Genomic DNA, 72,089 nt, shown 5'->3' on the forward strand with positions numbered 1-72,089 from the left:
GAGCTGTTTTTTGCAAAGTGCCTACCTGTAGATTTTGGCCTCTAGCTCAGCCGGCACCTAGGGAAACCTACCAAACCTGTGCATTTTTGAAAACTAGAGACCTAGGGGAATCCAAGATGGGGTGACTCGTGGGGCTCTGACCAGGTTCTGTTACCCAGAATCCTTTGCAAACCTCAAAAAGTGGCTAAAAAACAAGTTTTCCTCACATTTCGGTGACAGAAAGTTCTGGAATCTGAGAGGAGCCACAAATTTCCTTCCACCCAGCGTTCCCCCAAGTCTCCCGATAAAAATGATACCTCACTTGTGTGGGTAGGCCTAGCGCCCGCGAAGAGGAAATGCCCCAGAACACAACGTGGACACATCCCATTTTTTGACAAAATACAGAGCTGTTTTATGCAAAGTGCCTACCTGTAGATTTTGGCCTCTAGCTCAGCTGGCACCTAGGGAAACCTACCAAACCTGTGCATTTTTGAAAACTAGAGACCTAGGGGAATACAAGATGGGGTGACTCGTGGGGCTCTGACCAGGTTCTGTTACCCAGAATCCTTTGCAAACCTCAAAATTTGGCTAAAAAAACACATGTTCCTCACATTTCTGTTGCAGAAAGTTCTGGAATCAGAGAGGAGCCACAAATTTCCTTCCACCCAGCGTTCCCCCAAGTCTCCCGATAAAAATGATACCTCACTTGTGTGGGTAGGCCTAGCGCCCGCGACAGGAAATGCCCCAAAACACAACGTGGACACATCACATTTTTTCATAGAAAACAGTGCCTACCTGTGGATTTTGGCCTCTAGCTCAGCCGGCACCTGTGGAAACCTAGCAAACCAGCACATTTTTGAAAACTAGAAACCCAGGGAAATCCAAGATGAGGTGACTTGTGGGGCTCTGACCAGGTTCTGTTACCCAGAATCCTTTGCAAATGTCAAAATGTGGCTAAAATAACACATTTCCCTCACATTTCGGTGACAGAAAGTTCTGGAATCTGAGAGGAGCCACAAATTTCCTTCCACCCAGCGTTCCCCCAAGTCTCCCGATAAAAATGATACCTCACTTGTGTGGTTAGGCCTGGTGCCCGCGACATGAATAGATCACACAACGGTCAATGTTGGTCCTTACGTGAGGCAGCTGTTGACCCTGGGGTGATCCATTCCTGACACAGGCACTAGGTGTAGGCACTCAAGTGGGGTAGTATTTTTATCAGGACAGGTGAGGAGTCACTGGGTGGTAGGAATGTTGTGGATTCCAGCATATTCCTGTAGTTTGTGTGACAAAAATGCGAGAAAAATTGAGTTTTTTTTTCAACATTTCAGCTTTGCAGGGTATTCTGGGTAAGAAAACTTTGGGGAATCCACACAAGTCACACCTCTGTGGACTCCCCCGAATGTCTAGTTTCCAGAAATGTTTGGGTTTAGTGTGTTTCTCTATATGGCCGCCGAATCCAGGACCAAAAACCTTACAAAACCAGTTTGTTTTGCGATAGATAATTTTGATGTCTCCACAATACGATTTGGGCGGTGGAATTTGGGGCTGAACTAAATTGGGGAGCTCCCAAGAGAGCACTCTCTCTCTCTCTGCTTGCCGCCGCATTCACCTGCTCTCTGGGTTGGGCTAACCCACTATTACCCAGTTGCACAAACAGCTTGCGAAGGGACAGCAGCACTGTCCTCATCACCTTCCTCATAATGTACTGGAAGAGGAGTTATCGAATGGGACTCCTCCGACTGAAAAATCACTCCCAGAGTCTGCGCCATTGTCCTATCCCTCAGATGCTGTCTCTGATCCTATGTCAGAGCGGTCCTCTATAACCCGAGTGCAGGCAGCAGTCATCCATCAAGATGCCATCTCTGCTATTGGCTAAACTGTTGCTCTAAAACACTAGCCTACGTAGACAGTCACAAAATCGGTGGTGTGTGTGAGATACGTGCAACAGTAGAGGCCACCTTACCTGCGCTTCTTCCCTCAATCAGCACGTTCTTTCAAGACACTCAAAAAACACCTTGTCACATACCATTCGTCACAGTCTTTAGCACCTCCTGCGCCCAGTCCAACAATCATTATTGGTGCTCCCACTCCCTCCTCCTAGGATTCCCTTATTACCACCCAGCAAAAGTGCCCTTCATCTCTCCATAGCCGCCCTCCACCCTGCACATACATTTCATTGGTATTATAGCGCAGGTAATGGCTGACTTTACTAATGTACTCAGCTATTTACATAAAATACAGATTTGCTCTTTGCAGTAAGCATATAAACCTTCTGCGCTTCTTTATGGCACTAAAACTGCCACTAGACAAGTCTGACCCTTTTCCCCCCAGGGAAACCACACACATATTGACAAAAGTGATATATATATGACAGCCAACCACCTGAAACTCAACTCAAGCAAAACCGAAATAATCCTCTTTGGCCCACACAAAAACACCTGGTACCCCTCATGGTGGCCCACCATGCTAGGCCCTGCACCCACCCCCGCCAACCACGCACGCAACCTCTGCATCATCCTAGACTCCTCCCTCTCGATGACCCAACAAATCAACGCTCTCACCTCCTCATGCTTCAACACACTCCGTATACTGAAAAAAACATTCAAATGGATCCCCACAGAGACCAGAAAAACTGTCACTCATGCACTCATCAGCAGCAGACTTGATTACGGAAACGCCCTCTACGCCGGCACCACTCTAAAACTCAAGCGCAAACTACACGCATCCAGAACTCAGCAGCACGACTCATCCTCGACCTCCCCGGACACATCTTTCCACACCTCAAATCCCTCCACTGGCTCCCCATTGACAAAAGGATCACCTTCAAGATCCTCATCCTCGCACACAAATCACTCCACAACACAGGCCCTGCCTACCTCAACGAGAGTCACCTTCCACACCCCTACACGAAACCAACGCTCAGCTGACCTCTCTCTCGCCTCTGTCCCCCGCATCAAACACACCACCACCGGGGGCAGATCCTTCTCCTACCTTGCACCCAAAACCTGGAACGCCCTCCCAACCCACCTTCGCAAGACCCAAAACCTACTTCTTTTCAGGAAGGGCCTCAAAACCTGGCTTTTCGAACAGTGAAACTCCCAGCCCCTTTCCCTCCCCTCCACCCCCCCAAAGCGCCTTGAGACCCTCACGGGTGAGTAACGCGCTTTATAAATCTCTTTGATTGATATATATAGATCTATCTATATATATATCTACATATATATCCATGTACATAGATATATCTACATAGATATATCTATATATATATATATAGATCTACATATAGTTCTATTTTTTTTTTAGTTGTTGTATGGTTCCTTGGGGGCCAAAATGGCCCCCAGGGAAACCCTACAACATCTAAAAAAAAAAAGATTGCCCCCACAGGGGGTCACCCTGCCCACGGGCGACCCCCTGTCTTTTTATTTTATTCATTTTTTTTTTTTTTTTTTTAAATACAATTTCCCCGGGGGAAGGGGGGGGCACCTACCTTTTTTTTTAATATATGCCCCAGGGGGGGGGGGGCGTTTTCTGAGGGGGCCGACCCCCCCAAGTGAAATCCCTGGCATCTAGTGGTGTTTCCTGGCCCCCGATCGCAGCACAGCTGCGATCGGGGGCCAGGAAACACTTTCAGAAGGCCTCGTAAGAAAGGGGAGACTCTCCTTCCTGTGCTGCGATCGGGGACCAGGAAACAGTTTCAGAAGGCCTCGTAAGAAAGGGGAGAGTCTCCCCTTTCTTAGAAGGCCTTTTGAAAGTTTTCCTGCCCCCCCGATTGCAGCTGTGCTGCGGTCGGGGGCCAGGAAACCTGAAAGTGTTTCCTGGCCCCCGATCGCAGCTGTGCTGCGATCGGGGGCCAGGAAACACTTTCAGGAAGGCCTTGTAAGAAAGGGGAGACTCTCCCCTTTCTTACGAAGCCTTCCCAAACGTGGGGAAGGCCGTTTTCCCCATAGAAGCAAGAAGCGGCCGCAAGGCGCGCTGACGTCACAAAGGGGCGGGTGGGGGGTGGGGGGGAGACACGGAAGCTTCCGTGTCTCCTGGGGAAAGGTAAAAAAAAAAAGAAAATCCTCGGGTGCGATGCACCCGAGGATTTATTAATACCCTTCCTGGTGTCGGCACCAAAAAGGTTAAACGCAGTTTTTCAAAGTACCCTGTCATCTAGCACTATAATCCCACAAGAAAAATATGTGGTATACATTCACGGCCACTCGTTGCTCAACAGAGAGACAGTCAAACAGGTATGATTGACTGACAAGTTCTACTGCGTCTAGTACCCACTTTCGAGGCATAGTGGTACCTCAGCATAGACCCACGTGCGGTTGGACAATAAATGGTGGTCATGTTGACCAAAATCAACTGCAAAGAGTTCAAATGCAAAGAACCTTCAGACTTCTTGGCTGAGAGGCATTGTAGTACTGTAGAAAACTAACACACTGTGGCAGACAGTTCTTCGCCGGCTTGAAGGTAAGAAACACAGCTTTGTTCTGAATGGCTTTCCCAACTCAGTGTTGAACTGAAGTCACCTGGAGAATCAAGCCACTACTGAGAATTGTTATTATTACGCTCAATGCTGGGCAGCTTTGAGGGGTAAATGGGATGCACAATCGTGTCAATGAAAAAAAAAGTTGGTGTATAGGAACACAATTGTCCACACTAACATGCGAAGATCTTTGGGCCTTGGAATGACTTTTTTAAGGGAGACGGTGTTGACTGAGGGATTTCAGAAGACAACTTTGCTGGTTTCATGTTAAACACAGGTGAAAAGAACAAATGTTTTTATTGTGTAGTTTCATTGCACGTTTTTCTTGTTTAAATTGAAAATCAATAAAAAGATATGGAAAAAATGTACAACTTTCTCACTCTGTCACACCATGAGCCCACCCTTATCACTTCCAAAAAGATATGGTCATTAGAAGGTCCCCAATATTTTGTGAAGTAGTTCCACAATCAGCAAACACTGATGCACCGTGTAATTGCTGCAGTACTACCTACCCATTAAGTGTTCCATGCTGCTGAATATGGTATAAAGTGGTTACTCTTCAATATTTCAATATTTTCTGTGTAGAGTTTTCTCCGCACAAACTTCTCCAGGCTTCACCTGGTGAAATGTGTGTGTGCGCGCACTGATTTAAATATTGAAATCAGAATTAGTCCATGATGTACGATCTTTCCCAGAACTGGAGCATACATATAAAATATGCCACATGGAAGCTGTGTTCAAACGTTAGTTTATTCCTCAGCATACGCTAAGTACTGTGCATTACAGCATATTTTATGTTAACCACACCTTAACACCTCCCATTGAGGGTGTACTTCCTGTTCACAGTCTGTCGAGAACCACTGTGGCTCTAGTGGGCATACCTTCAAGATGCTACATCCCCCCCTTGGTTAAATTAAAACTGGTAGACATCACCAAAATCAAATTTCCTTGATGAATCCGTGAGGTGCTCTCACTTGTCTTCCCAGCTAAGGTGGTTCGATATGATTAAGGTTCACCCATAGGTTCATGCTCTTGATCTAGACTGGCTGGCCAGATCATTTTCCATACACATTTAAGACTCACCAAGTGTCTCATTAGGTGTTTGAAATGTGATTCATGCTGAGTGATAGACTGGCCAGCACGATGTGCTGTCACCATATGTCCTTTACACACCACAACATGTAAACCGTCAGCAGCAAAAGGGGTGTCCATTTTCCATCTGTGTTTCTGCTTAACCAATACTCAGTTTCCTTTGTCAAAACTGTTGCTTGGGCATGGCGACGCTGATCTGCATACGTTTCCATTTTTCTTTTCCAAGCTGCATCTGTGTCTCAAACCTTGTCAGTATTCATTGATTGATCTGGGGGTTGATTGTGGTAGTTTCATTCTGATGGCTCTCCCAAATAGCAAAGTGGCTGGACTCTCACCAGTTGTGGAGTGAGGAGTTGATTGATAGGCACAGAGGGCCTGACACATAGCTTTCTTCAATTTGATTCCCTCCGTGGACACTCGTTAAATGATTCTCTTGAAGGTGTCCATGAATCGGTCAGCTACACCACTGGCTTGGGGCCTGGGAGGTCCTCTTTTGGTACTCTTTTGTCAGAATTGAGAATTTTGGATTTTGGGGATGTTCTACATTGCAAAAATGTCATCAAGCCATTCTATGACTCTGTCATGGGTTGTCGAGGATAGGTCTTTCACTAAAGGAAAATCAAAATATTCGTCTAGTCATCCATTTCCTAAAGGCACAAAAAAGTAAACTGCAACTCTCTCCCAGGCATAGGCTGGAAGTTCCGACATTGTTACTGAATGTCACAACAATTTAAGGGATAGAAAATTGCAAATGTGGTATTCCTTCAGCTCTTTCTCATCTCTCGTCTAGCCAAGCGACCCACACTCCATCTCTTAGTGTTCTTTTAGAGGCCACAACACCACAGTGTCCTTCATGGGCCAGTTCGATGACCCACTGCCTGAGGCTTCTAAGTATGATAATTCTCGAGCCCCATAGTATCACCGCTACTTGGGTGACTTGCTAACTCGTCCTTTACAATCTTGAATTCAATATCCTTGGCCAGGGGCCGGGTCTTTCTCCTCCATGATTGCTTGGTAATCATTTTTTTTATTACATTCATGTCTTTGTTTGCATTAGCCGTATAATGATTTGTTCCACAGACAAGGCCGATGGTGTGTGGGAGTTCACTATAAAGTTGGGATATGCTTCAGCTATCTTGAATGTCAAACCGTGATGATGCAGCGGCACTTGTGAAAAATGGTATGCTGAATTTTGATAATTCCCTGTTTTTTTGTACAATTTCATAATTATATTCTAGGCATCCTCACCCCATCTCTCTACGCAAGGGAGCATCTTAGCCTTCGGGTCCCAAAAAATTGTAAGCAATGCCTGGTGGGCCATGATAATGGTGTGACACAGGGATTCTGCTTTTGCAGAACTGTGCCGTGGGACAATAGAACGTCAGAATGCAGGGGCAGTGCCACTTCTGCCAAATCAGTACTTTCATACCAAAATACCTAGCTAACTCACAGTGCCTTACTTGCACTCCTAATATCACAGAGTGGCAAGTAATTGCGGAAAAACCAAAACACACAATACTCTAGCCCTTTCTCATGGAACCATGGTGAAACAGGTCAGTCCTTTCCGATCATTATCTCAGTCATACAATTCCATAGCAACAATAAAAAAGACACAATGAAAGTACACAATATATTTATTGCAATTAATGTAGTCTAATATGAAGCAAATTAGATGTGATTACAACACTGACAATAATTTAAAAAATCTCCATCGCAGTTAGAAAACTACATGACACAAATACTGCCACTATAATGCAAAGCTAGTAGCCTAAGCCTACCCTGTTATGGTACGCGCAGGAAGACATTCTTCTTCTTCTTATTATTATTATTATTAGTATTATTATTATTTGTGATCTCTGGGGCCAGCAAACCCTATACCTCTGTTTGCATGTTTGCATAGTCAAGTAGTCCTCATAAGACAGGCTGCATGCCCCAAAGGGCATCTGTTCCACAGATGGGTTAGCTGTGCTAGAATCCTCCTCTCTAAAGCTAAACACTACAGGACCTAATTTATAACATTAGCTTAATACAGCAAAAAGCTACTGTGTTATGCCTATAGGAGCTTTAAAAAAAATTGCTGGGCAGACAGAAAACAATACCTGGCACTTGTTGTGCCTGCTGAGCAGTCGGAGAATGTACAGACAGAATCCCAGGAAAGAGTCTTCACAACAAATTACATAACATTGTGTTCCAAAACAAGGACCCAAAAGAAAAATGTGTAATGGACGACAGTGCAGAGCAGAAACATCATAATTACTAGAGTGCTAAGAAATGAGGCATAACTATAGTGAGTTCCATTAATTGGCCTCATGACGTGCCCCATGGGCCACCACCCATGGATGGTAAAGCAATATAGCAAATAGAATAAAAGCAAAAATATAAGCCAAGCAAACTCAATGCAATTCTACAAGGCATGATACACAAAAATGATAATAACTATTTATTGGGGTTGGAGGCACCCAAGATCTCTTCCATCAAGTCAATGGTTAGTGAATCCAGGATGGATTACATCTCTGCAGATGATTGCTGAACAGCCCTTTCAACAGCTCAAGAGAACAGAAATGATCCTCATTATCAGCCGAGGCTGAGGAAATGGCCGGTTGTGCTGCCTCAATGTTATCTAAGTCAGAGGTGAGTAATCCTGGTGCCAATGCACCCATCTCCAAAGTGGGAAGAACCTCATCCCAAGCATCTTGAAGTAAGCCAAGTTCATTGGACAACTCCAGAAATGGGTCTTTACTGGATTCATCAACTGATTTATGTCCGTAGGAGGTTGCAGAGCAAGGCAGATATCTGGTGCCCATTCAAAGGGACACCATAGGCAGTGGAATACGGGTTTGATGCAGGTAAACCAGGCCAGTTGGAATAACAGCAACCAGTCCAAGTTTAGTTCCTGGAGTAATAGGGCTCCAAGCTACTGGATCATGCACCTATGGCACTGCTCAATTTTTGATAGGTCCAGCACTAGCAGGCTTTGGGCAGGCACATCCATTGTGGGGTAACAAAAATAGGACCAAAATGCTGCAGATGAGAAATAACACAAAGGGAATGAAAATAATGAATGAATTAAAGTGCGTATAATTCCAAAAAAATGCTAGAATGTACTCACCAAGCAAGTGCCTATGATGTTAAAGAAATATGCTAAGCAGGCAGTATTGGACGCATTAAAAATTCATTTTACTAACTTGCCAACATTTTATGGGAGGTTTATATATAAGAGTGACTTGAGGTTCAAACGTTTCACTACCAGAAGTTAAGGCTACCTCTTTTTCAAACAATAAGGCTTTGAGTCTGCTTAGCTAATTGATATCTGCCTTCAAAGTGTGAAAGGAAGGCCATAACGAACTATCAAGAAACACACGTGTGGAGGAAAAAGGACGTTATAACAAAATTTCACCAGTTGGAAAACCAAAAGAATATAGGGTATCCCAGCTTTCCTTCCACAACATTTTTGATCATTTAAAGTTAAATAACTGACTTAGGAAATAACAATGGGCCAGATGTACAAAATTCTTAAATTGTGACTCACAACTACTGAATGTATAAAAATCGGTATTTGTGAGTCGCAATTTGCGATGTAAGTATGAAGCGATTCCTTATTTGTGATTTCTAAATGGAAGAAGTCGCAAATACGAAATTGGTAATTAAGAAATCGCAAAATTGTGATTTCTTAATAAAAAAATAGCTATTTTAGAAACCTAGGCCTAAATGCAGCTGGAGGTCCAAATGAAAGTAATTAACATAGTATGGCCACAGCCAGAGCCCTGACTGAGCTACAGGGAGCAGGGAGAGCACCACATACACTGCTGCAGACACAGGGAAGGGTGAGAACACCACACCATGGCTGCAGAGGAGAGCAAGGATTCTGGAGGCAGCAGGAAGTGCAAAATAAAATTGTCTGAGAGGGAACTGGAGGTCCTCACTGAGGAATGTGTGACCAACATGGACAAGCTGTTAGGAAAGGCTTCTTTTTCTGTCCCTGACTCCCAGAAAAACAAAATCTGGAAAGACATTCAGGAGAAAGTGAATGCCCTGGGAGTCACACAGAGACCCATCCCTAAGCTGCGCAAGAGCGGTACGACCTGCGCTCCAGTGCAAAGGAGAGGCTGGTCAGCAGGATGGCTAAGGGGCGGCATACAGGAGGGGGACCATCCACCCAACCCCCACCAACTTCTATGGAGCACCTCATTGAGGGCACACTTGAAACCACCAGTGTCTCAGGAGTTGGAGAGATAGACAGCTCACTCCTAGCAGCCACCAGCCAGGGTAAGTGACATACCTGTATGTTGTTTGTAAACCACACAGTTAGGCAACCTACACCAGAGAAATCAAAGATTGGACTACTCAAGTCAGTTGTTTCAATCACCCACCAATGCATCTTGGGAGTTGTAGTGCACTCCATCCCCATGCTGTATTGTATGCCAATGGCCCCATGTAACAATCTGCTACAACCCCTGCAGCACCATACACACCAATCACAATGTTACAACATAGTTGTGTCCAAAAGTGTAACATTTATTCATACTAAATATGTATTGCATATGCGTCCAACAGATCCCAGCCCTGATAAAACAGGTGGAGCCGAGAATAACACCATCATCTGGCCCATCCACCTCCACACCAAATTCATGAAGACGTAAAACCACACCACTGCCCAGCTTGCAGGACAGTGAGGGAGAGCACTCCTCCGCAGCTGACAAAGCAGGAGCTGACCAAAGTCCAGGCAACATGGCCACTGATTCTAGTCCGTCGGCTGCAGCAAGTACAGCCACATATGGTGGTTTGGAGAGGACTATGATCAGATTTCAGTGCCTGCAAAACAAATTAATAAGTTATGTGATCAGAGAGCTACAGCGCCTCAGAAAAACTGTTGAGAAGGGGCAGGAGCACTGGACCAGGGGAATAGAGAGGGAGCACAGTCAGCAGCGCCTGCAACATAGACAATTGTTGGCCAGATTTGATACACACATCCGTGCAATGAACCTGTTGGAAAATGTGACCTCCAGCCTGGCCAGACGGGCAATCAGCATTCTGACAGAAATGTCACATTGCTGCCAGGAAATGTAATTAAACATAAGTGGGGTGTATGCCACCTGTGCCCATCACAAATGTTCCCCAACAACATTCAGACACTAATACGTCTGCAGCCCCTGGGTGCACTGTGACTGGGAAAAGGAGTACAGGGAGGGGACGCAAGAAATAGGCAGATAGGGCACAATCCTGGTTGTTATGCTTTTGCATGCATGACATTGTTTTCTTTCTACATATTTATTTTTGTAACATCATTGATTCCTTAATTAAAGGTGGTAATCCCTTTGTGCACCAAGCACTTAGCCAAGTGTGAGTTATCTTATTGACAACATAACATGTCATGCCTTACCTCAGAAGTAGCTGTTGGTGATATCTGTGCATGTAGCCCGAACCTCAGCTGCATGGCTGCCGTCCTGTTGTCCCTTTATTTGCTGTTTTTCATCATCTGAATCATTGTCTCATTCAGGTTCAATGGTGATATCCTGTAGTCCCCTCCGCATTGCTTTATTGCGCAACATGGCACAGGTTGCTGTTATCTTGCAGCATGTTTGTGGTCTGCATAGTAGTGCTCCTCCTGTCTTATGGATGATCCAGAAGCGGGATTTCAAGATACAAAATATCCACTCAATACTGATTGTGTTGCTTTGTGTGTCTGGTTGTATCGTCGCTCACTTGGTGTCCGAGCAATCAGGTAAGGCTTAAGGATCCATGGACATAAGGCATATGTACTACCACCTTTGGGGTATGGTTGGGGAAATCATTATACCAGTAGGCACATACATTTCTGGCTAGTGTGTGCAATGAGTATGTGGTAAACTAACCAAGCAGGATTCCATCACCAAATTCCCCCTTTGCCAGTTGGTTGTAACTTCCACTGTGGCAGAATGTCAATGAGTCATGTGTGCTGCCTGGGTACCTGACCACATGTATGTTCAGGGAATGTGTGCACTTCCTGTTCCTATATATAGATACTGTTGCTGAAGGGGGGCATATGGCAATATGTGTTCCATTCACGCAGTCAATAACATTGGGGATCTGTGTCATCATAAAGAAATTCAATTTTGTGTGCTACAAATGTTTGTGGAGTATTTGGGAAAAAGATATCTTGGGGCAACTTAGAAACCTTTTCATCAAGAAATTTGCATAATGCGCTTTGTGACACCCCCTGCCACTGCTATGACTGACTGGTTGCTCCCTGTCGCAAGTAGTTGGAGGCAGCATAATACCTGCACGTTGGGAGGTATGGGTTTCCGCGCATTGTAAGGGCCTGTAATTTGGGCTGTATATCAGCTTTCAGGTCAATTATGACCTGGCTAGACAGTGTATATATCTGTCTATTATCTCATCCTCTGTCGTATTAAATAGGGTGACCCTCACCCTAAAAATCCTCTTCCATCTCTTCCTCCTCCTGTCTCTCAGGTCCTGGATCCTCATCCACCTTGCTAGAATGTATAATGCTGACATTCTGGAAGAGCCAGATGCATTTTGGGGCACTTTTTATAGTTTGCACATGGTTACTACCTGCTTCAGGTTGATGGCAATTGCATTTCTTAAATGGGCTGTTTTTGCTCAGTCGCTAATTGTGATTTTTTAATACATTTGTTTGCGAATAGCAAATAGGAAATCGGTAATAATGAGTTCCTATTTTAGTGATTTCCTAAATGCGATTCATACAGTGTAGAAATCACATTTTGTGACTGGCTTTTAAGCATTTGTACATACCGAATGCAAATTTTGCATTTCTTAACTGTCCGAAATAGCAATTCGGTCCGTTAAGAAATGCAACTCCATTACATACATCTGGCCCAATAAGAGTGGGTAAAATTGCAGGGACTGGAATGTTCCCACTGTGTTTAATTAAAAATTGTATGCTTAATGTTAGCTCTATGTAAATAGTGATATCTATAATGGTGGTAACTGTCAGGATACTTCAATTCGATTTCCTCAGAAGCAGAAGATAACTCCTCAGTCATGACCCGAGCTACTCACAACGAATATTAATCCTTCGTGCTGAGTACCCCGGAGGGGGAAAGGGGAATGGGATGGTAGAGAGACTGCCACAGAGATGATGAACGCCAGTACTCAGTCTGCCTCTTCACATCTAAGATTGGATACAGCACCTGCAAGAGTCACATTCGCAATTACTAGGGACATACAACATCAGTTTTTTACTTTCTACTCTCAACACTTAATTCTCTTTAATTCTATTATTTCTTCACTCACCCTGAGTTCTCTGTAGCCTTGCTTCTCTCTATAAATGATAGCTCTTCTTAAAAAAATGCTTATTACTGATTCTGGAAGAACTTCTCAACCTTTGTTAGAGATTGGTTTTATGTTGCTATATATATATATATATATATAGTTGGTGATAATGCGTTCTTCAAATCAGCTGATGTTATATAATTTCTCCTGTCTTATTGTGACTTCTGTCAATACTTGTATTTGTAAATGCTTGTTTATTAAAGTTCGTTTCTCCTTTCTTACTTCAACATTTGTTGATAACTTGTATTTGTAAATGCTTGTTTATTACAGTTAGTTTCTCCTTCCTTACTTCGACATCTGTCGATAACTTGTAGTTGTAAATGCTTGTTTATTTAAGTACGTTTCTCTTTTAAACTCTATTTTGGTTTATTACCATTGAATTCATAAATGCTTATTTGTTAACAGTTCATTTCTCCTTTAAACTTGGCCTTTGTTTATAACCTTGACATTTGTAGATACTTGCTCTTTTAAAGTTAGTTTTTTCTTTGACTTTAATATCTTAAACAAGAACCTTGTAAACATAAGGTTAATTCATACATTAACTCTGTAGCCTTGCCGACTTCCACGGGAACGGTCTACTATCAAACTCTTTGAATAAAACTTGACAATATTTATCCGTTTTCTATAATATAATCTTCAAATGTAATTTTACCTCACAGGAGTTTCTGTTCTGAAGCGCGCTCTCTCTCCACACAGCTGATTCCTGTCAGACCTCAGTTGAAGTGCAAGGCTTCCAGCTGGAGAGCTCGTAACCTAGCAACCAACCGATTGCAAGACTAGAACTGTAACTAACCTTCAGGACTCACAGCGGCCATCTTGGATCTTCTCTTCTTGATTCTTCCTTTGAAATAAGCGCAAAATTACTCTGCAAACCTTCTTCCAGTTTGGGCTTTGCTGTCTCCACTGAGGATATCTCTTTGCTTTTCTCATGCACTTCTTTGATTTGACTTGGCAAGTTTGTGTGGTCATGACAGTACTCCCCCTCAAGGAACAGTTCTCCAATTTAGGTTTGCTTGGGTAGGTTCTATGAAAGTTTCTCACTAATCTTGGAGCATGTACATACTCGTGCGGCTCCCAGGATCGTTCCTCTGGACCATAACCTTTCCAATCAATTAGATAATAAAGCTGGCCATTGCGGATTTTGGAATCTAAGATTTGATTGACCTCATACTCTTCTGCAGAGCTAATCTGGATAGGAATTGGAGGGGAGTTTTGACGTAAATTTGGAGGACTGTTCTTTAACAAGGAGACATGGAAAACAGGATGTATCTTTAGATGAGCTGGCAACTGCAATTTAACTGCCACTGGATTGATCATCTTGTCAACTTTGAATGGGCCTATAAATCGTGGCTGAAATTTGCGATTTCCTTTGAGACGTAAATGACGAGTGGATAACCAAACTTTGTCTCCTTTCAAATAAATGGGGCTCTCTCTTCTTTTTCTATCAGCCTGAGTCTTATATGAGTCTTTTGCTTGAATGATGTTTTTTCTAGCCCTAACTAACGTGGTCCACAAATCCCTCACCATCTCTTCTACTGCAGGCACTGAATCATCTTCTTTACCCAACATTACATTAGGATGTCTACCATGGTTCAGATAAAAGGGGGTGAACCCAGTGGTGGAATGAACAGCATTATTGTAAGCAAATTCAGCTGCCCACATCTATTCGGGCCATTCCTTCTCTTTATCGAATAAATTGAGTCTTAAATACTGTTCTAACTCTTGATTCACTCTTTCTGTTTGCCCATCGGTTTCAGGATGGTAACTGGTAGAGTAACGAGAATCAATTCCTAATCTTTTACTAAAGGCCTTCCAAAAGCGAGAAACAAATTGGGACCCCCAGTCTGAAACTAGAATTTTTGGGATACCATGGGCGCGTACTATGTGTTGTGTAAACAACTGTGCAACCTGTGGGGCTCGAGGGATTTCTTTCAAAGGAATGAAATGCGCCATTTTAGTGAAAGTGTTTACAAAAACTAGGATAGTGTTAAAACATTGGCTACTAGGGAGGTCCACTATAAGATCCATAGTAACAGTATGCCAGGCATGGGGTGCAGTGGGCAAAGGTCTTAACAGACCTTGTGAAGCTGTTCTATTTGATTTCCCTCTTTGACATTTGTCACAAGTTGACACATATTGTCTTATCTGAGTTTTCATTTTTGGCCACCAAAATTCTCGTTGTATTAGATTTTGAGTCTTTTGAATTCCTTTGTGTCCAGCCAATTGATCGTCATGATAAGCCTGAAGAATTTTTTCTTGCAGCTCCACAGTCGGAACATACAGTGCACCTTTAAAGTATGGCAAACCTTTTTTGATTTCTCTTCCTTGGCCTTCTTTGGACCACTTCAGCATTCCTTCGAATGTTAAGTTTTCTTGAATTTCTTTGGTTAAATTTTCATACAATATGGCAGATATGAACTTCTCTTGTGGAATAATCAATTCTTTTTCTGGAGGCTCTTTAACTGCACCGGTATCAATTCGAGATAGAGCATCTGCCTTTCCATTTACTTTTCCTGGTCTGAAAGTGATAACAAAATCAAAGTCTGCAAAATATAGGGACCAATGCAGTTGTCTAGCTGTTAGAGTTTGAGCTGATTTTAAAAACTGTAAATTTCGGTGGTCTGTGTAAACGGTCACTTTATGCTTAGCTCCCAAAATGTAATGCCTCCACTCACGAAAAGTTTCTTTGACTGCCAATAGCTCCTTATCCGCAATTGAATAATTTATCTCTGGTGGTGTTAATTTTCAAGAGAAATAGGCCACTGGATGTAATTGACCTGTATCTTTATGACGCTGGGAAAGGATACCTCCTATGGCAACATCTGAAGCATCTGCCTCCACATAATATGGCTCATCTGGATTGGGGTGGAGCAAGATTGGAGCTGAGACGAAGGAATTCTTCAAAAAATTAAAAGCATTTTCAGCTTCTTTTGTCCACTCAAACTTCACTCCTTTCTTCAACAATCGAGTAATGGGTGTAACTGTTTGAGAAAAATTGGATATGAATCTTCGATAAAAATTAGCGAACCCCAAGAAACTCTGGATCTCTTTGACATTGCAAGGAGAAGGCCAATGTTGCACTGTCTTTATCTTGGCAGGATCCATACTAACTCCTTCTGGTGACAAAATGAATCCTAAGAACTCAACTCGTTCCACATGAAATGCACACTTCTCCAATTTTACATAGAGATGGTTTTCTTGCAACCTTGTGAGGATGGATCGAACATGGGAAATGTGCTACCGGAGATTGTCGGAAAAGATTAAAATGTCATCTATATAAAGCACGGCAATCCGGCCGAGGAATTCTCGTAATATATCATTAACGAAATGCTGGAAGGCAGCGGGAGCATTGCATAACCCATAAGGCATCACTTGAAATTCAAATAATCCGTATCGAGTCTGAAAAGCGGTTTTCCATTCATCCCCTGAAGCCACTCGAATCAAATGATATGCTCCTTGCAGGTCCAATTTGGTGTAGATTCTAGCATTCTTTACTTGATCTAATAAAACTGACACTAAAGGCAGTGGGTATCGATTCTTGATGGTAACCTGATTGAGGGCTCGATAATCAATGCAAGTTCGAAGACTCCCATCCTTCTTTGGTATGAAAAATAGTGGGGATGACACTGGAGATTCAGAAGGACGAATAAAACCATTAGCAAGATATTGATCCAAATACTCCTTTAAATGTTGATTCTCTGCTGCGGTCAAAGCGTATATTCTGCTACATGGCCATATCGCCGCTGGCTCCAGTTCAATTTTGCAGTCGTAGGGTCGATGTGGTGGCAATTTCTCAGCCTCCTTTTCATCAAAAACGGCGACTAAATCCTCATATTCTTTTGGGATTTCTGCTGTCTTTAGTGCACAGATCATTGAAGAGTGTGATGATAAACAGGCCGCTTGGGACTTGGTGGACACTTCCACTCCATCATGAAAGCAATTCTCTTTGCAGTAAGAGGAATTCATCTTGATCGTTCTTTTGCTCCAATCAATTTGTGGATTATGTTCTGTAAGCCAGGGCAGACCCAAAATGAGTTGAAATTGTGGAGCATCTATCAAATTAAAGATTATCTGCTCCTGATGTCCACCAAAACCTTGCATCTGAATTGGTTCGGTCTCATGGGAAATGGGTCCTGAAGAACGATTGGTTCCATCATCAGCTCTTTCTACTTCCAAAGTAGATTTCTTGATAAATCGAATACCCATTTTACGAGCGTATTTGATTTCACAGAAGTTGCCCGTAGCTCCAGAGTCTATCATAACTGAGATCCCTTGAATTTCCTTCTCAAGGGTCTTAACTGATACTGTTTGTACCAAATGTGGCGCTGCGGTTTGTAAGGTATTCGCCACTCGTTGATCTAAAGGAGTTGTCTTGGGTTCTGCTTTCATCAGGGCAACTCCCTCTACTGATGAAGCTGGCCTTTTCCCGACTGAAGAGCTTTGGGTTTCTTGGGACAGTTTTTAACAAAATGCCCAGATGCACCGCAATATAAACATAGTTGATTCACTCTTCTTTTCTCTTTTTCTTCCTTAGATAAAGGACCTCGGATGGAACCAATTTGCATTGGTTCTTCTATCGTTATCCCTTCTCCGGCTCTCGTATGATCATTTCTTACACGATCAATTCTCAGGGGAAATGGTTGATACTCTCTTCTCTTTTCTGCTCTTCATTCAGTTAACCAGTGGTCAATCTGTAACACAAGATCAATTAACTCCGAAATTTCGGTGGGTCTATTTGGAACTTGTGCTAAGGCATCTTTCAATTAATCTCTCAGTCCACGATAAAATATGGCGGCTCTTTTTGACTCCGGCCAGGCAGTCTCTACAATGAGTTTATTGAAATGAGCCAGATAGGCTACTAGATCTTTATTACCTTGCCTGATTTCCAGTAGTTCATTGTCAGTGGCTTGAGCTGCAGTTCGCCGATCAAATATTCTTAAGAACTCTTCCTTGAAATTTTGGAAATTATATAAAACAGGATAATTTCTGGAAATTATTGGCATGGACCATGCGGCCGCATCTCCTGTCAGATAAGACAATATAGATGCCACTTTGGACTGGTCTTCGGAAAAAATGACTGGTCTACATAAAAAATGCAATGAGCATTGGGTCAGAAAAATCTGCGCCTTATTTGGATCCCCACCGAAGCGCTCGGGTTAAGCCAAAGGAATAATAGGGGAAACCGCATGAATTACTTGAGTGGATATACCTGCAGACTGTGAAGGGCTAGGGATTTGTGAAAACACAGATTCATTTGATTTAGCGGTGTTCCCTAACTCATTTATTCGCTGTTTTATTTGGACTGTTTCTTCTATGGTGTTATTTAATTGTTTCTGTAACACTTCCAAAACGGTGGCTAATGCTTTTATATCAATTCCTTCTGCCATTCTGCTCAGGAGGAAATCTGTTTTATCCCTAAAATTAGGGTGATGGCACTTCAATCTGTCTGGATACTTCAATTCGATTTCCTCAGAAGCAGAAGATAACTCCTCAGTCCCGACCCGAGCTACTCACAACGAATATTAATCCTTCATGCTGAGTACCCCGGAGGGGGAAAGGGGAATGGGATGGTAGAGAGACTGCCACAGAGATGATGAACGCCAGTACTCAGTCTGCCTCTTCACATCTAAGATTGGATACAGCACCTGCAAGAGTCACAGTCGCAATTACTAGGGACATACAACATCAGTTTTTTACTTTCTACTCTCAACACTTAATTCTCTTTAATTCTATTATTTCTTCACTCACCCTGAGTTCTCTGTAGCCTTGATTCTCTCTATAAATGATAGCTCTTCTTAAAAAAATGCTTATTACTGATTCTGGAAGAACTTCTCAACCTTTGTTAGAGATTGGTTTTATGTTGCTATATATATATATATTTAGTTGGTGATAATGCGTTCTTCAAATCAGCTGATGTTATTTAATTTCTCCTGTCTTATTGTGACTTCTGTCAATACTTGTATTTGTAAATGCTTGTTTATTAAAGTTTGTTTCTCCTTTCTTACTTCGACATTTGTTGATAACTTGTATTTGTAAATGCTTGTTTATTACAGTTAGTCTCTCCATCCTTACTTCGACATCTGTCGATAACTTGTAGTTGTAAATGCTTGTTTATTTAAGTTCGTTTCTCTTTTAAACTCTATTTTGGTTTATTACCATTGAATTTATAAATGCTTATTTGTTAACAGTTCGTTTCTCCTTTAAACTTGGCCTTTGTTTATAACCTTGACATTTGTAGATACTTGCTCTTTTAAAGTTCGTTTTTTCTTTGACTTTAACCCCTTCGCTGCCAGGCCTTTTCCCCCTCCTGTGCCGGGCCTTTTTTTGCCTATTTGGGGCAGTTCGCGCTTAGGCCCTCATAACTTTTTGTCCACATAAGCTAACCAAGCCAAATTTGCGTCCTTTTTTTCCAACATCCTAGGGATTCTAGAGGTACCCAGACTTTGTGGGTTCCCTTGAAGGAGGCCAAGAAATTGGCCAAAATACAGTGAAAATTTCGTTTTTTTCAAAAAAATTGGAAAAAGTGGCTGCAGAAGAAGGCTTGTGGTTTTTCCCCTGAAAATGGCATCAACAAAGGGTTTGCGGTGCTAAACTCAGCAGCTTCCCAGCTTTCAGGAACAGGCAGACTTGAATCAGAAAACCCAATTTTTCAACACAATTTTGGCATTTTACTGGGGCATACCCCATTTGTGCAATTTTTTGTGCTTTCAGCCTCCTTCCAGTCAGTGACAGGAATGGTCATGAAACCAATGCTGGATCCCAGAAACCTAAACATTTCTGAAAAGTAGACAAAATTCTGAATTCAGCAAGGGGTCATTTGTGTAGATCCTACAAGGGTTTCCTACAGAAAATAACAGCTGAAAAAGAAAAATATTGAAATTGAGGTGAAAAAACCATCAATTTTTCTCTACGTTTTACTCTGTAACTTTTCCCTGCAATGTCAGATTATCGAAAGCAATATACCGTTACGTCTGCTGGACTCCTCTGGTTGCGGGGATATATAGGGTTTGTAGGTTCATCAAGAACCCGAGGAACCCAGAGCCAATAAATGAGCTGCACCCTGCAGTGCGTTTTCATTCTATACCGGGTATACAGCAATTCATTTGCTGAAATATAAGGAGTAAAAAATTGCTATCAAGAAAACCTTTGCATTTCCAAAAAGGGCACAAGATAAGGTGTTGAGGAGCAGTGGTTATTTGCACATCTCTGAATTCCGGGGTGACCATAGTAGCACGTGAATTACAGGGAATTTCTCAAATAGATGTCTTTTTTACACACACTCCTATATTTGGAAGGAAAAAATGTAGAGAAAGACAAGGGGCAATAGTACTTGTTTTGCTAATCTATGTTCCCCCAAGTCTCCCGATAAAAATGGTACCTCACTTGTGTGGGTAGGCCTAGCACCCGCAACAGGATATGCCCCAAAACACAACGTGGACACATCACAGAAAACAGAGCTGTTTTTAGCAAAGTGACAACCTGTAGATTATGGCCTCTAGCTCAGCCGCCACCTAGGGAAACCTACCAAACCTGTGCATTTCTGAAAACTAGAGACCTAGGGGAATCCAAAGAGGGGTGACTTGCGGGGCTCGGACCAGGTTCTGTTACCCAGAATCCTTTGCAAATCTCAAAATTTGGCTAAAAAAACACATGTTCCTCACATTTCTGTGGCAGAAAGTTCTGGAATCTGAGAGGAGCCACAAATTTCCTTCCACCCAGCGTTCCCCCACGTCTCCCGATAAAAATGATACCTCACTTGTGTGGGTAGGCCTAGCGCCCGCGACAGGATATGCCCCAAAACACAACGTGGACATATCACAGAAAACAGAGCTGTTTTTAGCAAAGTGACTACCTGTAGATTTTGGCCTCTAGCTCAGCCGCCACCTAGGGAAACCAACCAAACCTGTGCATTTCTGAAAACTAGAGACCTAGGGGAATCCAAGGAGGGGTGACTTGCGGGGCTCGGACCAGGTTCTGTTACCCAGAATCCTTTGCAAATCTCAAAATTTGGCTAAAAAAACACATGTTCCTCACATTTCTGTGGCAGAAAGTTCTGGAATCTGAGAGGAGCCACAAATTTCCTTCCACCCAGCGTTCCCCCACGTCTCCCGATAAAAATGATACCTCACTTGTGTGGGTAGGCCTAGCGCCCGCGACAGGATATGCCCCAAAACACAACGTGGACATATCACAGAAAACAGAGCTGTTTTTAGCAAAGTGACTACCTGTAGATTTTGGCCTCTAGCTCAGCCGGCACCTAGGGAAACCTACCAAACCTGTGCATTTCTGAAAACTAGAGACCTAGGGGAATCCAAGGAGGGGTGACTTGTGTGGCTCTGACCAGGTTCTGTTACCCAGAATCCTTTGCAAACCTCGAAATTTGGCTAAAAAAACACATGTTCCTCACATTTCTGTGGCAGAAAGTTCTGGAATCTGAGAGGAGCCACAAATTTCCTTCCACCCAGCGTTCCCCCACGTCTCCCGATCAAAATGATACCTCACTTGTGTGGGTAGGCCTAGCGCCCGCGACAGGATATGCCCCAAAACACAACGTGGACATATCACAGAAAACAGAGCTGTTTTTAGCAAAGTGACTACCTGTAGATTTTGGCCTCTAGCTCAGCCGCCACCTAGGGAAACCTACCAAACCTGTGCATTTCTGAAAACTAGAGACCTAGGGGAATCCAAGGAGGGGTGACTTGCGCGGCTCGGACCAGGTTCTGTTACCCAGAATCCTTTGCAAATTTCAAAATTTGGCTACAAAAACACATGTTCCTCACATTTCTGTGGCAGAAAGTTCTGGAATCTGAGAGGAGCCACAAATTTCCTTCCACCCAGCGTTCCCCCACGTCTCCCGATAAAAATGATACCTCACTTGTGTGGGTAGGCCTAGCGCCCGCGACAGGATATGCCCCAAAACACAACGTGGACATATCACAGAAAACAGAGCTGTTTTTAGCAAAGTGACTACCTGTAGATTTTGGCCTCTAGCTCAGCCGCCACCTAGGGAAACCAACCAAACCTGTGCATTTCTGAAAACTAGAGACCTAGGGGAATCCAAGGAGGGGTGACTTGCGGGGCTCGGACCAGGTTCTGTTACCCAGAATCCTTTGCAAATCTCAAAATTTGGCTAAAAAAACACATGTTCCTCACATTTCTGTGGCAGAAAGTTCTGGAATCTGAGAGGAGCCACAAATTTCCTTCCACCCAGCGTTCCCCCACGTCTCCCGATAAAAATGATACCTCACTTGTGTGGGTAGGCCTAGCGCCCGCGACAGGATATGCCCCAAAACACAACGTGGACATATCACAGAAAACAGAGCTGTTTTTAGCAAAGTGACTACCTGTAGATTTTGGCCTCTAGCTCAGCCGGCACCTAGGGAAACCTACCAAACCTGTGCATTTCTGACAACTAGAGACCTAGGGGAATCCAAGGAGGGGTGACTTGTGTGGCTCGGACCAGGTTCTGTTACCCAGAATCCTTTGCAAACCTCAAAATTTGGCTAAAAAAACACATGTTCCTCACATTTCTGTGGCAGAAAGTTCTGGAATCTGAGAGGAGCCACAAATTTCCTTCCACCCAGCGTTCCCCCACGTCTCCCGATCAAAATGATACCTCACTTGTGTGGGTAGGCCTAGCGCCCGCGACAGGATATGCCCCAAAACACAACGTGGACATATCACAGAAAACAGAGCTGTTTTTAGCAAAGTGACTACCTGTAGATTTTGGCCTCTAGCTCAGCCGCCACCTAGGGAAACCTACCAAACCTGTGCATTTCTGAAAACTAGAGACCTAGGGGAATCCAAGGAGGGGTGACTTGCGGGGCTCGGACCAGGTTCTGTTACCCAGAATCCTTTGCAAACCTCAAAATTTGGCTAAAAAAAACACATGTTCCTCACATTTCTGTGGCAGAAAGTTCTGGAATCTGAGAGGAGCCACAAATTTCCTTCCACCCAGCGTTCCCCCACGTCTCCCGATAAAAATGATACCTCACTTGTGTGGGTAGGCCTAGCGCCCGCGACAGGATATGCCCCCAAACACAACGTGGACATATCACAGAAAACAGAGCTGTTTTTAGCAAAGTGACTACCTGTAGATTTTGGCCTCTAACTCAGCCGCTACCTAGGGAAACCTACCAAACCTGTGCATTTCTGAAAACTAGAGACCTAGGGGAATCCAAGGAGGGGTGACTTGCGGGGCTCGGACCAGGTTCTGTTACCCAGAATCCTTTGCAAATCTCAAAATTTGGCTAAAAAAAACACATGTTCCTCACATTTCTGTGGCAGAAAGTTCTGGAATCTGAGAGGAGCCACAAATTTCCTTCCACCCAGCGTTCCCCCACGTCTCCCGATAAAAATGATACCTCACTTGTGTGGGTAGGCCTAGCGCCCGCGACAGGATATGCCCCAAAACACAACGTGGACATATCACAGAAAACAGAGCTGTTTTTAGCAAAGTGACTACCTGTAGATTTTGGCCTCTAGCTCAGCCGCCACCTAGGGAAACCTACCAAACCTGTGCATTTCTGAAAACTAGAGACCTAGGGGAATCCAAGGAGGGGTGACTTGCGGGGCTCGGACCAGGTTCTGTTACCCAGAATCCTTTGCAAATCTCAAAATTTGGCTAAAAAAACACATGTTCCTCACATTTCTGTGGCAGAAAGTTCTGGAATCTGAGAGGAGCCACAAATTTCCTTCCACCCAGCGTTCCCCCACGTCTCCCGATAAAAATGATACCTCACTTGTGTGGGTAGGCTAGCGCCCGTGACAGGATATGCCCCAAAACACAACGTGGACATATCACAGAAAACAGAGCTGTTTTTAGCAAAGTGACTACCTGTAGATTTTGGCCTCTAGCTCAGCCGGCACCTAGGGAAACCTACCAAACCTGTGCATTTCTGAAAACTAGAGACCTAGGGGAATCCAAGGAGGGGTGACTTGTGTGGCTCGGACCAGGTTCTGTTACCCAGAATCCTTTGCAAACCTCAAAATTTGGCTAAAAAAACACATGTTCCTCACATTTCTGTGGCAGAAAGTTCTGGAATCTGAGAGGAGCCACAAATTTCCTTCCACCCAGCGTTCCCCCATGTCTCCCGATCAAAATGATACCTCACTTGTGTGGGTAGGCCTAGCGCCCGCGACAGGATATGCCCCAAAACACAACGTGGACACATCACAGAAAACAGAGCTGTTTTTAGCAAAGTGACTACCTGGAGATTTTGGCCTCTAGCTCAGCCGCCACCTAGGGAAACCTACCTAACCTGTACATTTCTGAAAACTAGAGACCTAGGGGAATCCAAGGAGGGGTGACTTGTGGGGCTCGGACCAGGTTCTGTTACCCAGAATCCTTTGCAAACCTCAAAATTTGGCTAAAAAAACACATGTCCCTCACATTTCTGTGGCAGAAAGTTCTGGAATCTGAGAGGAGCTACAAATTTCCTTCCACCCAGCGTTCCCCCAAGTCTCCCGATAACAATGATACCTCACTTGCGTGGGTAGGCCTAGCGCCGGCGACAGGAAACACCCCAAAGCGCAACGTGGACACATCCTAAATTTTGGAAAAAAACAGAGGTGTTTTTTGCGAAGTGCCTACCTGTAGATTTTGGCCTCTAGATCAGCCGGCACCTAGAGAAACCTACCAAACCTGTGCATTTCTGAAAACTAGAGACCTAGGGGAATCCAAGGAGGGGTGACTTGCGGGGCTCGGACCAGGTTCTGTTACCCATAATCCTTTGCAAACCTCAAAATTTGGTAAAAAAACACATGTTCCTCACATTTCTGTGGCAGAAAGATCTGGAATCTGAGAGGAGCCACAAATTTCCTTCCACCCAGCGTTCCCCCACGTCTCCCGATAAAAATGATACCTCACTTGTGTGGGTAGGCCTAGCGCCCGCGACAGGATATGCCCCAAAACACAACGTGGACACATCACAGAAAACAGAGCTGTTTTTAGCAAAGTGACTTCCTGGACATTTTGGCCTCTAGCTCAGCCGCCACCTAGGGAAACCTACCAAACCTGTACATTTCTGAAAACTAGAGACCTAGGGGAATCCAAGGAGGGGTGACTTGTGGGGCTCGGACCAGGTTCTGTTACCCAGAATCCTTTGCAAACCTCAAAATTTGGCTAAAAAAACACATGTCCCTCACATTTCTGTGGCAGAAAGTTCTGGAATCTGAGAGGAGCTACAAATTTCCTTCCACCCAGCGTTCCCCCAAGTCTCCCGATAACAATGATACCTCACTTGCGTGGGTAGGCCTAGCGCCGGCGACAGGAAACACCCCAAAGCGCAACGTGGACACATCCTAAATTTTGGAAAAAAACAGAGGTGTTTTTTGCGAAGTGCCTACCTGTAGATTTTGGCCTCTAGCTCAGCCGGCACCTAGGGAAACCTACCAAACCTGTGCATTTCTGAAAACTAGAGACCTAGGGGAATCCAAGGAGGGGTGACTTGCGGGGCTCGGACCAGGTTCTGTTACCCAGAATCCTTTGCAAACCTCAAAATTTGGCTAAAAAAACACATGTTCCTCACATTTCTGTGGCAGAAAGTTCTGGAATCTGAGAGGAGTCACAAATTTCCTTCTACCCAGCGTTCCCCCAAGTCTCCCGATAAAAATGATACCTCACTTGTGTGGGTAGGACTAGCGCCCACGAAAGGAAAGGGCCCAAAACACAACGTGGACACATCACATTTTTTTATAAAAAGCAGTGCCTACCTGTGGATTTTGGCCTGTAGCTCAGCCGACACCTGAGGAAACCTAGCAAACCAGTGCATTTTTGAAAACTAGAAACCCAGGGGAATCCAAGATGGGGTGACTTGCGGGGCTCTGACCAGGTTATGTTACCCAGAATCCTTTGCAAACCTCCAAATTTGGCCCAAAAAACACTTTTTCCTCTCATTTCGGTGACAGAAAGTTCTGGAATCTGAGAGGAGCCACAAATTTCCTTCCACCCAGCGTTCCCCTAAGTCTCTCGATAAAAATGGTACATCACTTCTGTGGGTAGGCCTTGCGCCCACAAAAGGAAATGGCCCAAAACACAACGTGGACACAACATATTTTTTCACAGAAAACAGAGGTGTTTTTTGCAAGGTGCATCTCTAAAAAAAAAAACAAAGAAAAAAAAAAAGAAAAAAAAAGAAAAATTCCCCTGGCGCCTAGAGGTTTCTGCCCCCCCCCCCGGGGGCAGATCGGCCTAATAATAGGCCGATCTGCCCCCCGGGGGGGCAGAAATGGCCTAAAATAAATTTGCCCCCCCAACACCCACCCCCCCCCGGGAGCGACCCTTGCCTACGGGGTCGCTCCCCCTGCGTGACATTGGCGCCAAAAAACAAATCCCCGGTGCCTAGTGGTTTCTGCCCCCTTGGGGGCAGGTTGACCTAAACTCAGCCAATCTGCCCCCAAGGGGGGCAGAAATGTCCTAAATATATATTGCCCCGTAGGGGAGCGACCCTTGCCTAAGGGATCGCTCCCCACCTAAAAAAAAATAATTAATCACAAAAAAAAAAATGGTCCCTGGTGCCTAGAGGTTTCTGCCCCCCCTGGGGGCAGATCGGCCTAATAATAGGCCAATCTGCCCCCAGGGGGGGCAGAAAATGCCTTCCTAAAAAAATGCCCCCCTCGGAGCGACCCTTGCCCAAGGGGTCGCTCCCTTTTGCCAATTTCAAGAAGAAAAAAAAAAATCCCTGGTGTCTAGTGGGGTTTCAAAAGCCGGATTGCAAGCAATCCGGCTTTTGAAACCTGTGAGAGACTTCAAAGGGAAGGAAATACATTTCCTTCCCTTTGAAGCCTCTCGGGGCCTCCCCCATGGGATTGAAAAAGAAATGCAAAAGCATTTCTTTTTCAATCGCGCTGGAAGCTCTGCTTCCAGCGCGATGGGGGAGACCCTGTGACTAATCAGCGCGCACTCGCGCGCTGACGTCACAGGGGGGGGTTGGGGGGATCGGGGGTGGGAGGGGAAGGGCTTCCCCTTCCATCCCTGACTTGGGGGGGTGGGGGGGAACCCCACAGAGGGAGCGAGAGCGCTCCCTCTGGGCTCTGTGCACAGGACGTAATGGTTACGTCCTGGGCACAGCAGCACTGTGCCTCAGGACGTAACCATTACGTCCTGGGCACAGAAGGGGTTAATATCTTAAACAAGAACCTTGTAAACATAAGGTTAATTCATACATTAACTCTGTAGCCTTGCCGACTTCCACGGGAACGGTCTACTATCAAACTCTTTGAATAAACCTTGACAATATTTATCCGTTTTCTGTAATATAATCTTCAAATGTAATTTTACCTCACAGGAGTTTCTGTTCTGAAGCGCGCTCTCTCTCCACACAGCTGATTCCTGTCAGACCTCAGTTGAAGTGCAAGGCTTCCAGCTGGAGAGCTCGTAACCTAGCAACCAACCGATTGCAAGACTAGAACTGTAACTAACCTTCAGGACTCACAGCGGCCATCTTGGATCTTCTCTTCTTGATTCTTCCTTTGAAATAAGCGCAAGATTACTCTGCAAACCTTCTTCCAGTTTGGGCTTTGCTGTCTCCACTGAGGATATCTCTTTGCTTTTCTCATGCACTTCTTTGATTTGACTTGGCAAGTTTGTGTGGTCATGACAGTAACAGAACATGTCTCCGTAGTTGGCTGAATTTAAATAAAGATCCTCATCTTCAAAGACAATATAGTGTTCTAACTCAGACAACATTGCATTAAAAGTATCAATATCCCACTCATCAGAATGTAACATGGGTAAAATGACTTCACCCATGGTTATTTTGAATATATATGGAATCTGCTGAATCTAGGTGGGGCCGAAGAAATCAATGACAACTTTATCCCAAACAATTCCATCCTTTACCTGCACACCTGAAATGTTCACAGGGCACAAGTCTTTTGTCAGTCTATAGGAAGAATGAAGTGTCAGCACCTCCTCGACCAGTTCTGTGGCCGAACGTTCTGGGAGATAGTTGCCATTGATTAACAAGAAATAGACAGTCACAAATCCAATCCAAAGAAAAAAACCAACTAATCAAGGCTAAAGGAATCCAAATGTATATCCAAGATGGAGCCAAATAAGAACATTTTAGCCGTGAAAAGAAAACACAAACATTCATAGGTGGAGTGTCTGAGATAGTGGAAGAGTCAAAACAGTGTGATGAAAGTCATCTGTACCCACAAAATAACCAGAGCTGGTCTGTCAAAGATTAGGAGCCACTGATGGTATTAGAGAACTGGTAGAGTCACCAAGGGCTGGATGTGTAGAAACCAAATTATCAACATAAGATATTGAAGGAAGTACAGTACTCGTGACTATATTGTGGCTGGTGTTTGCAGAGGGAATTGCTAACTTATGTGAGTCCGGGAGCCCCACCAGCTGGGGAGCAACAATTTTGGTGGTGCTCACATGCTGTAGAGGAATTTCCTGCATGAGGAAAGTTAGGGAACTACCAAAAACTCCTTCTGGCCTACTCTTCAGTATCGGTCACATGATGTCATTTGACATGTTCATTGAAGGCAAAAAGATTCTCTTTGAAACCAGCAAGTGTTTGCAAAATTACAGTTTGTGTACCTTGTATGCCAAGGTCTGGCACAGGAGAACTGTATGCTGGGCCGAACTCCTCGACCTTCTGTCTGATGAGGTCCCCGATGTGTGGGGTCCAGCTGGAAGACTCTGGCTTCTCCTTGATTCCAGCAGAGGCAGATGTCTTCAACTGGTCACTTGCATGCAAGTCACAGAAGTGTTACAGATCCTGTAAGACAGCAAAATGATCAGTCACATCCAAGGGTGTGGCAGCTCTCACATTGAGTGGACCATCAAGGACTGGAACATACATATCTATGCCAAAGAGGACCTGGTATAGAGTCCACTTCCCCATAGATTGTTTTGGGAGATTATTAAGCGAATGTTGGACGCCATGGAGGTGATGGATCCAACTACATCTTGATAACCCAAGCTGTCAAGAACTGCTTTAAGTCACAGTTCATTCTTTCCACAATATATGTTAAAGAATAATGCACATGTACCCCTACCAAAGCCAGGGAGTCCTGGTACGCTTTGAAAGCAAAAGCAGGGCCCTGGTCTGCGTGGAAAATACTGCATGCATATGTCCCGACAAAGACTTGCAGATCTTTAATGATAGTTCAAGTGCCAACCGAAAGTTGTGGCCACCCCAGAGGAATCTAGAGAAAGAATCAACTGCAAGAAGGATACATTTAAATGCACCATCCAAATTAAGAGGATCAGCATGGCCTAAATAAATGCAGCCAAAATATTTGTTCAAAATTAACAGGCATGTCTGCAGTGTGCATGCTACTGTGGAGCATTTAATCTGTTGACAGATGTCACAACAAAGGACATATTTATTTCCCTGTGTGTATAAGCCATGCCACCAATAACTCTGCTGTAGCAGACAAATTGTAGGCCCCACACTAGCATGAGCAGAAGCAACACCTTCATGCACAGCTTTTACTAAAACTAGCCTGAGGTCTAAGTTGGGAATCATCCAATCACCAACTTCAGGAAATGTAACATAGGGTATATTATGTTCACTCAAATGGATTGTATATAAAGGTGGAAAGCCCTTAGGTAAGGTAGTGCTGTTGCTTGGAGTATTTATTGCTGCCAGAATATCTTTGTCAATGCATGTTGTGAATGTGTAATCACAGCTACAGTAGCAGTTGCAAATGCTGATTTACCTCCAAATTCCCTACCGCTTGTGTTCCCACATGTTGATCTATGTATGACATGAGACTGTGGCAACCTGTCTTTGAGGTCTGCCACCTTCACCCAAAGCATCTTGTGCTTGAAACTATTACCTTTAGAGTCCTTGAAATGATTCTACTTCCAATAATGCAAATTGCCACTAAAGGACAGAATACAATAATAATAATCACACACTATGAGTGTGTGGAATCCAGGATTCGTATTTTCCAGTGTGAAAATCAGAACTTTCAATTCATCTAACTGTGCAGTACCATTCCCTAGGGATTGTGTGTGTTTTCTTTGGTTGGAATTTATCATCCAACATAACACCAAGAACAGAAGCACACGCAGCGCAATACCGGTGCTTTGTCCCTCTAGCAGGTTGAGCTGAACCATCAGTGTAAACTATAAATGTATACTGTTCAAGGGACAAAATATAAGTGGGCATGGGGTGAACATGCTCATATTGCAAAAAGTATTGTGTCTGCATTGGCGGGTCAAAGACAAAGTCTGCATCAGTGACATTAAATAATATTGTCCACTGAATCCATCTAGGATGCAGGGCTTTATCATTTGGAATGCTAGTTTTCGTGACAGCCTCTAAGACTGGAATTGGTGTAACAACCATTATGCGTTTTCCCTGTGCAAGAAACCATTCTTTTAGGATGGCTATCTGCACAGCAGTCAGAAGTTTCTCAGTGGAACCAAAATGCATTTCCACATTGGAATATAAATGTAATTTATATGGAATCAGCACCGTTTCATCCTCATTGAAGGGAATGTAAGTAAACCCAATGACACTCTCAGTTATACGGATGAAAAGGTTTGTAGTGCTGACACATGTATGTAAATGTTGTGTGACAAGTAAGCCAGATTGTAGTGATCTGTGTATGTCAGTGTGGTCAGATGTCCAAAGTGAACTGGAAAAATATGAATGTATTAATTCATACAATGGTTTTATGCATTGAGCATAGTCAGGAATGTATGTCTTGCCACAATTAAGGAAACCTAAAACTGATTTGTAGTTTCCAAAGAGTATTAGGTGGTTGTAGGAGTCCACACTTTTCTAAGAAGTGAGGAGCAAAGCTTTTGCCTTTATTTGTGTGTTCGTATCCTAAGAATATGACACTGAAAAATGCAATGGGAGAATTTGTAAAGTTACATTTGTAGCCAACAGCAGCAAACTGCAAAATAATGCGGTCCACTCTGGCTAAGTGTGTGTCCAACACATTGTCCGTTAGACAGATATGATCTACATAAGACAATGTGTCTGAGTCAATATCATGAAGAATTTACACTATGCAGGCATCAAACAGTCCACAAGAGTTCTTGTACCCAATAGCCAGGCATGTAAAAGTGACACTGGAAGCCAAGCACGGAGAAGGCAGTTAAGTCCCTACTGTAGGGCACTAGAATTTAACTGGAAAAAATGTTGTAAACATCCATGGTTGTTTTGTATTTTTTACAGACAATATTGTTAATAAGAGCAGTACTGTGTGTTTTGTATTACAAATGTCTGTGTATGACTATTCAAGTGTCTTTAGTGTAAGACAATTCTATATGAAGGGTCTGGTTTCAAAACAGGAAAAAGTGGATTGTTTATTTGGGAGATACAGGGTTCAGTCACTCCCTGGCACTCTAACTGAGATTGGCTATCCATAACGGGTACTTTTGCATCCATTTTAATAGGATATTTTGGTTGTGCTTCCAGGCTGGACCTTAAGGGGATTATATGATAAGGAGAGTCCTTATCCCAGACTACATGATTGCGGTGTAATGCTGGGGCTGCATAAGGTTGTTTGGTTTCCTCAGGGACAAGGACAGAGAAAGAAGGAAGGATCACTAATTCACCCTGAGGGGAAGATCAGACAAACTCTGGAGGCCAAATGATCCCCTGCAAAGAGAATATCTGAGGATAATGTTTAATTATCCCAAAAATACCACAAATAGCGTGTAGAATGTCATCCTGAATTTAAATGTCTAAATTATAGAGTTGATCGGAAGGAGAAACATGCCTATCTGTGGTTTCAACCGTCACGTATTGATCAGTTGCTTTCACTGCCAGAAACCCCTGGAGAGTCTAATGAACCATGGTGACCTCTGCCGCTCTGTTGAGGAGAGTCACCGCCCATGTCCCGTTCAGGAGAAGGGTTCGCAGGATTTGGGACATGTTTTGTAGTTATAGCCGCAACCTTTTTCTTTTGAAACGTGGTTTGTAGTGAGGTTTTGTCCTCCTGTTTGATCTTCACATCAGACAAGCATTGTGAGTCCTTTTTCTGTTTCATGTGCTCCTCCTGTCTTCTACCAGACCTTCCTCCTCTCTCATACTTTGTGTCAGATGAGTCCTGGAGGGAACAAGAAGGATGGATATCAGTGTTCTGATATATGTCTGGGGTGTTAATCTGTGTGCAATCGCGCAAATTATACTGTTTCTCAGAGGTCAACGGTGGAGGAGAACTTCCTTGAGATTAGCCTTTCCTTTAGATTTATTTTTGTCCCATTTTTTTTTTTAACAAACTCTGGGTTCTGTTTGGTCGTGTCCTTGCTTGTGCTAGGTTTGTCAAGTGGTGATCTGGTCCCCAAATTATTGCGACCAAGTGAAGTATAAACTTCAGGTATAATAGCAGCTTATGTTGCCGATCGGCAGCAGCGACCATGGTGATCCTCTGATGTGTAGCCAGAGCTGCAGCTTCACATCTGATGTTTGATAGAATAATTTCAGAAACAATAGGAAAACTTCCCATTAATTTCATACCAAAATCTAGGGCCAGGTTGGCCCCATCCTCATCCTGGACTTGCTTCAGGCCGTCCGGTAACAGCGCCAAAGACGGCATGCCGTAAGTTAGGGTATAGACGGTTGCAAAGACTGTTCCCTATGTGTTACAGTCCACTGTCTGTGGTACCATCCCTTGTGGTAAACACATAGTTAATATTCTATGCTTGTCCTGTGGACCTGTTACAGGAAACACAGCCTCAATCTGGTCTATTTTTTGGGCAATACAAAAGGGAATTTCCTTGAGAACTGTGGGTACTATACCCATAATTGCATTGATAATCACAGGACTAATTATCGGAGCAGCAGGCAACTGTGTCACACCCGTTGCTGCCTCATTCAGTAGCAGCCATCAAAGTGCAGGTACCAAACTGACCTAGGCATCTGTAGAGTTGAACAAGGTTACTGTTTAACTGTTGAAGATCAGCAACAGCCAAGTGCATAACCAGCTAAGGCTGGCCTAGTGGCCCCTTCATTACTAAGGGGTATCAATCGCACTAGGGCACATACGCATTCTAGTGCGCAGTAATGTGTAAGTGGTATTTCCAAGAGTGCATATGCCCTGTAGACATTATGTGGTGCAATATTAGTGTATTCATGAAAATGATTAGTATTAACATCCACAGCTGGATAGTTAACCCAAGAATAAAAAACTTCCATTCGGAAGCCAGTGTATGTCTCAAACAAAAAAATAAAATCAATACCTGCATTAGTGAGGTCGTGAAACGTGACATGTTGATATACAGCCAGCTTGCAGTTTATTGCAATTTGAACCAGTTGTGGTGAAGCTGCCATCTTAAAAACAGAAGTGGTAACAAAGCGGTAACACCAAAAATGGGTAATCCTTTTAAATGTTTAAACAACCACCTGCATTAAAAACAATGTGGAGGATAAATCCCACACACCATGGACATCTCTGTTAAAGGTGTGAGGGCACTATGAATTCTGAGGAGTATTACTTAAGTAACCCATTATATAAGTACCAGACACATCGTTGATAGCAACATGTTGCGCCGGGATTCTATTTTTGCAGGACTGTGCCCTGGGACAGCAGAATGCCAGAATTCAGGGGCTGTGCCACATCTGCCAAATTAGTACTGTCAAAACAAAATACCTAGCTAACTCACAGTGCCTTACTTGCACTCCTAATCTCACAGAGTGGCATGCAGTTTTGGCAACCCAAAAAGAATGACACTCTATCCTTCTCTCAGGGAACCGAGGTGAAACAGGTCAGTTCTTTCAATGCATTATCTCAGTAATACATATCCATAGCAACAGTAAAAAAAGACACAATTAAAGCACACAATATATTATTGCAACTAATGCAGTCTATTATGAAGCAAATTAGATGTGATTACCTTACTCCCAATCATTATAAAAATTAAATCTAGTGGTCTATGCCTGGTATGCACATCCTGAAATATTTCAGCAGCAAAAGACACACCACCGCGCAGTCTCATATCTGAACAAACCAACATGAGTTGAAAAGGTAGTAGTGTACCTGCTGTTCTTGTCTAACTCAACGTTATTCAGATTGAGGCAGGAAAATATTTTGTCTTGGTTCAATTGCAACACGAATGCGCACCGCTCCACTGCTGGTGTTTTTTGTACTACTACTATGGGTGAAACCCATGGTGTGGAACCTGTGGAGCATTCAATCATATCATGTTTTAAGGGAGCTTCAAACTCATTTCCTACAACTTCTTGTAGATGGGAAGCAACTCTGCTTTGTCACTGAGCAACAGAGTTAATATCTTCATTGATATGAAGCTGTACTTTCATTTTCTTGAGTTTTCCCAGGCCATGGAACAGGAATTGGCTCAAAACCTCTGATTGAACATGAAGGTTGTGTAGTTGAGGGATATTAGTTCCATGTGAGCAGCAGTGGCAAAACTGAGTAGATAAGCACTCAATGAAGTCCACTCTAGAACATAGATGGTGGCTAGCACCGATAACGTTTTGGATTGCAATATTGTAGCTGACCCCACATGTGCACCCTGCCTCCTGGTGGATATCATAAGTGCACATTCACCTTCTTTGCTGGAAGTGACTTTGAAGAACCTTTGCACGATGAACTTGATGATGATTGATTTTGCCTGATTTCTATTTGTCGAAGCTGTTATTGCTTTTTGTTTTTATTGGCGTGGCACGAATGCTACTGGAACATTCTCACAGCCATTTTCTCATGCCATTTTGACACATTTGAGTTTTCCTTGCTTGGCCCGGCACAGACCTATGAAGTGGTTCTCTCTTCTACAACCTTTGCAAACCTGTCCCATGGCGGGACATTTACCTTTGTGGGGAAATGAAAATCCACACCGGAAGCATCATTTTGTTTTCTTTGAAGATGTTGACCTGCATGTGCCTCTTTATCGTTGTGTTTGCTTTTTGCAGTCATTGCTGATTCACGGTGTGCCGTTCCTGCTTCCATGCCAGCAGCTTGTCAATCTGCATGTTCTTCTGCTCTTGCAGCCATCAGCATGTTCTCTAGACTGTGGGCTGATTACCTTTCATAGTTGACATGTGGCATTGGATTGAACTTGACCTCTAGTGCTTCTTTCACTTTTTGATATGATTTTGCAGTAGTCTGTGAGATTTTCTTTAGCACTTCTTTCACGCCATCACCTGAAAGTTTTTTTTCAAATATTTGAAGATTTTCTAGTCATTTTCTTTCTCTTGTGCATTTTTGAAGTCATCAAATGTTTCAATCCATGCAGCCCACCTGGCACCAATGTTTTGCTTTTTAGAAGTGTTGATGGTGGTGGCTTTAGGAACACGGTTGCATTATATTTTGCACTCCCTTCTGCCACCAGTGAGAGCATGTGCTGTTCAAACAGCTTTCACCACACAGAGTGGGACTGACATCTTCTGCAAGCAGAGGTCACAGGAGGAATGTGCATCGCTGGGTGGTTAAATTGCCCTTGATGGTGAGTAAATTTTCTGTTTTTCGTACCTTGTTGATGCGATTGATATTTCTTGCTGCATCTGAATAATCATTCCGTATTTAATGCAGAGTATAGCATCCTTATCGCCCATCTCCACTGCAGTTTTGGTGGGCATTTTGGAATGTGCTACTTTGCAAGGTCTTCTATATCTTCCGCAGCTGTGCAAGGGCTGGAGCAGAGCTTTGACTCCACAAGTGCCAATCGCAGAACACTCTACATTGATTCTGGCCACACGTGGCACACACATGCAGATTGCAGTATTGTTGCAAACTCTCAGGGAGAGATGTTTGGCCTTTTCGGGCACGTATCTTCTACTTGTCACCAATTGTAGCATCTTCCCCATTCATGGAGCATACTTATAAAATATACCACACAGGAGCTGCATTAAAAAGTTACTTTATTACTCAGCATACACTAACGTACTGTGCATTACATCATAACTTTCAGTTAACCACACCTTAACATCTCCCATCCATCGTGTACTTCCTGTTTGGAGTCCATCCAGAACCACAACGGTTCTAATGTGCATACTTTCAAGATGCTACACATGACTCAGAAATAGCACTTTAAAGATGGTCACATGCACATATTAATGTTCATCACTAGCTAATGTTCACTAAAGTTCGGCCTTAGTTGACCTGTCCAACTGAGCATTAACTGAGCCTGATAGTCAAATCCATCTAATCTTTGTAAGTGCTCAATAACTGCTCAACTCCAGATAAAAAAAAGAAAAAGTTCCATTGTTAACAACATCACTAATAATGCTGATTCACATACTTACCCTATCAACTTCGAGAATTATGTTCTTGAACACAGTTTTCCACTGTTATTCCCCATTTCTCAGGGCAGATGTTAGAATGCGTTGGTATTCCTGCATCTTGGAATTAGTTACCACCGGAAAAAGTCTGGGTGCTGGTATTCTTATACTATTTTACCTGAATTAAGTGCTCAACTTTTTTTCTGAAAAAAAAATGAGTCTTCAGCAAAGCTACTGTCTTAGGATTTGATTATGAGTGCCCTGGAAGCAAAGTGTTGTTTATTGCACTCAATAAAATCTCCTCTGGATCCACAGAATTTGGAATCTGTTTGGTGTAATATGTTAAACTGTTCCAAGTTGTTGGTGTAGATCATAGAGATGTTGCTGCTTACTGCACCAAAATGACAATGTGACAATAAATACAGTAACTTTTCACCTTTTAAATTCCAGCAGGTTTGACCTTCCATATTTACTTTATGGCTCTTTGTATAAGACAGTGTAGTGTTGTCAGACCCAAAGAGATGGATAAGAGACACTAAACAAATCAACCAGAATGAACTGTCCTCACTATGACTGAGAAGCCTCACACCCTTGCATGAAATGCAGAAAGTAGGAGAGCTAATCTCGCACTTCAGCTAGACAATGACTGACATCATGGATAAGGTGGCACCACAGTAGTCTAAAAGACAACAAAACTAAGTGTTCCATCTCCAGTACAACCAAAATGTAAATAAAGAAAAGAGGAAAAGGAAACTAGCTGAGGGAAGATGGAGACAAGGGCCATCCTGCCTACATCTAATCCAACTGTGAGATTTAAGAAACACCTAAAAGGATTGAGCATGGAATGCTAATGACTCATTCTTGAGATATCAACTTGACAATGCCAAAACTATCCAGGCAAACATTTTTACATCCTCATGTGCCAAACAAATGCTGACACTACCACTACACTCAGTGACACTTCCTCTGAAACATGTGCAAAGTTCTCCTCCTTTTTGGCTGAGAAGATGAGAAAAAATTAAAGCTCTAGTGCTACTTGATATCAATAGAACTTCATTGAACGCCATGCCTTCCTCCAAAGAGGAGCATGGGCACTAACCAGATAGTTCTAATTCCCAAGCAACCCACAAAGACCAAAGAACAGTGGTACAGGGAGCAAATTTGAAACTCTCAGTAAAGCTGGTGTCTGGGCAGTTATAGAATTACTGAAACTCTCCTCACACTTCACCAACCCATTACCCTCAACACACTCAACACTCACAGTAGATCTCCATCATCTTCTTCCCTGCTCTTCACCAAGATAGACCATGCATCTTTTACCCAAGGCAGAGTCCCCAACTGCCTGAAAATTAGTAGGGGTGTGTGGAATTTTGAATTCTCACAGTGGAATTGGAGGAATTCAGTAATATCACATTACTCTTGTAATGCGGAACTATTAAATAAATTCCGCTGCTCCTCTCCACTGGCAGAATTAATCCTTCAGCATCAACACTACTAAAACTAACGGTGTAGAACTTGGACCCCCAGTGAACACAACCAATTGGATGAAAGCTATATTTTATTTTTCGGAGCAGCAACTGAGGTGCATTTGGATTGGTTGCAGCAACTCACATCATAATATTTGCTACCATGAACTATTGTGAGTGGTCCATAGGACTGAATGTTACCCATTTCTATTGGCTGTGAGGCCCCAGAGGCTTATCGAAGTCAGCAGCCGAAAGATCCTGGTGGTCCATTTGACTGGTTGCTGCCAGCGGGTAGATTTCTCCAATGGGGGCTCACTCTTAAACTCAAACAGGTCTGTCATTCTTTTTAATTTGCATATCCACTCTTCCACTAGCATGTGTCCCCACCATTTATGCAGTACACTGAGCTCATTCACCTCTCCCTCAGTAGGAATGGAAATTGTCATGCTTAATTTTTATTTCCAAACGCAGCTGCTTGAAGCGATAGTGAACGGTGGGCCTCCCCAGGGGTATTACAGGCAATATAGCAACTACTGGGGCATTTGAATTGAAGTCTTGGCCTAAATCAAGAATATTATTGGGGTCAGGATGGAATTGACAAAGTGGGTAATCAGCTGTGGGCTGATGTGCAGGTGCCTAGTCTTCTTAGAATTAGGCAATACGCTCCCCTCTCTCCTCTTCTTCTTTGTCAGTAACTTCATTACACATCTGAGGTGCTTCCACCAACCTGCCGGGGGCCTGTGTCACTATGCAAATATGTATTTTTTAGCCCCATGCACAGGCATAAATTCAGGTGCTCAAGCATCTCCCATACATGACCTCTGCTCACGCACATGCACATGCCAGTGAGTCAATAAGATGTGAGGACTGGAGGTTACATATTGCTGGGAACAGATGATTGTTGTCTAATCTGCCATTGCCTGAAGCAGAAGCCAGAGTGTCCAGTAGTGCTTCTAGGTTAGTGAGGGCTGATTTATGCCATTGAGAGAGGTATCTCATGAGGTGATGTAATTTTGCTCTTTTTAAACTTTAATCTTTCCTATTCATTCCCTGCAACGGAGAGTTAATGTTCCAGGAATGCGTTTCTGACTCGTCAGTCTCTGTGAGCTCAGACCACCCAGGCATCAGGCACTGTCTGTGAATATACAGAGAGGAGCTGCTGGCTGGATGGGGCAAGAGAGGAGCCTCTAATTTGCAAGTGTCCTGCTTGTGCAGGGCCATTTGACACATTTGTCACAACCTCTCTTAAACAGAAATATATCAATGTCTTTCAAAATTATAATGCAGAGTCACTCAACTGCAATGGAAATTAAAGTAATTTCAGTAAGACTTCTATACGAAAATGTACTATTTTGTGTCTGAGCTGCACAACAAGGCTGCAGAGTGGAGAGATCTTGAAGGCAACAGAGCTTTCAGTGCAGCTGTTACATTATTTGTTGACCTTGTCTGTCTCATAAAGGAGTAGATGGGTGTTTCTCTTTCCATAGCTGTTGAAGGTGGTGCCATAGAAGTGAACTGGTCATCTTTCTGCACTGTGTACACTGATGTGGTATAGCCTGTGTTAAATACAAAGTGTGCACAGAACTCCACAGAATCTCTCAGAGTTTTGAAGGAACTCTGCGGAATTCTGTGGAGTACAACTCTGTGAGTTCTGCCCACCACTAAAAACTAGGCAAGTGAGTTATGGGTGTTTTTATAGCAGGCGAGTCACCCATGAGGTTAAACTGGCTCCCTGCAACAGGTGTATAAGGCCAGCCCTGGGGGCTTTCTCCAAAAGCCTGGTCTTTAGCTTCTTGCAAAAGTGAAGAAGAGAGGAGGAGGCCTTGATGTGTTCTGGGAGATGGCTCCAAGGTTTGAGGGCCACGTACGAGAAGGCTCAGCCCCCTGCTCTCTTTTGTGTGTGTGTGGGATGTGTGCTGGTGAGAGACTGACAGAGTGGTGGTATCTGGAATGTGGGTAGAAGTGAATGCGGCTGTTCATGTGGGCAGAATCAGGGTTGTGGAGAGCTTTGTAAGTGTGGGTCAGAAGCTTAAAGTGTGTGAGCTTGTATATTGACAGCCAGTGAAGTTCCTTGAGATGTGGTGTGGTATGATGTGGGCTTGGCATGGGAGTTTAAGGACTAGTCTGGCTGCTGTGTTTTGCATGATCTACAGTCTCCTTGTGAGCTAGTTGGGAATCCCTGCTACAGGGTGTTTCTACAGGCTACTCTGTTGGAATGAGGTCTTGAGTGATCATTTTTCTGGTGTTGTCTGGTAGCCACTTGAGGATTTTTGTCAGCATCCTTAGTGTATTGAAGCAGGTCAAGACCACTGCATTGTCTTGGGCTCTCATGTCCTGCTTGTTGTTGATAATGATTCAGAATTTTCTCACTTGTGAGGAGGGCATGGGGGTGTGACCAAGGTCTGTGGCCTACCAGATGGAGTCCCCAGCGAGACATTTTTACCGAAGGCTACCACCTCATTCTTGTCCAAGTTCAATTTGAGGTAATTGGATTTCATTCGGGTGGCCACTTTTTGTTCCTGGTGTTGGGTGTTTTGTCTGAGGAGGCCAGCATCAACTGCATGTTGTCAACATAAGTGAGGTTGTTTATGCTGTGAGGTCATAAGACATCAGCCAGTTGGTTCATGTAGATGTTGAAGAGCACTGGCCTGAGCAAGGAGCTCTCCAAATGTCTGCAAATAAGATATTGTGTTTCAGAGGCATGGGGGCATGTTGACGGTTTGGGAAGGAGAAGATCCATTCAAGGGCTAATCCCTTGATGCCTGCTTCAGGTAGTCATTGATTAGGATGGAGAAAGAGACACTGGTGAAGGCTGGTGATAGGTCTAGAAGGATGAGGGCTGCAATTCCCTCTTTGTCAAGGATCATTCAAATATCCTTCATTGCTGCTATAAGGGCAGTTTCCATGCCCTGGTTGGGAATTTTGATTGTGTGAATTCAAAAAGCTGGTGCTTGGCAAAGTGGTCAGAGAAGCACTTTGTTTATGGCTTTTTCCAGAACTCTGTTTTAGTAGGGAAGGAAGGATATTGGTCGGTAACTGTCAAGCTTAGTTGGGTCAGCCAAGGGTTTCATTAGTAGGATATTGATGGCTGTGTTTTTCCATGGTTCCGAGAAGGTGGCTCGCTCACAGGGAATGTTCCTTTGTGTAAGGCATTTTAGAAGCAGGGTTCCACCAGGACCACAGAGTGCATGGTCTTTATGATTGTTTGTATTTTCGTCTGTGCTAATGGTGTCCCATGTAATGATAGTGTTGACTTTGTTCACCAATGAGAGATTTCTGGAGAGGGCCAGGAGATCTGGTTGCAGCGGAAAGTTGGTGTATATGGTTGCAATTTTTTCTGAGAAAGCAACTTAAGAGGTACGTGCACAGATCTTGTGATGGGTTGCCAGTTGTAGGTGTGGTAAAGTCTTTGACAACTGCAAAGATTTATTCGCTGTTGTTGGAGCTGTTGCTTATTCGTTCAACTAGGGCCTTCCTCTTGGTTTCTCTGATGAGCGCTGGTGGTGCCTCCTCTGGGTTGCTTTGAAGGAGTCTTTTTCTAGTTTCCCTTTGCCGGTTCTCCATTTCCATTCCAGTTGTTTGCAGTGTGGCTTGGTCATTTTCAGTCTCCTGTGTGCCAGATGGCTTGTTTTCTAGTTTTTTCTGTATTGCTTCATTTAATGGGGCCAGTGTCAGCACAGTTGGTGATCCACTTGCTGAAGTTCTTGATGTCACATGCCAGGATGCCTATGGGTTCTGGTTTGTTATCGCACAGTGTGGTCACCCAGTCTGCGCTATTAGGTTGTTCCAGTGTCTACATTCTGGGCCCACTGTGGGGGCTCTTATGGGTTGATGGATGTTGATTGTAAAACTGACTTAGGTTGTTGTCTGTCCTGTTGATGAGTCTTGAGGTGTTGATTATTGATGGTTCTGATATTTTGCAAAAATCTGCACCCAACTAATTAAATTGGCAGGTTCCTCATCCCACCCACACAAGGTGAGCATGGGAGTCCCTTCATCCCACACTTTTCAACTTTATATGGAGCTGCTGACTAAGGTTCTCCATCACTCAAATCTGGTGTACCAACTATTCGCAAATGACACTCAATGTCATCTAAAAATATCCACCCTGCAAGACATTATCCTTCTCCACAATGTGCTGCCAAAGGTCCAAGCCTGAATAACCCAGAAACACCTCAACCTCAAAGACCCTGAAGATGGAATTCCTTCTTATATCTCTCCCTCACACAAGTAGCTTACATGCCATCAAAGGTAAACTGGTCATCATCAAAACAACAAAATCTCCAGGGATAAAACCTGAACATGCAAGATCACATCAAGGTATTTACACCTAGTGCTCTATTGCATCTCAGGGCCTGAGTCTCAAAGGGCCTCCACACTAATGGCAGAGGCCCTACAGTAATGGCAGTGGGGCCCGCACTCATTGGAGGGACCTGAACTCGTGACATAACCTGCACAATGGGACAATGCAGTACGGGGTTCCGCCATGAGTGCAGGGCCCCCGCCACGAGTGCAGAGGCACTTTGTCAATCAGAACCCTTGTCTCTTCAGGAAGGTCAAACCATTCATCTCTCTACTACATTTCAAGAATGCAGTCGAAACCCTCGTCATATCCTTGGAATTGCTACTGGAACACTGAAAGCTTACCTCGCTCCTCTCAAGGGAACTCTCAGTGCTGCAGCCAGGCCGATAACTGGGACTAGAAACATAATCACATTACTCCCTCTCTATTATTCTCTAGTGGCTTCCCATCAAAGCTAGAAGCATGCTCAAGATATCCTAACTCATAAAGCTTTACCCCAAATACTAGCGTGCAGCCCCACCATTTCAGGAGTTAGTCAATCACTGTGAAGCTGTATCTGGAACTGGCAATATTTAAGAAAAAAAGGCGCTGCACTCACACCTTATCTGGGGCAGCCCTCAGAACTTTCAACCCTCTTCCACCTGAGATTCGCACCAACCCATCTGCTATCACATTCAAGAAGGAGATCTTGATGAACAGTTTCCTCCCCCAAGTATGTATCAGTAAGCAGGTGAACCTGGTTCAATTTGCTCCCCATGATCTAGAAGAGAGGCATGATTCTTGCATTAGCGCCCTCTCATCTGGCAAACTGCATGGAGTGAGTTTTCATGGCTCGCTTGGTGCTCTCCCTAAGTCAAAGAACATGGGTCGAGGAGTACATTTCTTGATGGTCTGCGCATGAATCAATACAGATGAGGAGGATGTTACTTATGTTTTACAAAGATTACAATGGACTCCGTGTATTGTGTGATCGAAGTTAAAAACTAGAAAAATAAAGCTACAATGGGCACATGTGCAGACACATGATCCCTTGTATTAAATTACAGCTTTTTGTTTTTAGTGCTAGTTTTTAAAGATGACACTCAATGCTAGAAGTGTGTGTAGATAACCAGACTCTATATGACTGTGATTTATAAAGGACATCACATTACACACACCAGTGTAATTCTTGACAAGCATTATCCGATCAGGGCCACACACAATTTTCTAAAAAAAATAAAGGTACTGGTGCTTAGAAAGGCAGCTACACACCCACTATGCCATTCTTACAACTTGGAATGATTTTCTTTTACTGCCATTTTAAAAATTGTGACGTCCGATCCTTGTAGATATTTTCTCGTACAAGAGATTCACTTGAAACCTGAATTGAGAACCTTAGGAACTTCTTAATCTTGACTTGCGATGCTTAACATCGGGTGCAGGGTTTGAACAAGCCCACCCCTAGTGTGTCAGCCCTTATTGTGGACAGATTAGGGTTACTATATTGTGCCTGATATTACACTTCTTTATTAGTTTACACCTTCTAGCTTTGCACGTAACATAGAATACTCCTCCATCTTTCCTAAAGCCATCACTATCTTCTGTTCTCTCTTCCTCTCCCCACCGAATCACATGTTAAGTTTGCGCTTCTTTTATTCAGACATTAAAACACATTTTTGATCTGGAAAAAAGAGAAGTGGAGTGGAAGAAATCACGATTGTAAATGTATAAAGGGCAAAGCTTAAATCTTTATCATTGTTGCTCCACTGCCTTCTAAAGTTATTACGTAGAAGTCACACGTACGATATTCATTAGCACTTAATAATGCACTCGGAGCAGATTCGTATCTGACATCTAATTCGGGGCTTTGGCAACTTCTGTTACACAGGTAAAAATATAATTAAGCCGAAATCACTGTTATTCCGCATTTATTTCACCCCACGTTGTTGAATCAGATGTAGGCAGTATCTGTTCCCAGTCTCTCTGTTTGCATACTTTTCTCTGGCCCAGACATCCATACCACACACAAACCTGTCACTCTGAGTAATACATAAAGCAGCACAATAAGCTAAAGCAAACAACCAATGTTTGACCAGCTCGCCAGACACAAATTTCCTACTGTTCATAATTACATTATGTACACTGAGGTTTGAATGTGTACTGCAATGGCATTGGGTTGCATTACACTTTTTGATGCTGTCAAATTTAAGAGGCTGCTGAGTGCGACAGAGACAAATGTTTGTTGACGGGATTCTGTTTTTCTTCTGGTGGAAATGGACGTTGCAATTTTCTGTTTTTCGTGGAGGAGGATCTATTCCAGGAGAGACAGACACGGAAAACCTACGCCAATATATCACAACAATTTATTTAACTAACATATCTAATCTTCTCATTCACATTTATGTTTATATTATCACTGTTATTATTTTGGTTGTACAGAAACGTGTCCGATGGCAGCTAGAAGTTTACTACCATAGTCATCATCACTGTAGACAGATAGCCAAACAGTGGAGAAATTTGCTAATGTTGACGCTGGAGCAAATATGTGCTTACCAAATCGTCTTAGTGATGCTTAGTTTTTCTCCAAGATGCATTTTTTCATGCAAAAATAAAGAACTTGTAGGATAATTGCATCACCAAGCCTGGATTTAAGAAGACTGTTTGTTTTCAGATTGGCTACATTTGGCAGGAATTGAATGAGAAGGGAAGGCTGATTGACTTAAATAACACCATAAGTTGAAACAAGCAATGGCAATGCCAATAGATCTGGCTTTAAATCAATGCTGCGTGGTAATATGAAACATTACAAGGAGATAGCGTGAGAATAGCTATGCATTTGTGTGGAAGCAAAGAACTGTAGAATAATATTGGTTACGTTAAATGGTCAAGCTATCAAGCCAGACTTAGAAATCCATGCAGGTTAATGATTTCCCTCCTTCCATTCTGCAGCTTCCTAATAGCATTACAATGTTTGGTGTGCCACTGGTCATACATGCTAAGATAGGTGGATGAATAAACAAACTGATTACAGCTGTGTGGAGGCCCAGTACGTTTGTGTGGAAGCACACAACCTCTGCCCAATCAAAACATGTACTCCTGTCTCCCATTATGTCGGCGAAGCCCAAGCCTTTCTCCTTATGAATCTCACATAACTGTTTGGTGACAACTGTGTTATCAAACAAGGCCATAAAAAGGAGGCTTGGTCTGTTTTGGCTAACCAGAGCCTTGCCTTATGAGATCAGCATAGTTTTTGTACTTTCCAATGTGCTCTCAATTGTCCATCAACAAGATAGAATAGAAGACAGGTTTCTCTTGGTGCCCATTTGTAATTCAACATTTAAAGGAAGTATATCTGCCTGTAGTTATGGGTTTCCATTGTGGAGGGAAATATCAAATTAGGTCCATTGATTTGAGAAATGACCACAAACACTTTTATACAATTGTCCAGTAACAACAATGTTATGTATGTTTTCATTCCTGGGCTTTGGCCTCCAGTAATGGACTCATTGTGGAATTCCTGTTGAGAATATGTAAGTGTACTGTGTTCAGGGCATTCTGGCCCTTGGATACAGTACAGTGGACTGTACCTGATCACCTCTGAGAAACTAACAACAATGCAGCTGACCGCAGTGGAAACACTATCAGAGCTCTTCAAAATGCCTGTGCTTTGTCCATAAATAGTACAACCCAACAGCTCCCACTTCCTTCTGGCCCTACCCATCCATAGGCCAGATGGGTGAGTACAAGATGATCAACCTTCATTTTAATATTTGTTAATGTTCCTTCACTAATGTGGAAATTTCACAGAAATCCAATATACAGGCAACTAGTAAAAACTCGCTTTTTGGTTTTTGCCCATCACATCTGCAGCTTTATGTGGTTGGACAGTCTAGCCCCTAAGATGATTCACTCCACAAGGCCTGATATGTAGGTGTTTGTAACAAACCCATTCACACACAAACATAAATGACCACCCACATAGAGCAGAAAAGCTGCCTCTAAGTAGCAAGCAGAATAATAACTTCCTTGCTAACAAAATCCTGTGGTTGCCTTTTAATAAGTCTATTCCACTAATTATTTAGGAAACAAAAACATCATCAGAAAAATAGCTTAGAGAATTAATTGTTTACTGTTGAGATTAGAGTACAACTTATGGATCAAGGCAAGTGTCCCAGGCCCTTCCTTACAAATGGAAGCACATGACGGGTGAGGAGGCCAAGGATCACTATTGGTGTAAATCCTCTATGAGCCATGACCATCCACCAGTAGAAATCACTAGTAAAGAGAGAAGAAACAACCATCAAACAATCCCTTTCCATGGCCTGACCACTTATTTATGCCAGACAACTCACCTCAGTGTGGCTTTGACCCTTATTAGGAAAGGATGTTGGTGTAGGTACAGGGACCTTTGCACACCTGAAGCATGTCTCTTGGATTCAGCTTATGCTTCTTGGCTGCCCCTGTCATGACACAGACTACCTCCTCCGTGACCAAGACAGGTGGAAATCTTGCAGACACTATCTTCTTTTTCTCTGCTCATTGAAAGTTACAGGACTGCTGAGCAGCACTGACTCGGCTCAGGGGTTCTTTACTCCTTACTGCTGCAGACTGGCGACCAAGCAATCATCACTGCACCTAATAAAAGTGAGACCCCAATGGCTGCCATCTTCCCTTCCCCTGTATTGGAGATTGGATGAGTGAGATTATGCTTGTTCTAGAGGCTGGTGGTGCCTCACTCCGAGACATCACCAATCGCTGCTACTGAATTGACTTTCAAGAAATTCCTGGTGCTCATAAGGCTGCTTGCTCTGTAATGGTGCTCATGTATAACACTCTTATACCTTGGGGCTGAGTTCACACTATGTATAAAACTAAAAAGGAATAGCCCCCATGTCACTTCTCAGACCCCATTCCTGCCTATATTCTAAAACATGTTAGTAAGGTACTGTGGCCATTCTGACTTAACTTCATCAACTCATCACTAGAAACCAGATACATCTCATTCCTCCTCAAAATTAGGCAAGTGAAACCCTACTAATGAAACTATTCAATAATTTCCACACTACCTCCACCTTCCCCTTCTTAGCCAAAGATATACAGGGAGTGCAGAATTATTAGGCAAGTTGTATTTTTGAGGATTAATTTTATTATTGAACAACAACCATGTTCTCAATGAACCCAAAAAACTCATTAATATCAAAGCTGAATATTTTTGGAAGTAGTTTTTAGTTTGTTTTTAGTTTTAGCTATGTTAGGGGGATATCTGTGTGTGCAGGTGACTATCACTGTGCATAATTATTAGGCAACTTAACAAAAAAAAAAATATACCCATTTCAATTATTTATTATTACCAGTGAAACCAATATAACATCTCAACATTCACAAATATACATTTCTGACATTCAAAAACAAAACAAAAACAAATCAGTGACCAATATAGCCACCTTTCTTTGCAAGGACACTCAAAAGCCTGCCATCCATGGATTCTGTCAGTGTTTTGATCTGTTCACCATCAACATTGCGTGCAGCAGCAACCACAGCCTCCCAGACACTGTTCAGAGAGGTGTACTGTTTTCCCTCCTTGTAAATCTCACATTTGATGATGGACCACAGGTTCTCAATGGGGTTCAGATCAGGTGAACAAGGAGGCCATGTCATTAGATTTCCTTCTTTTATACCCTTTCTTGCCAGCCACGCTGTGGAGTACTTGGACGCGTGTGATGGAGCATTGTCCTGCATGAAAATCATGTTTTTCTTGAAGGATGCAGACTTCTTCCTGTACCACTGCTTGAAGAAGGTGTCTTCTAGGAACTGGCAGTAGGACTGGGAGTTGAGCTTGACTCCATCCTCAACCCGAAAAGGCCCCACTAGCTCATCTTTGATGATACCAGCCCAAACCAGTACTCCACCTCCACCTTGCTGGCGTCTGAGTCGGACTGGAGCTCTCTGCCCTTTACCGATCCAGCCACGGGCCCATCCATCTGGCCCATCAAGACTCACTCTCATTTCATCAGTCCATAAAACCTTAGAAAAATCAGTCTTGAGATATTTCTTGGCCCAGTCTTGACGTTTCTGCTTGTGTGTCTTGTTCAGTGGTGGTCGTCTTTCAGCCTTTCTTACCTTGGCCATGTCTCTGAGTATTGCACACCTTGTGCTTTTGGGCACTCCAGTGATGTTGCAGCTCTGAAATATGGCCAAACTGGTGGCAAGTGGCATCGTGGCAGCTGCACGCTTGACTTTTCTCAGTTCATGGGCAGTTATTTTGCACCTTGGTTTTTCCACACGCTTCTTGCGACCCTGTTGACTATTTTGAATGAAACACTTGATTGTTCAATGATCACGCTTCAGAAGCTTTGCAATTTTAAGAGTGCTGCATCCCTCTGCAAGATATCTCACTATTTTTTACTTTTCTGAGCCTGTCAAGTCCTTCTTTTGACCCATTTTGCCAAAGGAAAGGAAGTTGCCTAATAATTATGCACACCTGATATAGGGTGTTGATGTCATTAGACACACCCCTTCTCATTACAGAGATGCACATCACCTAATATGCTTAATTGGTAGTAGGCTTTCGAGCCTATACAGCTTGGAGTAAGACAACATGCATAAAGAGGATGATGTGGTCAAAATACTCATTTGCCTAATAATTCTGCACTCCCTGTAGAAAGTTGTGTGGATGTGCAACCAAAACTTTAACGCAATGAAAGCAAACTAATCAGTGATCACTAATCACGCTTCAGAGCAAGACATAGTATGTAAACCTCTATCCTCAAATTATACACATCACCGTTTAAATCATGGATTATGGAGAATGCTGCTTCCTCTTGCTCCTGTACTTGAAAGTGCCTTTCAACATGGTCACCCCCCACCACTAATAAAAACCCTCAAAACCAGAATGCGGCCTCAAAGGCCCAGTCCTCAGTTGGTTCACTTCCTTTTTAGATAACCAAGGCCAATATGTCAAAACAGTCAGCACCTTCTCAGAAACAACACAACAGCATCAAGGAGTTCCCCAAGGCTCCATACTTTTGCCCATGCGCTTTAACATTTGTTCTACAAAATGTACTAAACTTAGAAGCAACGAGTTGTCTAGAAGTAAAAATTATTATTATTAGTGTTTTCAAAATTGCACAACTATGGTAACAATCACGATAATAAATCATGTGTTATTGTTAATTATAAGAAAATTTGTGCATTACAAGCACATAACCAGTATTGCGGAAATTGAGAATCTCTCTGTATTGGACTAAAAGATTGGATGGAAGAAGGTTTTTGGGTCAATCAGCTAATAACCAGCTACTTCTGGAGCATAAATGAAATGTTAGCAGCTTGATTTGTTGCAAATGGATTTATTTCCAGAATTAATCTGAGGTGACAGAAACAAAGATGGCAATTCAAGAGTACATACTTGTCAGAGTCACCAGATCCTCGGGGTCTGCGCACGTTCCCAACACGTCCACCACTGAACAGCTCTAAGACTCTGATAGATAAATCACAGAGGCTAAGAGAGTTCAAGAGGAGAAGAGGGGATTAGGAAGGGGGCAGCTGGGAAGGAGACCCGTGGGAAGCAAAAGATTAAACAACACAACATCAGATTCAAAACCCACATTTAGATTCATAAAGACTCTCTGTTGGATCTATGGTTCAATGATACTTGGAACATGAAATAATACTCAATTGAGTTCCAGAATTCTATGACACTCGGAACATGAAATAACACCCTGTTTAGCCTGTAATTCAGTGATACTTGAAACATGAAATATACACACTGTTGAGCCTAGAGTTCAGTGATACTCGGAACATGAAATAACACTCTGTTGAGTCTAGAGTTCAGTGATACCCGGAATATGAAATAACACTCTGTTGAGTCTAGAGTTCAGTGATACTCGGAACATGAAATAACACTCTGTTGAGTCAAGAGTTCAGTGATACTTGAAACATGAAATAACACTCTGTTGAGTCTAGAGTTCAGTGATACTCGGAAGATGAAATAACACCTAAAACTAAGAAAACATGAATGGTCTAGAACTAGACTCTAATTAGACCTTACTAAATCTAGATACCTGGAAAAGAATCAAAAATGGTTAGTACAATGTTTCATATAGAATTTTCATGAATTGAAAACATACTGTTCTAGGGATACTAGAACCTTCCTGAATAATGTCCCAAAACAAACACAGCCACATTACATGAGGATAAGATTCTCCAAACATTCCTTGGAAAACAATAGGAATTGTACTAGAGACCCTACATGTACATGTACATAGAATACAATATCCAGAATTCTAGCACAATAGAACTTTAGAATGTCAGAACATAGATTGCGCACATCGCAGATTTCCACAAGAGTCCTGTAAATGTCATGAAATAGTTGCGCACAATGAATAACAAGAATTAAGCATAGGAAACAAATTGCGCATTTTACCAATTTGAAGGCAGCTTTGTAAATGCCAGAAAATGGTTGCGCGCAATGAATATCTTGATTTATACACAAGTAAAGAATCGCACTTCTTGCCGATTCAAATGCAACCTGCAAAATGTCGGAAAAAGGGTTGCGCACAATGAATACCAAGGGTTAATCACGAAAAGCGAATTGCGCGTCTTGCCAATTTAAATGCAATCTTGTAAATGTCAGAGAATGGTTGCGTACAATGAATATCATGAATAGTACATGAGTCAAGAATCGCACGTCTTGCCTATTCGAAAGCAACCTTGTAAATAACCGAAAATGGTTGCGCACAATGAATAACAAGGGTTAAACATGAAAAGCAAATCGCACGTCTTGCCGATTCGAATGCCCCCATAAAACTGCCAAGGAATGGTAGCGCACATTGAATATCATGAAGTACGCACAAGGAAAGAATCACGCGTCTTGCCGATTCGAATGCCACCATAAAACTGCCCAGGAAATGGTAGCGCACAGTGAGCATCAAGAGTTAAATCACTAGGAAAACGAATTGCGCGTCTTGCCGATTCGAAGGCCACCATGTAAATGTAAAAAAATTGGTAACGCACAATGAATATCCAGTTGGTGCCAGACCTGATGTCAGCAATCCGCCATCCCACAGGAATCCCCCCTCAAGTGCAGGTGCTGTCAGTGCTCCATTTCCTTGCAAGTGGGTCTTTTCAAACAACAGTGGCCATAGCATCAGGGATGTCCCAGCCTATGTTTTCCAACGTATTGTCCAGAGTGTTGTCTGCGCTTCTGAAACACATGCGGAGCTACATCGTTTTTCCGCAGGTGGAGGATTTGCCTACAGTGAAAGGTGATTTCTATGCCCTGGGACACATCCCCAACATCATAGGTGCCATTGATGGGACCCATGTGGCTTTGGTCCCCCCCCCCACAGGAGTGAACAGGTGTACAGAAACCGGAAGAGTTTTCATTCCATGAATGTACAGATGGTATGTTTGGCAGACCAGTACATCACCCATGTGAATGCCATGTTCAACCTGTACCTCAGCCTATCCCACGCACACCTACAGACCAGCATTCACACACGTCAACACACAAGGGAAGCTCAGGAAACATAAGCACCACATATCCCACAGGCACTCACGCAAGCATCACACACATGCAGACACACCAACATCCACTGCCTCCGCTGTGTCCCCCTCCTCTTCATCTCCCTCCTCCCTCCCAGTCTCGTCTACACTAACACCTGCATGCACTACCTCTACAGCCACTACGTCCCTCTCCAGCATACCCACCACCACACCCAGCTCACATGCAGTCACCACCCCCACTACCATTCACACGTCCCCTGTGTCCTCTCCCAGTGTGTCTGTGATGCCCCCTCCCAAGATACACAAATGCAGGCACACACCCACCCAACAGCCATCCACCTCACGACAACCTCCAGCGCATGCACTTTCACCCAAAGTCAGCAAACTTACACCTCCTGCAACCACCACCTCTTCCTCCACTCCCAAACGCCCTCCAGCTACCCGTCCCAGTGTGTCCAAAAAACATTTCCTGTCCAACCTTGACTTCTTTCCCACACCTTCCCCACCCCGTCCGTCTCCTAGGTCCCGAACTAGCACCTCAGCCACAACATCTCCGGGACCAGTGGTGGCTGTAGTCACCGGAATCTGGAGTGCACCGGCCACCAGGGCAGCCAGTGTGGCACGGAGCCACAGCACAGACAGTCCCCCACCTGTGAAGCATCAGAAGTTGGCCACTGCCCGGCGGGAGAGGGGGAAGACTCCAGCCACCAAAGCCGCTCCCAGGGGTCCCGGTGGGAGTGTGGAGTCAGCTGTGACACCTTCCAAGGTGGGGAAGGGCCACAAGAAACCCGGCAAGTCTGGGAAGAGCAGCACGGCGGAGAAGACCGCCATCATCCCCGCTGCCCCGCAGGCCACCGCCAGCACAGGCCCAGCTGCCCAGGACAGGACTGCCAGCACAAGCCCAGATGCCCAGGACAGGACTGCCAGCACAAGCCCAACTGCCCAGGACAGGACCACCAGCACGAGCCCACCTGCCCAGGAGGGGCCCGCCAGCAACAGCCCACCTGCCCAGGAGGCCACCGCCAGCACAAGCCCCGCTGGGCCATGAAGGACCGCCAGCAAAAGCCCCGCTGGGCCATGAAGGACCGCCAACCAAAGCCCTGCTGGGCCATGAAGGACTGCCAGGAAAAGCCCTGCTGTGCCATGAAGGACTGCTAGCAGCTGAGTCCCTGCAATGGAGACCGCCGCCTCAAGCACCGCTGAACAGGGCACCGCCGTCTCAAGCACTGCTGAACAGGGCACCGCCATCTCAAGCACTGCTGAACAGGGCACCGCCATCTCAAGCACCGCTGAACAGGGCACCGCCGTCTCAAGCACCGCTGAACAGGGCACCGCCATCTTAAGCACTGCTGAACAGGGCACTGCCATCTCAAGCACCGCTGAACAGGGCACCGCCGTCTCAAGCACCGCTGAACAGGGCACCGCCATCTCAAGCACCGCTGAACAGGGCACCGCCATCTCAAGCACCGCTGAACAGGGCACCGCCGTCTCAAGCACCGCAGAACAGGGCACCGCCGTCTCAAGCACCGCTGGCCCATGAGCGGCAAGGGCACTGACGCAACTGAATCCGTCACGGGGTGAATGATGCACTCTGGGCACCAAGCCCCCTCCAGAACCAGTGGAGACTGTCATCCACTACCTCTGTCCTTAGCAGCATGAAGCACTCTGGGCACCATGTGACCCTCCAGAACCAGTGGAGAGATCCATCCACTACCTCTGTCCTTAGCAGGATAAAGCACTCTGGGCACTATGCCCCCTCCAGAACCAGTCGAGAGATCCATCCACTACCTCTGTCCTTAGCAGGATGAAGCACTCTGGGCACCATGCCCCCTCCAGAACCAGTGGAGAGATCCATCCACTACCTCTGTCCTTAGCAGGAGGAAGCACTCTGGGCACCATGTCCCCTCCAGAACCAGTGGAGACACTTCATCCACTACCTCTGTCCTTAGCAGGATGAAGCACTCTGGGCACCATGCCCCCTCCAGAACCAGTGGAGACTGTTATCCACTACCTCTGTCCTTAGCAGGATGAAGCACTCTGGGCACCATGCCCCCTCCAGAACCAGTGGAGAGATCCATCCACTACCTCTGTCCTTAGCAGGATGAAGCACTCTGGGCACCATGCCCTCTCCAGAACCAGTGGAGACTGTCATCCACTACCTCTGTCCTTAGCAGGATGAAGCACTCTGGGCACTATGCCCCCTCCAGAACCAGTGGAGAGATCCATCCACTACCTCTGTCCTTAGCAGGATGAAGCACTCTGGGCACCATGCCCCCTCGAGAACCTGTGGAGACTGTTATCCACTTGAGAGACTGTGGCTTTGCACTCCCCAGGACATGGCAGTGGGCAAACCACCCACTGTAGAGACTTGAGAGACTGTGGCTTTGCACTCCCCAGTATTGAACAGTGGGCAAACCACCCACTGTAGAGACTTGAGAGACTGTGGCTTTGCACTCCCCAGGATTGAACAGTGGGCAGACCACCCAATGTAAAGACTTGAGAGACTGTGGCTTTGCACTCCCCAGGATTGAACAGTGGGCAAACCACCCACTGTAGAGACTTGTGAGACTGTGGCTTTGCACTCCCCAGGATTGAACAGTGGGCAACGCACCCACTGTAGAGACTTGAGAGACTGTGGCTTTGCACTCCCCAGGATGGAACAGTGGGCATGTGGCCCCCTCGTGGATTTGGTGCTGTGCACTCAAGCAGCTGAGGTGCCCCCCCTTTCCCTCCCCCTGAGGTGCCTGTTTAGTTGCTCTCTGATGCCCCTGCAGTGTTCTCTCCGTCATGGTCGGGGATCTTGTGTGGTCCTCGCCCATACCGTGTGGTCCCAGTGTTCCACGGACTTTCTTAGAGCACTACCTGGACTACTATGCTTGGTATATATTTTGTACATGGTGTATATATATATTTCTGACTACTTACTTTCCATATATTACAATGGTTACACTCATTTTCTATTGTCTTTGTATTCTTCCGGGGGTTTTGGGGGGTGTAACTGTGATGTATTGATATGCATTAGTGTGTGTGTTGTAGTGGGTGAGGGTGGGGGTGTTGAGTGTGCATGTCCCAGTTTTTTCCCTCCCCCCTCCCCTTTGTCGTAGGTGCAGTACTCGCCGTGGTCTTCGCCGCCGGCGTTCGTGCTCCTGGTAGAGGAGCAGGAAGACTAGTGCAGGTAGAATTTGGAGTCCTGGATCCATGGCGTCCTCGTTCCTCGTGGTGAGCATTTTTCCTTAGGGATTCCTGTACGCCTCCCTCATCAGACAGTTGTACCAGTAGAGGATGGACTGTGAACAAAATGTCAAAAGTCAAGGCATTTTGGGATGACACCATGCCTTTTTGTGACACACATGGTAACTGGCCACACTTGGTGTTACAGTTCTTGGTCCATTTTCCTCCATAAGAATGAGCAACATATGCACAATAATGAAAGGGTTGTACTTGTGTAACATTTTGTTAAAATACTCACATCATAGAAACGGAAATTGTGTTAGAGTTAAACCATTAAAATAGATATTATGGGTATGGTCATATCTCATATGCATGTTATCAACGTGACATTGAAGATCGCACATTAAACTAAATTATAGACATAACATACATTCTATTTCATGTCATGTTGTCAATGCGTAGGTACTACGCTCATTGTTTCATGTCATTTTATAGCAATACCTCTAAAGTGATCGTACTATAAATTCTATTTCATTTCTGATATATGATCCATTAAAGTTGGTATCCAATAGCACAACATGTGCATACTAATGTTCATTATAACTGCATATGATAGGAGATGAGTAATGCCACACAAGATGTAAGAAATATTTGTATACCATGGGTAACAAATTAAAATAGATGTGTCAGCTCACACCAGTCCACTCTATAGGTCAACTAAAATATATTTACTCATATTACAGTTCATTGATCATGTCATCAAAACTACAACAGCGTGTTCTTCAAGACTATAAAATAGCTCCTAGTTAAAAAGTCTTACACATCAGATCTATTCCACAATAAAACAAAAATATTTAGGGGGTCATTCTGACCTCGGCGGTAAAAGGCCCTTACCGCCGGTCAGAAGTCCGCCATTCTACCGCCGCGCCCGCGGTAAACCGCCACGGTCATTCTGACCACCAACTGTGAAACCGCCAACAATCCGACATCCAAGGAAGGCCGCCTCATCAGCGGGCCGCGGAAAACTGGAGATGACCAAACCTCCACCGTCACGCCAACACAAACACGCCCATGCCATTCTGACCCACGAATCCATGCGGCGGTCTTTCAACCGCGGTATTCCATTGGCGGTACACACGGCCGCGCTCAAAATACACACACAGCTCCAAAACACAGCCACATTGGACAATTTGAAATACGCACACCTGAGACACATACAAACAACACTCCCACACATCCAATCAACTATAAAACACACACCCACATCACCCACAAACCCCCACTAGTTGGAAATCTGAGCGAAGGCGATAGAGATAGAGATAGAGAGAGCGAGCACAGCAATAGAAAACCCCAACACACACAGGAACCCAACTTCATCACCCACACCACATCTACGCACACATCACCACATATCACCACGCACATCACCACAAACACCACCCCACACCTCATCCACACCACCCCATGGCACCCCAAAGACACCCAAGGTTTTTGGACCAAGAACTCCGGGTCATGGTGGAGGAAATTATGAGGGTTGAGCCCCAGCTCTTCGGCACATAGGTGCAGCACACCACCATAGCAAGGAAGGCTGAGCTATGGCAAAGGATCGTAGACAGGGTCAACGCTGTGGGACAGCATCCCAGAAATCGGGAAGATATCAGAAAGCGATGGAACGACCTACGGGGGAAGGTGCGCTCGATGATCTCCAGGCACAACATCGCTGTGCAGAAGACTGGCGGCGGACACCCACCCACTCCACCCCAATTCACAGCATGGGAGCAAGAGGTGGTAAACATCCTGCATCCTGATGGCCTCGCTGGAGTACACGGAGGAATGGACTCTGGTAAGTCGAATCTCAACTACTTCACCCCCCCCCAACCACCAGCATGCCAACCCCCCCCCCTCTCCCCCAATCTCAACCCCCCAGCACACAACCTCCCTGCCAATGTCTCACCAGCACAACCCACCCTAAACAACACCAACCCCTGAATGCCAACACAAACCATAGACAGCCACCACCAAAGCATGACCATTGCACATACCCATACACCCCCCCCACCACCCTCACAACACCTCCCACAAGGGAATGCCAGCACTGGGGGACAAGGGCACTCAAAATGTACGCCATGGCACACACAGAAACAATAACCATACTCCTTTACCCCTGCAGGGCCCGAACGCCAACACACCGCCACGGAGGGTCCAGATTTGTCCATCACACCCCCAGAACAGGCCCCCAGCGAGGACAACAGCTCTGTCGACCTAGAACCTGATGACCAGCCCGGACCATCGGGGACCTCTGGACAGTCGGTTCCCCACACACAGACACAGGCCACAGCAGACCCAAACCCCTCTGGGAACACCAGCACAGCTCCCACCCAGCGGGCCCATGCCTCTGTCTCGCGGACGCGTCAATCAGCGGTGTGTCCGCCACTACAGGGCACCCAGGCTGACCCAACACCCCAACAACAACAGGGACCTGGGGGCAGTGGTAGTGGGCACACCGTCCAGGGGACAGAGGCCCGGGGAAACAGGGCAACTGGGAGGGCTGCTGTGCGACAAGGGGGGGAGGACAGGCCCAGGGAACCGACTCTCCAAGAGGCCCTCACCACCATCATGGGAGCATACCATCACTCCCAGGAGACGATGGCGACGGTACTGGCCAGGTTCACCGAGATCCAGGCACAGCAGGAGGAACGGTACATGGGGTTCAGCAATGAACTCAGGAACATCGCTACCGCTATGGGGATCATAGTCCAGGCCCTCAACCGGATAGAAACCACATTGCGGGACCATGTGGCACCGCAAAGGGCCCCTGTCACTAGCCAGGAACAGCCTACCACCTCCGCCGGCGCTAGTGGTCAGGAGGCCCCCACAGAACGACGGGCCACCAGAACCCCACCTCCTGCTGAAGAACAACCACCCCGCAAGAGGAACCTGAGATCTCAAAGGAAGACAGAGTAGGATGCCAAGACCCCCGCCAGCCTAATATCCCCCCGGATGTCATTCCACTGTCCCACAGTGTCACCCTGTCCAACCTTGAACTGCCCCTGCTCCATCCTTCCACAGGCATATGGACAATGCACCTGTGCGACCGAGAACTGGACTCTGCCATGGACATAACTCCACCCTCACCCATCACCGTTTTAATATCATGTACCAATATCTAGCACTACAAATAAATCACTCATTGCACTGAAATCATTCAGGAGTCAGCCTGTATTATTTACAAATGTATAACACATTACTGATCAATAATGTTCTGTTATTTTTGTGATGACAACATACCAGTGTCAATAAGCATTAGTCCATGGGCTAACCAAGCAGAAGTCACGCAGTGGGTCATACAGCACTGAAAAGGGAAGGGAAAATCAAACATCAGTTTAAAGGAACTGGGGGGAAATACACAAAGTAAAGATGCAGGGGGCTTTCAGTAAATGTTAAATGGCGTGGGTGATTCTTACCTGTGTGCTACTGAAAATACTGTTGGATAACTCTGTCCCTGTTGTCTGGGTCGTCCTCTTCGTCTTCCTCCTCTTCACTCTCCGCAGTCTCCACAGCTGCTTCAACAACACCATCTGGACCATCCTCCTGCAGGAAAGGCACCTGACGTCGCAATGCCAGATTGTGAAGCATACAGCAGGCCACGATGATCTGGCACACCTTCTTTGGTGAGTACATCAGGGATCCCCTGTCATATGCAGGCACTTAAACCTGGCCTTCAGGAGGCCAAAGGTTCTTTCTATGATCCTCCTAGTTCGCCCATGGGCCTCATTGTACCGTTCCTCTGCCCTGGTCCGGGGATTCCTCACTGGGGTCAATAGCCAAGGCAGGTTGGGGTAACCAGAGTCACCAATTAGCCACACACGGTGTCTCTGTAGCTGTTCCATCACATAAGGGATGCTGCTATTTCGCATCACATACGCGTCATGCACTGACCCAGGGAACTTGGCATTCACATGGGAGATGTACTGGTCAGCCAAACAGACCACCTGGACGTTCATAGAATGGTAACTTTTCCTGTTTCTGTACACCTGCTCATCGTCTTTTGGGGGTACTAAAGCCACATGGGTCCCATCAATGGCACCAATTATGTTGGGGATATGTCCAAGGGCATAAAAATCACCCATCACAGTGGCCAAATCAACCTCCTCAGGGAATACAATGTAGCTCCGCATGTGTTTCGTCAGGGCAGATAACACTCTAGACAAGATTTTTGAAAACATAGGCTGAGACATTCCAGATGACATGGCCACTGTTGTCTGGAATGAGCCACTTGCCAAAAAATGGAGGACTGACAGAACCTGCACTAGAGGGGGAATTCCTGTGGGTTGGCGGATGGGGGACATCAGGGCTGGCTCCAGCTGGGCACACAGTTCATGTATAGTGGCTCGGTCAAGTCGGTATCGTAGTATGATATGGCGTTCTTCCATTGTCGACAGGTCCACCAGCGGTCGGTACACGCGAGGATTCATCCGTCTCCTCGCAAGTCCCAGCAGACGGTGCCTAGGAAGGACAACATGGAGCACAGAGTCAAGCAAATCACAGGTACGTTCACCACAGCATGCATAGCACACGATTATCTATGTATTGAAAGGCGTGTATGTGTGGCAATGCAAGGCCTAGGCCTGTGTGACGCAGTACAAATTATGCCATGTGGGCCCTTGAAATGGCGGCTGCCTGACCTGTGAAGTGGGACAATGGGATGTGAGGTCAATGCGCTGGCGTGGCACACCGTGGCGGTAGGCGGTCGAAGACCGCTATACGAAGCCGCATTGGCTAACATTGAAGCCTATGGGTTTCAGGAGCCAATGACGAGGTGCGCCGGCGGTCGCGGTACGCACCGCCGCGGTACGCACCGCCGCGGGCGTGACCGCCATTTTCTATCTGCTTAATCACTCGAGACCTGATCATCCACAGGAGAGGACCTATACTGCAAGTGCTGCTGTGACCTCGGTCTGGAAGTGACAATGGCTGCTGCGACTGGGGAAAGGGCCCCTGCCTTCACGTCTGAGGAGTTGGAGAAACTTGTGGATGGGGTCCTCCCCCAGTATGCGTTACTCTACGGTCCTCCAGACCAACAGGTAAGTACACTGGGTGCACATTGAATGGGCTATGCCTGTGTGGAGTGGGGTGGATGTAAGTTGGTGGGGTGGGGGGCGAATGAGGAGTGCAACGCACGACAGATGAGAGCATGTGCCATATGGCAAGGTTGGGGAGGGGGGGCCAATCGCATCTAACATGCAGAAAATTGATGATTTTTTCCTTCCCACCCTGTACATGTCAAATAGGTCAGTGCCCATCAGAAAGTGGACATTTGACGTGCCATCGCCAAGGAAGTCCGGGCCATGGGGGTCCACACAAGACGGGGCACCCACTGCCACAAGAGGTGGGAGGACATCCGCCGCGGGACCAGGAAGACCGCTGAGTCACTGCTGGGGATGGCCTCCCAACCTAGGAGGGGTGCCAGTCGTACCCTGACCCCCCTGATGTCCCGGATCCTGGCGGTGGCCTACCCTGATTTGGATGGGCGCTTGAGGACATCACAGCAGACACAAGGGGGTGAGTATCAGCACATTCTGCTATCTCTCTGCGCAGTGGAGGCGTCTGGGTGGGGGAGGAGGGTTGTGGGTGACATTAGGCCAGGGCGCTTTCTGTAGTGTAGTCCTCTCCTTTAGGCATGGCCCTGTGCTCCCGGCCCCCACCTCTGTAGGGTGACAAGTACAGCTATCGATGGTCCAGCATCACACATGTGCGCGTTTGTCGTCTCTAGACCTGTTGTCCTAGTCAGAAGTACTGAGTAGTGTACCCCGAATGCGCGGCTTAGTGCATGAGGCCCCTGTGTCTGTCCTCTCCGCCAACGGTGTTGACATTGCATGCACTCAACCTGGTCTTCGTTTTTCTCCCCCCACCCTTCTTCTTCATCTTCTTGTGCATGTGTGCATTAGCATCATCAGGCGGAGGAGAATTGGCATCGGAGCACGAGGGAGCTGCAAGTCACAAGGCCCCGGTGGGACCAGGAACAGACACCGAGGGCACCAGTGATCCGGAGGGCGAGGGGAGCACCACAACGGGGACCGGTGGTGACACCAGCGACAGCGACACGTCCTCGGATGGGAGCTCCCTAGCGGTGGCGGCAACATCTGGGCCCCCTGCCTCTACAGGTACAGCCGTCACCCAGCGCACCAGCCCCGCCCTCCCAGCAGCCCCTCAGCCTACGCTCCGTGCCCGCTCGCCCAGGAAGGCGGGCGTCTCCTTCGCCCCAGGCACCTCAGCCCCTGCCCCTGTTACCCCTGCTGCCCTCAGTGAGGAGGTCATTGACCTCCTTCAGACCATCATTGTTGGGCAGACTACCCTTTTGAATGCCATCCAGGGGGTAGAAAGAGAGGTGCATCGGAGCAATGCCTACCTGGAGGGCATTCATTCGGGTCAGGCTGCCCATCAACGATCGTTCAATGCTCTGGCCTCAGCACTGACGGCAGCCATTGTCCCTGTTTCCAGTCTCCCTCTTCTGACTGCCTCCACCCTGTCTCTGTCTCCTGTTCCTCAGCCTATCCCATCCACACCATCAGACCAGCCTGCACACACCTCAACACCCAAGGGCAGCTCATCCAGACACAAGCACCACAGAACCCACAAGCATTCACGCAAGCAACACCCAGATGCAGACATTCCAAGTCACTACCACCTCTGTGTCCCCCTCCTCCTCGTCTCCCTCCTCCCTCCCTGTGACGTCTACACTCACACCTGCATGCACACCACCATCAGCCAGTGCTTCCATCACCAGCACACCCTCCAGTCCAGTCCGCACACATGCAGTCACCACCCCCACTACCATTTACACGTCCCCTGTGTCCTCTCCCACTGTGTCTGTCACCCCCTCTTCCAAGACACACAAACGCAGGCAGACACCCACCCAACAGCCATCCACCTCACGACAGCCTCCAGCACAAGCACCTGCACCCAAAGACAGCACACCTGACTCTCCTACAACCACATCCTCTTCCTCCACTCCCATCACCACTTCTCCTACCTTTTACCTTGGTCCTAAGAAAGTTTTCCTCGCTAATCTTGACCTCTTTCCCTCCACTGACCCACCCCCTCCATCTGCAAAGAGTCCCAAGAGCACCTCAGCCACCACCAGCCCAGCTTCGAGTGTCACTGTGGTGCATGGGTTCTGGAGTCCACCCTTTGCCAGCAGTGACACTTCAATCAGCAGCAAGGGGACAGCCAGCCCCCCACCAGGCAAGAGGACCAGGAAGCTAAAGGGCCGCCGTGAGAGGACTGACACGGCTGCCCCCAAGGAGCAAAGTTCGCCCACTTCACCAGCCACAACATCTAGGGGAGGCAAGGGCCTGAGAGCCCCATCTAAGGAGCGAAAGGGCAGCAGGGCGGAGAAGTCAGCCAGCAGGAGCGCGGAGCAGGAGGGGCCCACAAGCCCCATCCCGGGTGTTAGGAAGAACACCAAAGGGCCCAGGACTCCGTCACCGAAGGGTCCAGCAACAGCACGGTCGGAGGGCGACTGAGTAGGGAGTCCAGGCCAGGTCTGGCTCCCTTGACCTACTGGACGAGCACCGCTGAAGAGGGCCCCGCCGTGCAGAAGAGCACCGCTGAAGAGGGCCCCGCCGTGCAGAAGAGCACCGCTGAACAGGGCCCCGCCGTGCAGAAGAGCACCGCTGAAGAAGGCCCCACCGTGCAGAAGAGCACCGCTGAACAGGGCCCCGCCGTGCAGAAGAGCACCGCTGAACAGGGCCCGCCGTGCAGAAGAGCACCATTAAGAGGGCCCCGCCGTGCAGAGGAGCACCGCTGAACAGGGCCCCGCCGTGCAGAAGAGCACCGCTGAACAGGGCCCCGCCGTGCAGAAGAGCACCGCTGAAGAGGGCCCCGCCGTGCAGAAGAGCACCGCTGAACAGGGCCCCGCCGTGCAGAAGAGCACCGCTGAAGAGGGCCCGCCGTGCAGAGGAGCACCGCTCTGCTGGGCCCTTCCTGTCAAGCACCGCTCCGCTGGGCCCCGCCGTCTCAATCACCGCTCCGCTGGGCCCTTCCTGTCAAGCACCGCTCCGCTGGGCCCCGCCGTCTCAAGCACCGCTCCGCTGGGCCCCGCCGTCTCATGCACCGCTCCGCTGGGCCCCGTCGTCTCAAGCACCGCTCCGCTGGGCCCTTCCTGTCAAGCACTGCTCCGCTGGGCCCCGCCGTCTCATGCACCACTGGCACAATGACAGTGCCGGATCTGTCTCGAGCTACTGTTCACGGTTCACTGTGCCCACCATGCCTCCTCCTTGACCGGTGGAGGCTGTTATCCACCTGATGGACTGTGGCTTTGCACTCCCCAGGATGGCAGAGTGGGCAAGCCACCCACTGTAGAGATTTGAGAGACTGTGGCTTTGCACTCCCCAGGATGGCACAGTGGGCAAGCCACCCACTGTAAAGACTTGAGAGACTGTGGCTTTGCACTCCCCAGGATGGCAGAGTGGGCAAGCCACCCACTGTAGAGACTTGAGGGACTGTGGCTTTGCACTCCCCAGGATGGCACAGTGGGCAAGCCACCCACTGTAGAGACTTGAGAGACTGTGGCTTTGCACTCCCCAGGATGGCACAGTGGGCATGGTGGCCCCTTCGTGGATCTGGCGTCGTGGACTCATGTGGCTGTGGTGCCCCCCCCTTCCCTTCCCCCTGAGGTGCCTGTAGTTTTTTCATCAGATGCCCCTGCAGTGTTCTCTCCAAAGGACTCAGGTCTCCTGTGTGGGCTTTGCCCTTGTGTTGATACACTTTGGCCCACGGACACTTGGAATTTCGTTAGATGTGCAGGACTTATTGCCTCGGTTTATCGTATGCACTGAATATTGAATTGATTTTTTTGAATTGTTATTGCTATTTGACCGTGACTTATCAGTGGTTTTTATTTCCCATAAATTTCGAGTCACAATTTAATTATGTCCTTGCTTTTTTCACTGGGGTTTGGGTGGTGTCACTGTGACTTGTTGCTCTGCATTGGTGTGTACATGGTTTGGGGGGGTATGTGTATTGCGTATGTGTGTGCACGTAACCTTTCGTCCTCCCCCCTCCCCTGTGTCATAGGTGCAGTACTCACCGTTGTCGTCTGCGCCGGCGTTCGTACTCGTGGTAGATGAGCAGGTAGACGAGAGCAGGTAGGATGTTTAATTTGGGTTCCATGCTGTCCTCCTTCCTCGTGGAGTGCGTAGATGTGCGCGTTTTCCCGTTCGTAGTCTGTTTCCGCCGTGTTTTTATCGGCGGTGCTCCCGCCCCGGAAAAGGTGGCGGATTGGCCGGTCATAATAGTGTGGGCGGTACATTGTCTGCCGCCTGTCTGTTGGCGGTGACCGCCGCGCTGTTTGTTTGTACCGCTGTGGCGGTCGGAGTGTTAATGTGGCGGGCTGTGTTGGCGGTTCCCGCCAGGGTCAGAATTCCATTTTTTGGACCGCCGGCCTGTTGGCGGGTTGGCCGCCGCTTTATCACCGACCGCCAGGGTTAGAATCACCCCCTTAATTTTATAACACAGACACACTCATGGGCAGGATTTAACGGTGGATGTGATTTTTTCTGGAAGTCACAAACTCTCCCAATACATACATAATAATACATAATCTCCAACCTAATACATGCCTAACTGACTGGAGGCTTTCTGCAACCATCTAGGAAATGCAGAGAAATGCAGGAATGAACGAAGGCTTGCTTGGGCAGCAGATCTTTGTCCCTGCAACTGTATTAACAGCAGGAATTTAACCTTAAACTGCAGGCGCTGTTCTTCTAATTAGATTCTGCATCAGAAATTGATACTCCGAAGGGGAAGCTGTCACAAAGGAACAGTATGGGTTTTTGGGGGGTAAGGGCATTTTTAGATTTTAGGGTGGGTATACGTTTTAGGTGGTAAGGGCATTTTTAGGTTTGAGGGGGGTATGGGTTTTGGGACCGCAAGGCCATTTTTAGGTTTTAGGGTGGGTATGGGTTTTGGTAAGGTAAAGGAATTTTTAGGTTTTAGGGTGGGTATGGGTTTTGGGGTGGTAAGGGTATTTTTAGGTTTTAGGGTGAGTATGACATTTGGGGTGGTAAGGACATTTTGAGGTTTAGAGTGGGTATGGGATTTGGGGTGGCAAGGATATTTTTAAGTTTGAGGGTGGGTATGGGTTTTGGGGTGGTAAGGGCATTTTTAGGTTTTAGGTTGGGTATGGGTTTTGGTGTGGTAAGGGCATTTTTAGGTTTTAGGGTGGGTATGGGTTTTGGGGTGGTAAGAGCATTTTTTGGTTTTTAGGGTGGGTGTGTAATTTGGGATGGTAAGGGCATTTTCAGGTTTTAGGGTGGGTATGGGTTTTGGGGTGGTAAGGGCATTTGTTTGTTTTAGGGTGGGTATGGGTTTTGGGGTGGTAAGGGCATTTTTAGATTTAAGGGTGGTATTGGGTTTTGGGGTGGGAAGGGCATTTTTAGGTTTTAGGATGGTATGGGTTTTGGGGTGGTTAGGGCATTTTTAGGTTTTAGGGTGTGTATGGGATTTGGTGTGGTAAGGGCATTTTTAGGTTTTAGGGTGGGTATGGGTTTTGAGGTGGTAAGAGCATTTTTAGGTTTTAGGGTGGGTATGGGTTTGGGGATGGTAAGGGTATTTTTAGGGTTTGTAGGTTTTTGGGTAGAAAGGTGTGCTTGTGTATGGTGTTTATATATATATATATATATATATATATATATATATATGCACACCACACACACACACACATGTATTATTAAACTATATATATATATATATATATATATATATATATATATATATACATATATATATATATAATGTAGGTTATACTTATCTTTACTTTTTACCATGCATATGCCTTTACCAACTATGCCTTTACTACGAAATTGTTGTGGTAAAGACGTGCGTGGTAAAAGCATATGCATGGTAAAAACATTTTGTGGTAAGTGCATGAGTGGTAATGACCATGCGTTGTACTTACCGCATTGTAAAGGGATGTGTGGTAAGTGCATGCCTTGTTCCTTCATCCATGAATGACTAGCCCAAATTGGGGGCAGATAACAGAACAAAGGTTTTCAACTGCATTTGCGGTCAATAACCATTGATATTCCCCTTTCTAACTCAGAAAGAGTCTCTCTAACCCCCTTCCTTTTTTGCGATTCAGGAACAGCTGCAGAACACATTTTGTGAATCAGAAAGTATAAAAAGGTGTTATTTTCAAACACATTGTCTCATAACTACAAACTACATTGTACACAGCGCCTTTAAAGCATAAATGGCTAAAAGCAAGCCTTAGTTGCACACTTCCAAGGCATCATACAAAGCATGCTCCAAATTAGACCTTTTTATTTATTACATTTCTAAAGTGCTCTGTTACCTAGGAAGGTGCCCTGGTGCTAACAGTTGCCAGCTGTCGCATGTGTGATGCAGTGCAGTGCTTATTGTTGATAAAGACAGGCTTTTACAGCTTTCCTGAACTTTGGCATGTCAGAGCTAGAGTGAAGAAGAAGAGGCATCTTGTTTCAGAGCGGAGCCGGGTTGAGAGTGGGTGGAGTCTGGAACCAGTAGAAGATTGGCTTCTGAAAGGTATAGTGTACACACTGAGAAATACCAATGTAATTTCTTCTGAAGGTACAATGGACCAACTTTATGAATGGCTTTGGGCATCAAACATAAGGATTTAAAGATGCTCCTTTTGGAGACCAGCAGGCAATGCAATTTGTCTAGCATTTCACAGGCCAATGAGTTGTGAGGGAGAGACAGAGCCTGCCTGCTGCAGCCATCTGAATCCTATACAGCCATTTGAGCAGGTGTCCTGGGTATACAGAAAGAGAAAATTACCATAGTCCAACTAGCTCAAGATCGTTGCAGCACTCCCCACTACAATTCTGTAGCTAACCCACAGCTGATCTGTTGAAGGAAGACACAAGTATCAGCGCATTTAAGAAATTAAGCCACTGGTAATGAGTATGTATTGCACTTTGTGAAATGGGATAATGCAATACCTGCTGTGAAAGCATCATCCCATGCCACCTGCCACAAGCTAATCTGTCCACTGTAATTGTTCTAACCCCTCACTCACTTTATATATTTCTACCTCGATATACAGCACTTTGATGTAACTCAAAGTTCATTCATCATTATATAAAAACTTTTTTTTAAAAGGTGCATGAAAATTGTTATTCTTGTTAAACTGGTCCTAGGGAGCACAGTTGTAGAACATCATAATGGGAAGCCAACAAGGGAAAGCTAGTGCTCTCCCTGTACTTTTATCGGATTCACTAGGCAGAAACCTGCAGCAAAGCAATTTTGCTCTGATGTATATCAAACCCTTAGCAATCTTTATACTGTGGGCTCTTTCCTGTGCTATGTGACCTTTTCTTCTGAACAGAAAACTCTGAAGTCACTTGATGAGTTAAATTGTGTGATAATGTAGAATTTCCAAGTAAACTATGAAGGAAAGTCTTAATTTTATTGAAGACACAGATGCGCGTATTATGCATTCTAATCTTAATAAAATAGCAGCAGTCACAAACTACCCATCCCAAGAGGCTTAGCAACAGCCTAGCCAATGGGAACAAAAAACTTAATACTAGCAAGTACCAACAGGGTAACACTTAGAACCATAGAGTACACACTTGACTGCCAGCAGCCCTCTTTTCTTGTGTGAGTAGGTCAAATAGAGACATAAAACAAAGGCAATATTGAACCAATAATAGCGATTGCCAAAAGGAAAGATAAAAGTTATTGGCAACAGGAGATGATCCAGGCGAGGCTTGGAGAAATCTGTGATTCTTGAAGGTATGAGATCCGGGAATTCTGCAGCAAGGAGGAGGAGGAAGAAAGCGAAGATCATCTGGCATCCTCAGAAAGAGAAAGGAGGTAATGCCCGATTCGCTGGAAGGGAGGGAGAGAAAACATGTTAATAGTAAATGCGGTGGGATAATACTCGCCTCTGTGTCTTTAATAAAATTAAGACTTTCCTTCATAGTTTACTAAGAAAATCTACATTTTATGTCAAGACCGGAGGCTCCTATTATGCTAGTTTAAAGCATATCAATCACCAAAGTATTTGCAGTTTAAACAGGTTTACAATAGATTGTTCTGAAAACATTGTCATTAGACCAATCTGCCAACCTCAGAATGTCCTCTAAGCTAGAGCCTACCGAAAAGGCTTTAGAGGCCATGGCTCCCCTGGAAGAATGAGCCCCAAAGGTGGAGATGTCAATCCCTGCTAAAGACATGACCCATTTAACCCAATGAGCTAAAGTAGCAGAGCAAACTGGTTTGTGGGGTTTACGGTAAGAAATCAGGAGTTGGTGGAAGGAGGACATTCTGAGGTTGAGTGTACATTTCTCATATTCTTTTAAACACAGTCCCACACAGAGTTTGGGTTTGTTAGGAAAGAAAGGATAAAATATTGTATGTAAATTGTTTTTTGTGCATTTGTTAATGTGGAATAACACTCCTGTAGGCATGTATTGACGAGAAGAAACCTCTAAGGATTTGACATCAGACACGCGTTTCATAGAGATAAGGCACAATAGCATGGCAAACCATTTATTGTAGTACATGCTCTTTCGTGAGAGAACTAGTAGTCACTAGTGAGGAACCCGGAAGCAGTTGTGGGGCTGACCCGGAAGCTGTTGCGAGAGCCACCACCAAACCCTGAACTGTGCGAGGAGTGCGGAGCACCGCCAGCTATCTGTGTCCCCCCATGTCCACCTGTGCCTGTGCCCTACGGGGGCCCCGTGGCGGCATTGACAGGGTGGACGGGGTGGGACAGGGAGCAGAGAGGAGGCTAGGTAAGGCAGGGGCACCAAGAGGGTGCGTGGGGGGTGCGTGGGGCAGTGCGAGGTGCTGAGAGGCGCTGAGAGGAGAGGAGGAGAAGAGGGGGAGAAGTAGAGGAGATTGATGACGTGCTGTGTAGTGCAGTACAGGGTGCGGGGCGGGCAGGTGAAGTGGCTGGACAGGGTGGTTGGGCCGGGCTGGGCTGTCACTGTGGATGCGGTGGGTGCTTGAGGCTTGCAGTTGCAGAGCGAACAGGACCGGCTGGGCGGAGGCTTCACCCACTTGCCTCCACTGCCCAGCTCGCCGTCCTGCCAAAATCGGCATCTGCACCTCTTTTCTGCCCCCCTGTCCCCGGTTCCTCCCACCTGGCTTCCTCCTCTCGGGTCTTCCCTCCTCTTCCCCCCCTCGCCGGCTCTCGCGCTCCTCCTGTCACCGCCTTGCGGTTGGGGCCCTCCTGTGCTCTGGAATCTTCCCTTGCGCCTTCCCACCTGCGCCCCTGGTGCCTTCAGCTCCTGAGCACCTGGCCTCCCTGATCCTCCTCCCGAGCCCCCACCCTCCTGGAGCCCCCCAACCCTGGTCAGGCCCCTGGTGGCACCAACAAGCAGGCAGGGGAAGGCAGAGGGGAGAGGGCGGCACTGGGGGTCGGTGCTGGTCGGACTCCGCTGTGTGCATGCTTCAGGCAACAGGCAAGTGCGTTGACTGTACTCAGTCATGGTAAAGGGTGTGGCCCAGAATCTGTGGAAGCGGCCCTCCTAGGGTGAGCGCGGCTTGCGGACAGCCGGTAAGCCCCACTTGCCTAGTCAGCAACATCAGCAGCACCAGCATCGAGATCTCCATACTCTTCAACCCACATCTGACTTTATCTCAGCAGAGCCCAGTGCCCTCATGAGTGACAGTTCAACAGCCGACTGTCAACTCCTCCACGCCACCACTTCCACTTCCATTACCACAATCACCACCACAATCACTCCATAAGCAGAAACACACAGGCTCCACAGGAGGCAAAAAAGGGAAGGAAGTGTTGGAAGGCAACCACATGACCATGCGGTCAAGCAAAACAAGAAAGACACCCCCAACAAAATTACAATGGGAAAAAGGAAGAGGAGACCTCAGGCTCTGGATTGTCAACAGGAGGCACAGAATGCCTCACTCCTCCTTGAGATCGAGTCAGAGCCTCTCCAGAGAGGACAAAAAGAGAAAACCATCTCTAGATGTCATGCTGGGCACAGTCTGGAACCGAGAAACAGCCTGGAACAATCCAAAAAATGACACACCACCAATTCCCAACCAAATATCTACACCTAGTTCTCCTTTTCAAAAAATTGTAGACCTGTCCTCCTCTCCAATAGCAATGACACACAGGGGTTACAGTCACAATTAATCCCGTTGATCCTCACATATACAGCAGATAGCCTTCCATCAAGAAATGCCTATGGTACAACGGGGGCTTTCTCAAGCCCAACCCCTGCTCAGCCTCGCGTAACTAGCACAATCTTGACGCCTTTGGGGCAATCTGCAAAATTCCTCAGGGCAGAGGTGCATGAGGAACCCAGATGGACTCCAGTGAATTCATGGTGGACTTCCCCCGAACAGAGTGTGGCCCACCAAATCCACCTAGCGCTCCGTGGACTGAAAGCGGTGCAGCCTGACTTTGTCAACAAGGTTGGGACAGCTGCCCACAGACGTTTTGGGCACACCTTCGATGGCCCCTGATGATCTTCATCTGGAAAGTACAACAAATGATGGACCTCCGGCCCCCTCTCTTCATCTCCTTCAGCAAATATGAAAATAGAGGGCCTCAACACAGGGGCAGACGTAGAAACTCTATCCTACCTACCTAAACACTCAAGAGTGGGAAGAAATGCTTGTTGCATACTCTCAAGACTCCCCTTCTCCCTCTCGACTCACCTCAGAATCCAGCCAGCAGTCTCCAGATGACAAAGCAAGGAACAAAGTGGCCATTCCACTTCTCAGTAAACCATCTCCCAATGACGGTGCAGGGACCAGAGAAAGCACGGACACAAGCACCACATCAACAACTGGACAAGACCCTGCCTCAAACCATCTCAATTCGCATACGGATGGTGCCTCGGCTTCCCTGCTTAACACCATGCAGCTCCTAGTTGAAGCACTCCACTTTCAATTGGACAACATGGACGTATAGTTAACCCTGCTCAACACCTTGGCAGCATTTGTAGTAGGCACTGATGAGAAATTAGGCAACATCAAATCCCTCTTTGTGCACTCACAAGAAAACTCCATGAGTCTTCCCACAAGCTGTTCATGTAGCCCCATAATAGACAAACTAGCCACATTACCTTTGATGCTAACCAACCTCTGTGCATCTCTAAATATGGGAGCCTCCAGCCAGCACTCACACTGCATCCCTCACCTGGCCTTTCCACACAGGTCCTGGGAAACACTCACTTGGATCCACTCGAGACCACAACCATCGGCCTGGGAACAAAAAGCGATGACAGAGCAAATGGCCCCATCCAGGAGACTTCAGCAAACTAACAATACCTGACATCTGGGCCACCAAAGAAGCTATGTCCTCCAACAACAATCACTTAGAGCAACTATTATACCTCCTAGACCCACATATCATGCACAAGTGGGAACCTCTATAGCCAGCAAGTCAAACAATTGCTGGAATCTGGGAGGATACTCCCACCCCCCCGGGCCTCCAGTGAACCCTCTGCATCCGCCGCAGAAATTCAAAACAGGACCAGATTCCTCAACCACCAACTCATACATTTTTCAACCTCACTACAAATCTAAGGGATCTGGTGATATCCTGAATAGGGGGCTACTTTCACATATTCCCTCCGCTAGCGGCCTCAACTCAACTGATCTCCTAGCAGTAGAATATCTCCACCCAACTAACACCACTGCTCCTGAACCCACTAAAGCCACATGGTAGTCAAGCCTAATTGCCCAAAGAATCCTAGAAGAAAGCACAACCTTCGAACTCTGGGGCAACAGTATTGCCACGCACGACCGGACGATCTTTAACATCCCCAGATTAACCTCCCCTGCCCAACTGAGACTGGAGTTTGGTCTGCTGAACCAATCGCTGGCTCGACGCGTTGCCTACATAAACTTCGGGAACAAAGCCCGTGGTGCTTTCCTGGGCACTCTTAACCACCATATGTGGCAAGAACTTGAACGCAAGAACACACAGTATTGCAATTCCTCTGCTATCACCGGATCCTGCCTTTGAATCGGGCCCCCAGTGCAGGGAAACATGCTCCGTACTCAGGAGCACTCGGGGCGGCTCTCCGGTGCTCCCAAGTTCCTCCATGACTGTTAGGGACGAATCTTAGCCCCAAAAATCCACCACCTCAGCCAACCTCTTTTCAATTAATAATGATTTAAGGTGGTTTTCAAAAACAATCAACAACTGCAATAGGCAAGGGTGACAAACCTCAGACAAAAAGATGGGCTCTCTATTGTCAAAGGAGACCCTCGACATGTGCTCATGGAACGTAAACGGCCTCTCCAAAGCTCTGGACTCTGACTTCATCCAATACATGGCACTTTTAACATTATAATAAAGCAGGAAACCTGGCTGGTTGAACCATTCCACTTGCAGGGCTATATGTGCTTCATCAACCCAGCAACCAGGAAGGCGAAGTATGGACACCCGCAAGGTGGCCTGGCCACTTATGTCTCTTCAGCACTATCGGCTAGAATCATCCCTTTGCACTCCACCTGCTCCTCCATCAACAGTGTGTCAATTACCGCCACAACGTGTGCGCCCACAGCAGAGACAGTTCTCGTAAGCACCTAGCTTCACCCCAAATTTAAACTCAGGGACACTAATAATCTTGTGGCTCTACCCGAGAACTACATAAGCAGCGGTGTCATAGCCGACGCGGCCAACATCATCG

Source organism: Pleurodeles waltl, chromosome 3_1 (genome assembly GCF_031143425.1).
Source record: "Pleurodeles waltl isolate 20211129_DDA chromosome 3_1, aPleWal1.hap1.20221129, whole genome shotgun sequence".
In the NCBI taxonomy this organism is placed as follows: domain Eukaryota; kingdom Metazoa; phylum Chordata; class Amphibia; order Caudata; family Salamandridae; genus Pleurodeles; species Pleurodeles waltl.